Source organism: Nothobranchius furzeri, chromosome 18 (genome assembly GCF_043380555.1).
Source record: "Nothobranchius furzeri strain GRZ-AD chromosome 18, NfurGRZ-RIMD1, whole genome shotgun sequence".
NCBI classification, from domain to species: domain Eukaryota; kingdom Metazoa; phylum Chordata; class Actinopteri; order Cyprinodontiformes; family Nothobranchiidae; genus Nothobranchius; species Nothobranchius furzeri.
In genome coordinates, this window is record NC_091758.1 from 17588777 (window position 1) to 17659738 (window position 70962).

The window sequence follows — 70962 nt, forward strand, 5'->3', positions numbered from 1 at the left end:
CTCATACACCTGGGTAGCCTTGTGGAAACTTACTTTTATGCTGCAGTCCCTGATTGAAAATTGCTCACCAGACATGAAAGTTTAGAGATTTGAATATTTGTGTGTTGTTGATTGAAGCTTTGAGAGTTTGTTTGACAAGTGTGTGTAAACGTGGAAATTGTGTGCTGTGTTTTGACAGCATGGTGATGTGAATTGGACATCAGAGTGTAAAGGAGGACAATCAGAGAGCTAATATGATAAGGCAATCTTAAGTAGTGATAAATGGAGTCAGGCGATTGGGAATTGAAGTAGAGGTTGTGAAATTCGTGCCTCATTTTTGATTTTTGAGTTTTAGCAATCGAAAAAAACTGTAAGTCCACTTCGTGTTGTTGGATTCTACTCAAGACATTTCATACCTTTTCATTGATCTCGCTCATAATTTCCTCAAACCTTCTGTTTGATGAAGAGTGAAAGAATTAAACAACTAAACATTTAGTAACTAGAAATACATACATCATCATATAGCACTGATAGTGACAAGAACGCATTCTCATACAGACAAACCTTTATTTTGACCTCACACGTAAAACTAGCGTTAACGGCTAGCAGCAAGTTGTTACTCTACCCTTTTATACCTTGTCAGGCAGAGAGAGACAGAAAACCCACAAAGCAACAATGAGAGCCAGAGGCTACATCACCAACACATTAGCGGTACGAAAAAAAACAAGTACATCTCAGAAAAGTAAAGGAAAAAGCAGGAGTGTTTTTTTTCTGAGGCTTTTATCTTATGAAATAGTTTTGTGCTACAGAACATTGGTTCTTCAACCCAGACTTAAATACTGACCTGACTGTGTGGTTGGAACACTCAGAACATAACATTTTAGAGTCTGATGAGTTTTGTTTTGATGAAAAGTTCTCTAAAAATTCATATCAGCAGTAAACCAGATGGAGGACTCAGACACAGGTGACCCAGATGGATCAGGACCACATGGTCCACCGCTGGGACAGATTTAAGGTGTTCTTCACATGGATCCTGTGTCAACTCAAAAGTCAAGATGAATCAGAAAAGAAGCAGCTTTATGTTGATAAGCAAAATTTTTAACCCTATCCTCAACTTTTCAGAGATCCACAAAGTTGCTGCTCCCGTTTCCCGGGGGCAGCCGTGCGACGTGCCTACCTGGCTCCCATTGCTGCAGAGCGACGCTGTAGCTGTGCTGGCTGACTGTGGAGCTCCCTGAGGTGTACCACAGACAAACCGCTGTTTGATGAGTTGATGCATGCTTCATGTTAGAATCTCTTAACCATGTTTTTCTTGTAAAAAGCGCCTGCAAACCTTTGTTAGCTTCAGTTAGCTCATCGCTACATGAGATTTTGAAGGGTGTCATGGCTGCTCACATCTTCAGAGCCCCGCTCTCAGCTTCACCTCTTTGAAAATGTTTGTTTTGTCCAGGAGCAACACGCCGTATCACACGGCCAAGTTAGCGGTGGCAAGAACTGCTCATTGGGCTTCCATTCAGCTCTTCAGAAAACTACAGGTGGCATCATGGATGGTTGGTCCATGATTTTAACAGTCAATGTGCATTTTATCCATGAGCTCCATTCCTACTAGAAAAGGAAAGCTGCCAGTTTGACAGTATTTTTAAGGTGCTACTTTGTCCTCTGCTGCTTTCGATGCAAGAGCATTTCAGGTGCAAAACAACAAGAAAGCATTCCACACAGCTAGTCTGACAAGGTCAAGAAGTGACAGGAGACCATGGGTGATTTCAGCAGTTCACGCTAAAACAAGCTAAAAGAAAGATGGCAGCATTGTCATGGTTTGCATCTGCCCCTCCCTTCAAGTGCCTCCTGGTGTTTCTCCATCCTCTCTAGGTGCTCCTTTTGTGTCCTAGCACCCTCATGTGTCATGTCTGCGTCTTCCTCATGTGTCTTCTGGTTTTCCCCATTTGACCCTTGATCTCCAGCCCTCTAGGTTTCTCAAGTCATTTCCTTTTGTTACAGCCTTTCATGATTCAGTATGTTTTTTTCCCATCAGTGTTTATTATTGTTCTCCCACCTCCCTTTGAATAGTAGTTATGTGTCCTGCTCTTTTGTATTAGGTTTTATTCTTTGGTCAAGTTAGTTTCTCCCCTGATTAGTCATTGCCTTCACCTGGTCCTCCTCCCAAACCCCACACACCTGCAGCTCATCTCCCTCTCATCCTCCCAGTGTATTTAAGCCCTGTCTTGTCTCAGTGTCTTGTCGGTCCATTGTGATGTTATTCTGTCAGTCTCGTCTAGCTTTTGTAATTTCTAGTGCTTTTGGTACTCTTGAGTCTTTAGTGTTTTTGGATCTCTAGATCATTATCTGGAGTTTTTGGCTTTTGGCTTTCCGCCCCTTGGACTTATTTTTGTTTTATCCTACAAATAAAAGGATTTTTCTTTATATTCAACTCCTGCCTCGTGTCATCCTGGGTATCTGCATTTTGGGTCTTAACCATCCTCGTATCGTGACAAGCATGCTTCAAAAAGGTCTGTGGTTTATGTTCTGTTGTGTTTACCTTGACTGCACAGGTTTAACAGGTAACAACATTTTTTAACTAGTTGGGCAACTGGAAATCTGCAAGTGGCTTTTATTTTGAAAGTTTCCAGATGTGTTACACTGCTTTTGTCTTTGACTTCCTGTCTGCTCCGATCTGAACTGCTGAGCTTGTTGCGCTCTGGAAGAGTAGCACTTAGACTCAAAGCGCATGCAGCGTGTCCCTACAAACGAAGCACTGCTGCTTATTGTGGGAACAACCAGCAGGTTAATTAAAATTTCCTGTTTAAGATGTTGCTTAGCTCCAAAACACCTGGTTCACAAGTTGAATATCCTCTCAGCATGCCCTCAGGTTCAGCAGAAGCCCACTGACCTAACTCAGATAAGCTGTAGACATTTAAAACAAGCAACACTAACCCTCGAGGACCAAGACAGGTTTCCAAAACAAACACTAACGGACCAAACAGAAGTAACATATGCAACAGCACCCGATAATGTGTTTACGACTCCGACCAGCTCGTGAATTCTAGTTTGAGGAAAATTAACCAAAACTTTGATCATGAACTGAACAGATGGAAAAGGTCAAAATCTTTTCTCTTTAGTTATTGGGCTCTTAAGGCTTTACTGTAAACTTACTGGCCTCAATGTTCTTTTTTTCACTCAAACTATTTATGGCTTGGTTATTTTTCATGGATTATTTCAAATGCTGGTGAATCTGCTTTTATCCTGGAAACTGCTGGAATTCCCTACCAGATGTGCTTCACCTCTTTGTAAAAGAGCACAGATCTTTTATTCTCTAGATTGCATAGGCTGTGTGTGTGTGTGTGTGTGTGTGTGTGTGTGTGTGTGTGTGTGTGTGTGTGTGTGTGTGTGTGTGTGTGTGTGTGTGTGTGTGTGTGTGTGTGTGTGTGTGTGTGTGTGTGTGTGTGTGTGTGTGTGAGATACACAAACAAATAAACAAATGCTCTGTAAATCTTCAGATATAATTTTGTAATCATGGTGGAGAAAATAAAAAATGTAAAAGAAAGAAAACAATAAAGAAACATTTTTCTTTGTTTACACGTTTTCTGTGAGGGCTGCAGAGTTTAGGGAAGCATTTGCCACCTGGAGTTTGTTGGGAGCCAGGGATGTCTTTAGACCTATCTTGGGTGGACTTCAGCCCCCACAAAAGATTCCAAACCACTCTAAAGACAGAGTTATTATAGTATTTTAAAATTGTTTTATTATAATGATGTCCTGACTGTAAAGCATGTTTAGGTTTGGTGAAAAACTTTCAGCAATACTTCCTTCCTACAACCCTGGGGGCTAAGCCCCCGTGTTTTTCAACACTAGTGACGTCTCTGTTAGGAGCCAAAAGCTGGATAAGGATTTATGTCATTAACGTTTGCAAATAATTTTCAAAAGAGAACAACGTAAAGCATAAATATATCATTTACAACAAATATGAATGTAGTTTCTTAATTACATTTTAAAATGGACAGACTCCTAGAGGTAGGATGAGGAGCTCAAATGCTCTGGAGGGACTCGGATTAGAGCCGCTGCTTCTGCACATCAAGAGGAGCCAGCTGAAGTGGATTGGGTCAGAATGCCTCCTGGGGGAGGTGTTTCTGGTATGTCCTGTCAAGACAAGGCCTGGGTCTGAACCTGAGTTGGAGAGATTCTATTTCAAGGCTGCTATGGGCACACCCGAGAGTCCCACCAGAGAAGCAGGTGAAGGTGGCCAGAGAGAGGATGGTCCCTGCCAAAACCGGGAACCCGTGTTGCAAAAGGAAATGACAGAGCGCTAAACACCAGTCACCAAACATCTTTTGTTGTCTGTGACTTCAAATGGTGTTTTTCTTTTTGACACTCTGGTAGTTGAAGTGGTAGCAGCCGGCTGTTTCTCCTTCTCTGGTGTTATTGAGCTGAGAACCTCTCACAGCAGTGGTGTTCTGCTGCTAAATACACGAGTGCTTTATGAGTGGAGGACCCAGGGAAGTGAGACGGTTCGGTGACAAAAAACAACCCGATGGTCCAATAGATGCTTTCAGTCCGAAAAGTTTTATAGGTGTAGGTTTATAGCCAAATGCGAGAGAACCACTTTATTCTTTATTATTTCATTTTTCAAATCTCCACCATGTATTTATAGCTACACTAGGTTAGAAAGTTAGGAGGCATGAAAAATTCTTTTAAGCTAATTTCCTTTTTGAAACTTTGCTCTAGCAGCTTTAATTGCGACTTTTTTTTTTTTTACTGATTCAGATTTTTTTTTTTCCTCAGTCAGGATTTTTCCATCCATAGAAACCAATGGCAAAAGATCAGTCATCCAAATAGCCTCAAAACCCTTTAGGAAGTAAAGAGAACCTCACATGTTTTCTAGAAAGCTGGTGAAAATTGTTAAATCAAATCAAATCAACTTTATTTAGCACTTTTCATTAAAAACAATGCAACTCAAAGTGCTTCACAGATTAAAATAGCCTCACAGATCCCATATTCCCATCCCAGCCCCCCTCCCCAAATATCAAACGATTGACAATTACACTTCTCCTCCCACAACCAATTTCCAAGGTGAACATACCCCCCCCCCCCCACCCCCCCCCCCCCCCCCACACACACACACACACGTGAACAACAGAGTAAACAATAGGCTGAGTTCAGATTGGTCAGGTAATGAACAGTGGAGCCATCTGCCTCGACAGCAACAGATCCACGGCAGCAGCCAAGACACCTGCCCATGACGCCCAGGGAGGGAGGGCGGAGCCCCCCACCACTGCCCGGGCACTACCTGAGGAGCGCCCCGGCCACCGCCAACGACCACCGACCCCAAGGCAGAGGGCTCCGCAGAGGAAACCCTGGAGGATTAAAATATATAACTGTAAAATAACAAAAGCTAATATGGATAGAAAGTAACTGATAAAAAGTGATTATAAAGATGGTAAAATAAAGCATAATCCTATAAAAACACTAAGATGTAAATAAAATAATAAAACTAAGTAAAAGAGATAAATAGGTATATATATAAATAAACAAATACAACAAGATATACAGTTAAACAGACTCGATAAATAGTAATCAGTTAAAAGCTAAGCTAAAAAGGTGGGTCTTGAGCCCATTCTTCAAAGCCTGGATGTTCCCTTCGGCCCTGAGGTCCTCCAGCAGCCCGTTCCAAAAATGAGGGCCGTAGTACTTGAAGGATGCCTCACCGTGGGTGTGTGTTTTAACTTTAGGGATAACTAGGAGACGGCTGCCAGAGGAGCGCTGAGACCGCGAGGGTTTATATAGTAAAAGCAGTTCTGAAAGATAAGAAGGCCCGAGACCATTAAGACACTTAAAAACCATCAAAAGAACCTTAAAATTGATCCTGAAACATACGGGGAGCCAGTGCAGTGAATCTAAAACCGGAGTGATGTGCTCCCACTTCCTGGTCTTCATCAGGACACGTGCTGCTGAGTTTTGTAAAAGTTGCAAACCTGAGATGCTCTTTTTGGGAAGACCAGATAGCAGGGCATTGCAGTAATCAATTCTACTGGTTATAAAAGCATGCATCAGCGTCTCCGTATTGGCCCGAGAGAGAATGGGGCAGACTCTGGCGATATTCTTAAGATGGTAAAAACCTATTTTTGTGATGTTTTTAATGTGGGGAATAAAAGTCAGCTCAGAGTCGAAAATAACACCCAGATTCTTCACTTGTAGTGATGGATAAAAAGACTGGTATAAAACACAAAGAAATACCAATAATAAGTCAACTTTGTGTTTATATGTATGTTTATACATTTGGTTCCAAAAGGACCAGCATGATGACTACACACACACACATATATATATATATATATGTTTATTTATTTGGCAGACGCTTTTATCCAAAGCAATTTACAATTTATAACCTATAGGGCATGTGGTGATCAGTGGGGAGTACCCGGAGGAAACCCACGCATGCATGGGGAGAACACGCAACTCCACGCAGAAAGGCCGCAGCCGAGTTTTGAACCTGCAACCTTCGTGCTGCGAGGCAACAGTGCAATCCACTGCGCCACCATGCAGCCCACTGTGTCACCATGCAGTATATATATATATATATATATATATATATATATATATATATATATATATATATATATATATAACATTTGTCCTTTCACTTTTTCAGTAAGATATAACCAGATGGTAACCACCACCACCCTCACTCATCATCTAATTTTGCTGCCATGCCCTTTTGTGGTCGTTAAAAGAAGAAACATACTTTTAGCCATCAGAGTGTTTACCAGTGAAGCAGCAGCCGCCTGTGGCTCTGACGCCCCAGCAGTTTTGACATTTTAGTCTACGCGGGTGAAAAGAAAGGTTACAGGTTAAAGAGAGAAAAAACATCCTCTAAAGCTCTGCAATGATTGTGCTTCTGCACATAATTAATTCATTGAGTATAGACCCTGCCTCCAAATGTCTGCCCCTGGGTCACTTGGTTCTTTACTCTATTTTTAGAGTGTTCATCACAGAAGGAGGCAAGTAACTGACTTTCTTCAACAAGGACATGTTCATAGAGGGGACATTCAAAGGAAAAGCTTTTATTTTGGTATAAAGCTCAGGATGTGCAGTAAATATGTGACATATCATAAACTCACACTTGTCAGATTATTAGGTCATTAAAATGCACCAAAAAGAAGTTTCCGATTGAAGTAGAGTCTGATTCATTTAGTTTTTAAAGGAATTTATTTACCAGAATATAATATAGCAAACATCATCATATGACGCACTTGTTACTGCATTCATCTCCAAAAATTTATTAAAACATTATTTATTCTACATTTGCAGGTGTATTTTTGATATATTTTTATGTTTTTCCTAAATTGAGCAACTCACTCAGTTATATCAGTCTGCTGCTATCACTGAAATTTAATTTCTGGCATGACCTAAATTGCACCGCTGGATTAGTTGTGACTGTAACACAGAAAGGATCTCTGTTTGAACTGTGCTTGTAATCTCTGGATTTTCTCAATTAAATAGAGAGATTTGACTGCCGTCCTATTTTATCCACGATCAAAGCTGCGTTGTATACTTAAAAATGGCAAATAAAATGAAAAGGAACGAGATCCGAGGTGTATGAGAGTTTTAATATCAATGACACAAACAGAAGCACAACTTCATGAGTCCATATTTACAGAGTTGTTTGTACAAACCTCTTCTGCTATACATAAAGATGCCCTACAGACAGAACAGAAGATTCAAAACAACATCAATCATGAAAGTTTGTTTTACATCTAAACAAGCTCACGATACGCAGCTACAGCCCTGATTTCGGGTCTGATGGGTCGACACACAGCTGACAACAAGCTGAACTCTCCTGCTACAAAAATACTGAAATATTCTTCACAACATCTTCTCCTCTTTCTCCCACGGAACCGGATCCTGCTCATCCTCCACTTGCGTATTCCTGCGTCCCGTCCAGAAGTGCTCCACATCTGGGAAGGTTTTGTCCGCGTCCTGAGCGACGGCGTTGGTCATGGCGTTGGCTCCAACCTCCGCTCCGTTTCCCTCCGTTTGGGGACACTTTTTAGGGGGCGCGCACTTTTTGCTTCTGCAGGTCGCAATGAACCAGAGGGTGACCAGTCCTTGGCGCACATCGTCGTACATAGTCATCAGGACGACCGGAGACAGGGCGCTGCATGCGTAAAGGAGGACTTGCGCGAACATCAACAGCCCCGCGGGAGGCTTGTTGTACCCGAGTCTGACCCAGGTGAAGGTCCCCCACTCTGGGAGCAGCATAAGCCCCAAGGCGCCGCTCAGACACAACAGAACCAGAATAACTTTGCTCTGGTGCTGCGGGCTGGGCGCGTGGTTCACAGCGGCGTGCAGCGTCTTGGTGTAATAGGCTGTGGTCAGGATGACCGGCATTACGAACGTGGCGGTTGGATAAATCTTGTAGAACAAACTCATGAATTCAGACGCGCACACTGGCATTTTAGAGACGCAAATAGTGTCGCTGTCGTACTGCAACAAGGAGGCGAAAAGCATCTGAGGGATCGGGAACATCATGGAAACTGTCCAAATGAACACCAGGGCTCCATGGATCCACGTTGGGCCGTGGAGGGGTGTAGGGGCGTGTGGAAGAGTGTGTTTGGCTCTCGTGGTCGCTGCAAGGATTAAAGTTTTTGCGACCACACAGGAGTGCTGGAACCAGTCCGTGGTTCGGCACACAAACCCGCCCAGGGTCCAGGTCTGTTTGTAGTAGGTGACGGCGCGCACGGGAGCGCACAGCAGCAGAATCACCAGGTCCGTGGAAGCCAGAGAGGCCAGGAGCGCTTTCACCTCCGAGCCCCTTCCGTTTCTAAAGTCACGGATAAAAATCAGCAACACCAGCAAATTCCCAACTGCTCCAGACACGCAGATCCCAATCAGAATGGCAGGCATGGCCGTCCTAGCTTCATCTCCCTGGAGAAGTTGGATTCCTCCAACAAAATCAAAGAAGGACACATTTGCAGGTCGATCAATATCCATCTCCTCCCAAGCGACTTTACAGTGTGGGTTCCTTAAAGATGAAAAATTGTCTCAGTAAATAAAAACTCACTTTTCTCCAGAGAAATTAAGTCCTGGGAGGAAAAAAGGAAGAGGAGCTGTCCAGCGCGCCGTGGTGCTGAAGCGCTTCTAAAGGGGTCCAGAGCGCAGCAGCAGTGGAAGAGCAGCCTGGTAGGTAGAGGCTAGTTCAAGAGCTGCCTTTAGCTTCGTCAGACATTCACGTCACTTCACCAGCGTGGCTCCAGGCTCAAAAATGTGTCTCCCAGTCATCTGACTTCTGCTTCTTCACTCCAAACTCTAAAACGTTCACCTTAAACTGAATTAATCACGCAACGGAAGATAAGTAGAGTCGGGCTGTGAACCGAGACCCATCACCACACATACATGTAATCAAACAGAGAGTGAGTGTTTTTGTCTCTGAAGAATCATCGAGATCTCTAATCTGCTCTGCAAGGGATCCTAAGTCATCTGCAATCTTGTTGGTCTTTATTTCCAATAAAAGTGTAAGTCCCTTACTATTAGTGCCAATGACTTAGCAGAGTTTGTTCATGAATTGAGTTTATTCTAATCATCCCTCTCAGCAAACCACTGTGACTAAGAAACTGTGGCATTGTGTTCAATTGAGATTCAAGTTTGTGGAGTTGTCTGTCCACAATCACAGCAGACATGTTCCCAGAGAATGACCAATGCATTTACAACAAAATGAGCATTTGCATGGAAAACGGGGAGACGGGAATCAGACACTAAACCTAAAAACATCCTGGAACTTTGACGTCTTCCCACAGAAAAGAAACAGATTATCAATGAGATGCTGTTTTTGAGATCTTGCAGGTAGGATAACAGTTTACTTCAGATAAACCCCAGATAAATTGCAGCTCCCAGAGAGCTTTCCCACATGTCCACAGGTATTCTGGTCCTTCCCGGTGAGACGTCCCACCTGTCCACAGGTATTGTGGCCCACTCCTCATGAGCAATCTGCTCCAGCTGTCTCAGGTCTGAAGAGTTCCTTTTCCAGATGTTGTTGTTCCTGATACAGATGTTCAACAGGGTCTAGTCCCATAGGCCACTTCAGAACCATTCAGTGTTTGGTTCTGATCCATTCTTGGGGATTCTAGCTCCTAGCTCCATCTGACACTGAGGCCAAACTCACTGACTCTGGGCAGCACGTTTGGCTCCAGAAGGTCTTGATGGGCTTGAGATAGGACCCTGAACACATTCAGGACTCCCTTATTACTTTTGTCACTTTGAACATCTTTCAGTAACTTTGCAGGTTTTTCTTTAAAAAAAATTTGAATAAATAATTTTAACCCTCTCTGGCTCAAAATAAGTTTTGATAAAAGGATGAACAACTATATCATTCAGGGGTACTTCTGAGTTAAAAAATGCTCATGAAATACGTATGTAGAGTAACCAGGTAGGTAGGTTTTAATGTTGCAAATCTGCAACGGCTGCCTCCAGAGGGTTAATGTTATTTACAAGAAACATGGCTCACATCAGCTGTTTTCGACTTTTCGTCTTCTGACCCTGAGGATGAAGATAATGACTCTTTTCTAATGGTAATGAAACTCTGACAGTGAATGACGATGTCCCAAACTTTACCAGAGAGCACAACAAACCACAATGAAGGAAATTTTACTTTTGACTTGCTCCATGGGGCATGGCTGGTCTGTAGATCTCCTGAACAACTGACAAGTCCTGGAGGGCCAAGAGGTGTGCAGCAGTGGCAGGGGCTGAGCTAAAGCCTCGGGTGTGGGAGGAGTTTCAGGATCTCCAGGTCTTGTTCACAAGTGAGGGAAGGAGGGAGCAAAGATCAACCAGCGGATTGGAGGAGTGTCTGCAGTCATGAGAAAGCTGAACCCGTCTGTAGTGGTGAAGACAAGCTACGCCAGAAAGAACAGCTCTAATTTACCAGTTGATCTTCAACCCCATCCTCACTTTGATCATAGACTTTGAAGAATGACCAAAAGAGCAAGATCACAAAACAAGCAGTCAAAATTAGTGTTCTCTGTAGAGCAGCCATGCTTAGAGATGGGGTAGAGGACTTTTGACATCCTCCATGTTAAGAAGAGCACGCTCGGGATCGATTCTCCAGATGTTTTTTCATAACCCATAGGGCTCCTACTAACCATTTACAGAAACCATAGTCTGTGTTTAAAGCAGTTAAGCCCACCTAACCCTAACGCTGACCCAGCCTCTCTTCCTCCTCAGCAATGCTTTAGTACTGAACATGGATGACCATGTTTAGTCTGGTTAAAAAATGCAAGGATTTTCCTGGAAACGTCCGGGGACTTGAGGGCAACATATGCTGCTGTAAAATGTTAATGTTCTTTCTCGTGTTTTGGCCGCCATCAGAGGTTTTGAGCCAAGCCCATACCATTACACACGCCACAGCCTGATGACAAGATGGCTACTGAATGACTGTCGCCGTTGCCATACTGCTCACCCGCATCTTTCATAGAGCTATAGAAAAGGTTTTTTTGTTTTGTTTTGTGCATTCACTGAATTAATAAAATAAGAAATCATGATTGTGAACAGAATTTTAACAAGGTTTGATTGACTGCAAAATAAAGATACAAAAAGGTTAAAAGAAACTTATGAGAACTGCAGTGAAAATTTTTAAAATGTGGCGACACGACCTGGAAATATTCTAATTATCAGTCTGCAACAGTCTGAAAGTTCAGGAGGCAGAAAGCTCCACGGAGTGAGGTGTGTTTACTTGACTCAAAGAGCATCCGGTCGGTGCAGCACAGTGAGAGGGTGATGGTGGGGGGTTTGGGGGTAAAGGAGGGGGGGTGAATGTGGAGAGGTGAGGATGCCCACTCAAATGCTGTCACCTCCTCTAAGAGGGTTGGTTGCTAGGAGACCGGCAGTGCCATCACAGCATGGGGCGAGGAAGATGTGTGAGGTGTCACGAAGTAGAGTGGGATATGGATGGATAGAGAGGCTTTAAAGGGACTCTGGAGCTTCAGATCTGATGGAGGATCAGTTGGGACTGCGTGATTACTGAAAGGGAAGAAAGAACGCTCCGGCGCTGTGTGGAGGGATGATATCATCACACAAGCAGGGTGCAGTAATCAGGGATAAATAATATGTTCAAGGGCTGAGAGTACAAGCAGCACTTCCAGAAATTAGAATAAACCATGAAAATGATAATGAATCTTGGATTCTGTGGAACACAAATACAACACACACACACACACACACACCTCCATTCGAAATAACAAGATTCATTATTCAGAGAACTAAAATGAGACTTTTTTAAACTTTGCATTCAGACAAAGTTTCCATCCAACAGGGAACGAAAACTCAAGAGCAAATTTTCTCCATCAAAGGTCTCACTCAAAACTTTCCTCGTGCTTTGGTTGAAAAGTAAATTCAGGACGTTTAAACTTTGTCACTGTTCTCATGTTGCTGCTCAGTGACAACAGGTCAGAAGTCAGAAAAGACTCAGACTGGTTCTAGATTATACAAAGATACCAGCAGCTCCAGTAACCACTGGTTCCTATAAGGTCTGCAGAACCACAGCAGCTGCTCCAGATGGACTCCTGCTGCACAAGACCACACCTGATGTCTCTCCTGCCAGCTAAGAACAAGAAACTGAGGCTCCAGTTTATGGTGACCAGAACTGGACCAGAAGAGACTGGAAAAACCTTTGCTGGTCTGATGAGTCTGGTTTTCAGCTGTCATTAAACATGAAAACATGGCTGTATCCCACCTTGGATCAACGTTTCAGGTGGCATGGAGACACCTCACAGCTGCAGTGAGCTAATTGTTGAGATTTAGCCGTCGTCTTTGTAGCTGAGTTCATGGCTTTACAGACTCCAGTCTTTTCACAATAAATGTGAATCTTCAAGCCAAACTGAGTCCTGTTTTCTTTACATTTCCTTCTCCACTGCTCATCCTCAACTGGGTCAGTGTTGTGTGAGAGTGAGATGGCTCACTTTCCCCTCCGGGCTTCTACAGAAAGGCAGAATAACAGTAAAAGGGAGCGACCGAGAGGAGGCGGGGGGCCAGGGGCACATGAACAAAAGCCCAGACCCGGGTAAAAGTAATGTTCCCTTTGGAGATATTCCAGAGGAGAGACAAAGACAAAAGCACTTTTTCATCTACGTCTGTCCTAAAAAGCGGGCCTTTCCATGACCCCTTGATGCATGAAAGCTTTCATACCCAAAAAGAAAACAAGTGCATTTCATTGAAAAGATCAAGGGTCATCCCGGTGATAGTTATTGATGTCACTGCTTAGAAGTGGAGAAGCGATTAGCAATTTGTGGTTGATCCTGTTTTGCATGAAAGCTGACTGCCTCCAAGCCCCACAGAATCACCAACATCTATAGGTGTCATCACCAACAGTTACCATGACAACGCAGCTTCAAGCCTCACAAATTAAACAAATTTAGACTCTTTATTAGTTTCGATTTTTTTTTACGTTAGCCTTGCAAAAGGCTGCAGGAAGCACAATTATCTTCATCATGGTTTTGTTCTTTTGAAATCAGGCATCATGCAAAGAGATAAATGGCTACCTTTAGTGAAAGGGCAGACTCCCCCCTGCAAAACAGCAAATAATTAATGTCAGGCGTTTTTAGCGTGAGCGTGTGGGAGGGAGTGGCAGATGTAGACTTTAATCATAAAGACATAAAAAGCTAATGACTGTCAGGAAACATGACATTCACAGGTACATTATAAAAGTCTTCTGCTTCTAAAGCTTGTTGAATGTTAGAGTCAGCTTTCGTTTGACTGCTGCTCTGGACTGAGGTCTTAAAAGGATTTTTATTATGTTTAAGAGGTGAACATCGTGTATTTGTTTTTTGTTTGTTATATTTTTCAAATTTTTGATTTTTGATTCAATTTTTATTTAACTTAAATTTTTGTCTTGAGAGGCACTGTATAAAAAATCATTCCCTCTTCTTCTATTTTATAGATAACATCTTAAATGAAGGTTGTGAGGAAGAGAGCTAAGCTTTTAAACACCCTTGATCCCTCTTTTGAAGCTGCAGTTTTGTCATCTGTCCTTTTGCAGACTGGATGCTGTAAGGTTTCCAAGTCTCTGTGTGGCTCATTAATGTACCAAACCTGATGGTAACCAGTGTTTTAAGTAGGCTGGTGTGTACTGGTACCAACACGCCCCTAGCAGGACTTTGTATGACCTTCCAGCAGTGCACACACCCCATTGGCTCCTCCACAGTTTACAGCTTGTAGACGTTTGTTTATTTAAAAAACACTGTCTCAAAAGAATCCCATTATTTTGACCTATAAAGCTTGCCGTAAATTCAAGAGGATTCAGGTGTTTGAAAAAGAGCGTAAAAATGAAGCTGCTTAATACCCTGTGTGTATGGCTGGTATATCTAGAAATAGATTTTAATTAAATTCCCATATTTACAGATAGAAGGTAAGATAATGTCTCTAAAGTGGCGATGAGTGTGTTGAGGCCAAGCCTAATGCTGCGAAGGAATATATTTTACAAAAGGAAATCATAACACTAATAAACTCATTGAAATCGCAATGCTGCTTTTTATGTTTTTTATGTTTTTTTATTTTATTTTTCTAAGTCTTGTCCACATTAACTTGAAGTTAATAAAATAGTCTCCATGGTGAATTTGGCTTATGTGGATTTGAATCAGAATTGGTTGTTGTTTAATTCTTTCTGATTTCTGTGCAATAAAATGATGGATCCCTGGATTTATAGCTCTATATAAAAGATATGCTCTGAAGCATGTCACAACAGGATGCACTGATGAACTCACCTTTAATGGAACATATATCTTGCATTCATCTGCATGAAAATTAAACAATAAACTATATTTGCACAAAATAGCACCAAGCGGAGGTGAGGGCCAAGAATCGAGCCCTGGGGAACACCACTACTAAGCTCCTATCAGAAAATTATGATCTAAATCAGCTTAAGGCAGAACCTCTTGTGTCAACATCATTTTACAAACAGCAATAACATATTGTGGTCAACTGTGTCAAAGGCTACTGTCAAGTTCAAAAGCAGAAGAAACTGTTCCAACAGAATCTGTACCAAATAAAGCCTCATTAAAACTTTCACCAGTGAAATTTCTGTACTATGACAGGGCGTAAAACCGAACTGAAATGCCTCAAAATTTTGATTCCTTTCTAAAAAGGTAAAACTCTTTAATTAAAGAAAACTAATTTTTCCAAAATTTTGGAGAGAAAATGAAGCCTAGAAATCGGTCTAATACTCTACGTAACTGTAGGGTCCGTGCTGACATAAATTAACTTTTGCACCATATTCTACTTTTTTGTGTTTTATCTGTAAATAATTAAATAATAGTTCTGAAGCTGCAAATAATTTCTATTTAAATATGCTGTATTGAATTATCCTCATCTTAAAATTTTCTAATCCTGAACTGTAGCTCTTCACAATAATCACACATGTATTTGGGTCTGATTTGAATCACATGTTAAACAGCAAAATCAAGGCAGGCTCAATAATCTGCTTTAACCCTCCACTTTTAAAGGTTTTTCTTTATTATTATTTATTTGCTTTGTCAGTTACATTTTTCTAGATGATCTTGTTGCAAACTAAATTAATGGACGAATAATAATAAATAAATAAACTAAGGCATGAAGTCTGTTTTTAGGATTCAAATGAACAAAAGGTTGTTTTTCTTTCTTAAGCTTCAAAATGTTTAGTTTCATTATTTTTCAGATCCAATGTTTAATTGGGGAAAAACAAATATGAATTAAGATTTTGTGGTTTTTATATCTTGAACTCTGCCAATAACCAAAAATAAGACCCAGACCTGGAACTAGAAGAGACGAGTCGCTCTGGTGATGATTTCCTGCATCATTGTGAGTTTACTGCCACCTGCTGGTTGGTTTTATCCTCTGCTCCACACCGAACGTCTGTATAAATACATTCATTATTTAAGAAGCCAAACCAGGAATAGACACACACATACACATCACATGTTGTAGAAAACTTCCTGAACAGTCTCTGTTCAGAGAAACAGAGTTTACATCTAGAAGACTAGGGTTTGGTGGCTGCTGGGGTGTGCCTACCGTTTCCTGGGCTCTCTTTTGGAGTCACCTGACCTCCCTTTCTGCACCTCTCTGGACCCTTGGACCGATGGACTCCTTGAACCTTGGACATCTGGACCCTCGGACACCCAGACCCCTGGACATGTCTCCTCGTCCCCAGAGCTGACCATGGACCAAAACCTTTAACCCTCCCACTGTCGTCATGGGTGACCCTGCCAGGAAAGTTGACCATTGAGCAGGATTGATGGTTTATCCCTTAAGGTCCACGTGGCAGGTGGTGCTCACTCCTCACCCCTGCCACGTGTACCCAAGGGATAAACCTTCAGTCCTGCTCAGTGGTCAACTTTCCTGGCAGGGTCACCCATGACGACAGTGGGAGGGTTAAATAAACTTTTTAAACATTTTATCCTTGTTCAGTTTTTTTTTCTACACGAGTTCATGCTCAAACCTAAAAATATGGCAATGAACATGTTTCGAGTTTAAGTGTAGGAACTTTTTTTATTAGAATTTTTATTAAAGATTTTATAAACTTTGTCTGATTCTGAACCATGAGGTCAGTTTTGTTTATATAGTACATTTACAGCTACTGCTGATTAAGGGTTCCTCACAAGATGAGAAGCAGATTAATGCAAAACAATATAAACACTATTTCTAAAATTAGAATAAAGAAAGTTAAAATCAGGTTAGAATAAAACCAGTTCAGAGTTCTAATTAATTAGAAAATACCTAGTTTACATAAAAGTGTGTCTTTAATAATGTTTTTAAATGACTCAGAGTCTAAAGGCAAGTGAATGTGTAGATCAGTGATCACATGCTGAACAACATAAAAGAAACACTAATCATTTGAAAATTGGATGCAGCTGCAGCATAAACAGGGTAAAAGCCAATTCAAGAGTGCACTTTTAATAGTGCTGTTGGTTTCTCGTGCAATAACAAAAACACTCATTTGTCTAAATTGTACAACTAAAGCCTTTGATCTAAACTGTTGACGTGGTGGCGCCCTCTCCAGGTTTAAATGAAATACAAATTAAAATGAAACAGATTAACACAACATTAATTTGTTGTCAAAACAACAAGCAAAACAAAGAGCTAACGAGAACTCGGGAGGGACGGAGATCATTAGTTCAGCTCACAGGTCAAGAGGTCAACACTACATCAGATCTTCATGTGTTGGAGACAAACTTCTGGCTGAGTTGAAAGTCTGGTCTAGAATGCCAACAGCTGGGTGATGGCATCTCCACAACTGAAGCTCAGGTGTTACGTTCCTGGTCAGCAGTGATCAGAACCAACCTGAAGTGGTTCAAGACACGATGACCTACAGCTGTGCTGCCATGTCCAACTGTCCCCTTAAACAGCTGCTGTAGCTCCAGATGTTACACTAGTCTGAGTTAGTTTCAGTAGGAAGATTTTGGTCACTTAATGCATCACATGCTTTTGCATTTATTCAATAATAAACAACTTTGATAAGTTTTAACTTAAAACTGCAAAGGAGGCTGATAAAGGAAGAACTTTGTTATTCAGCTTCTTGATCAACAAAAACTGGAGCAACAGCAGCTTCTTTACTGCTGATAAAGACCCGATCTGTCGGTCCGGCTCCAGCTCCATCCTCACATCCATCACGACAGAAGATGTTGGGATACTTGAACTCCTCCGCCACTGCAAGCAACGACTCCCAACATGAAGGGAGCATCACCATGGTGATTCAACAGGGACACATTGCTTTATGGCAATAGTTTAAATACATCACAGTGATGGCTGAAGAGATCACACTCTCCATAACAGACTTGTAGAAGAATTGCAGCACAATGCTGCAAATGACTAAATGACTCTTGTTTAAATATCTGTACTCTAATTAAATTCTACAGTCGGTTTCATAGTCAAACTGTGTAGAAATTCCTCAATAAATCTCTCTGATGCTGATCTGATGATTACAGAGGCTGGGTCACCAACTTGTGACTATTTTGTCTTTTATGTTTAAAATATCTCAATATCTTTACTCTTTATTAGAAATGAGAGCACACTAAGGGTGGCAATGTGTCTCAAAAATAATATGAATATTCTGACATTAATCAGTCTGATGAAATAACAAAGTACAACAACTTTGTTGATATTCCATTGATTATTTGGTCAGCAGTAAAACTCGGGTCTATGACATCAGTTTAACTTTTTCTGTTTATTCTAATCATATTTATTAACCTAAAACATGCATGATATAAAGTGAATGAATAATAATTAAATAATAACTTAACACATCAGTGAATTTAATAAATGTGACGCATGAATGAAAAGTTAATGACTTTCAATAGGTTTTATTCATTGCTGCTGTGTGCAAATTTGCAAACACACTGACATAAAGCTTATTGGGATACAAACAGGAACAGTAACCAAAATAACCGAAAGGCCTCCGAAAGCTATTTACATCATTATTCTAAAACTCTGACCATAAAAGAAAGCATATGTTAAATAATACATAGATTACAGATCCTTGTAGCAAACTAGGTTAAAAATAGCTAATTGTAAATAATTGTTTACAATGAACATTTCTCTTGAGTTTTGTAATACAGTTTCTGTTTACAGATCAGCTTCAACATCAATAGCCTATAGACAACACATGCATATGCAATTTCCTGATTTGCTATGTCCTAAAGGATTCCCAGACTTTATTTATTTTAAACACTTTTTTGGGAATGATAATAACAATGTTTCAAAAATCAGTTCATTTATCAAGTCCTCTGGTACTTCAGTCACTGATATTTCAGCCATTCAGAAGTATGTTTCTGTGTAAAGGTTATACACAAGGCTTATAATATCCATTGCAGATGGCCTCTATCCATAGAAATAGAATTTACATCCTTCAGGACTGATGACCTAACAGCTAGTTTAAACTAACGGCTAGATTGAGCTAACAGCTAGTCTGAGCTAACAGCTCGTGTGAGCTAACAGCTATAGGGAGCCTAACGTCCATCTACTTCCGGACCATGGGTCCCGAAAGAACGAAAAAATGAATGCAAGTCAATGGGGCTAAAAACTCTATTTTCCTAATTCAACTTGTTATGTTCCTTGAGGGAAAAGGGCTGTAAGTTCGGCGAATTTCCACAGGAGGAAAGAACCACCAGAAATCCGGCCATGTGGCAAGGAGCAGCTACATTAGGGGAGAGGAGATTATGTGGTGACGTCACATATGCAACGTGCCGATTTCTGGTGTGTAGTCATGCTAATTATGAGCTTTTACAAGCTGATAAATCTTAAAGTACGTGACTGGCGTGGCCAAAGCACCCATCATTACCTTTCATTTAAATTGCAATACAACATACCGTATGTGCGATCGAGAGCGTAAGGCAAGGCGGATTAGAAAATAGCGTTTTTAGCCCCATTGATTTGCATTCATTTTTTTGTTCTTCCGGGGATCCATGAGCCGACCAGAAAGGGAGGAGACTTAAGCTCCCTAGTCCAAGCACAGCCAAAGACCAAAGAGAGTTTCAGCCATATTTGATTAGCTCCAACCTTCTAAATCTCTCAGCGGTTCATTTAATGTTATATTATAAACCGTGATACTGCTATCAGTTTCACATCACACTGACATAAGACATTCCTGAAAGAAGGCTAGCACTCGGCTTCTGAGTCCTGGAGGAAGTGAACACTGTTTATGTGAAAAGGGGATGCTGTCTCCTCTCACACTGAGCAGCTGGGAGTTTGGCTTTTTTAGTATTGCTTTCAAACTGGGAAGTTTCTCAATGTCAAGGATCCTTGCCTTGATGTCTTGGTCCCGCCCAGGTTCCCTAGGAGATACGTCATCAGAACCGCCAAGGTGTGTTCCAATGTTTATGTTCTACCGAGACGCCTGTTCTCCATCTGTTAACCGTTTAGCCAGCTGAGCAAGGATACACGGGAGGTGCCTTGTAGACCGGCCTTGGTCAGAAATTTCCCGAAATACAGCGCCGTATTTTCTAGGATGGTGGATCAGGAGCCGACAGCTACTTCGGGGGCAAATTTCAAGTTTAAATATATTTCAGCTAATTGTAGCTATCGGGTTGACATCGTTGGCATCTAAAATGTGTTTTTTTTTATATCCAAAGCAGTTAGCTATGGTTGGTTAGTTGCTGCAGCTTCGGTGGCTAGCAGGTTGTAACTCCCTTACATATTTATTTTAACAACTATATACACGACTGCCGCAGAAGCCGCGGTCACATTGGTCAGTTCCGTTAAACCATTTTCTTTGACCAAGGAAGGACAGTGTCCTCGATGTCTTGCGAGGGCAGGTGCCTCGACATTGAGAGGAGCTGAAAGAGGTTACGAAATCATTGACTGATAGTGACTTGGCTCTGTTGCTACTAGACTTGTAAGTAATATTTTAACCGTAATGGTAACCGTGAGGAACTTTTTACATCATGGCATATTTATTATCAGCTGGCTTGTGTTAGCATTAGCTCGTTGTTAGTACTAGCTACAGCAGACTGTGCCTGGGTTCTTTACATCAGCTGTTTCAACCAGTAGGAGAAAGAAGTAGAAAATTTAATTAGTGTTGCTTTGAGGTATCTCAATGATCTAAAAATAAAATGAACACTACATCACACTGATTTATTCAAGTGAAAGCAAAGGGAACAACTGAAGAGCTCAGCTATTTAGGAGGGACCCGAGAACCACTACTCTTCTAATGGGCCATTCCCATCTGTACCGGGTCGGCCCGGACCGGGTAGCGTAGGTTGTTTACATATCTGGGTGGCCTGGTATTTTTCCGGGCCAACCAAGGCTCATTCTCAGCCCTCTTCTCGAGGGGGTCTGCTTCAGGCCGACCAGGGCCAACACACCCACTGCTGACAGCAAATTCACACCTTCCATTAGAGCAAGCCTCTGATTGGTGGGTAGAATCAGCCCACATGGGCTTAAGGCAAGGATGTGTGGAATCAACCGGGCCAGGCTGGGGCCGACTGGGGCTACCCGGCCCGGGCCGACCCGGTACAGATGGGAATGGCCCATATGTTGGGGCAAGCTAGCTGAGATGGTCAGACATGTCTTACCAGGGACCCTGGGACAATAAGGACACTGGAGGAATTATACTCAACGCTGACCTGGAAACAACATGTTGTTCTACTAGAGAGAAGCCAGTCTGGGCCGCCTTGTGATGACCTCTCAGTTCCACCAGCAAACCACTCCTGTAATTTTTCACCAATTACTGAATGATTGACTGATGGTGGCTGGCTGGAAAATGTTTCAATATTGCCCAAAATTAAACTAAAGCAGGTAAATTATATGCAGAAACACAGTCTAAATTGGCTGAAAGATGGTTACACTTTGGTCTGGTTTGGGATCACAAAGCAAAGATGTGCGATAAAGCCTGGATATATTAATGTGTTATTTTATTATTGTTTGTGTTCGTAAGATGAATCTATTTCTATTAAGTAACCAGACATCATCTTGATCATATTTCAAAATCAAACGATTAGCTAATTTAATCACTTTAACACTTTTGTTGTTGCTAGCATGTGTTTGCTTCCTGCCTCGTGACAAAAGGCATCTAAACTCCAGTAACAAGGTGAGGAATGTTTCAACACAAACTGGATTTATATTTTACGCGTCAGCCTCATCGAAGAACCTCATTTTGTCTGAGTGCACGGAGTCTCGGAGTCGTCGGATGGATGACGCTGTCTCTCCTGAGATGGGCTCAGATAAACGCGTGACCTGTTTGGTTATCACTAGTGCTTCCTTGCTCTGGCTGCTATCTCCTGACATTTCTGTCACTGTGTGCATTTCAAACATGGTCTTTGTGAATATTTTTGAGCCTCCAACCTCCCACGATGCAACTTCAGCATCTGGTTCCACAGGAAGGCCTCCAGCTGGTTGCTCCAGGACAGCAGTTAGTCTCTCTGTTTTTGATGTGATGATGTGTATTTGTTCAGATTCCAGCCTCAGAGTGTCTTCAACGGTAGAGGAAACTGTTATGTTGGACTCATCTGGGATCCGTTCTGTTCTTGTGATGTCACAGAGTGTCTCTCCAAGTCCAGGATAGGGATAGGAGCCTCTGACTGTGACCACGGTTGGAGACTGCAGGTTTGGGCCAGTAGGCTCACTTGTGACTGTAGAGCTTATATCAGCAAAGGCATCTGATGACTGGACAGAACAGGTGGGACTTATTTCCTCCTCCCTCACTTGTCCCACTGGGCTGGTGTCATTCTTCTGCTGAGCTATTTCTGGAATCTTGGGTGGTTCTTCTGGGGAGGACCATTCGCCCTTCCAATGGCAACTGACTGAGTCTTGTTCAGGCCTTGCTTCTTTTTCTTTAGTGTCTAAATGCTTTATGGTGGTTTCATTTGTTTCATACACTGTCTTTGAGATTTCAGCACATGAGTCTACTTTTGGAACATCAAATTCAACATCAGTGGTCTCGAGGATCTGACCGAACGATGATAAAATTATTTTTGATGATTTTTGTTCCCCTTTTGAATCCGTTTTAAGCTCTGGTTGATTTTGTTTGTATACATTGTCAGCAGGGACATCTTCTTCAGGTTTAGGCTTTGACAGACTCGGCTGTGGTATTTTAAATGTTGTACGTTTTAATTCACCATAATCCGTTTCAGTCATGGATGGTTCCGTTTCTGGTGTTGCTGCTTTGGTACCAACAGTTGGATTTTTGAGGATGGCGGCAGCTTCTTTCTGTAGTTTCCCGTCATCCATCTTGGCTGCTTTTTCTAGGCTGTGTCTTTCCGTTGGGATATTTTGAGATGCACTGCCAAATTTAGGCATTTTCAGTGTTGGCAGTTTGAATTTTAAGGGCGATCCTCTCACGTCTTTAGACTTAGCTTCAGCCTCAGATGCTGTGGTTTCTCCACTGGCTGAATTCAGTTTGACTCCATCTTTAGAGAACTTGAGCTCATCTTTTAATTCTGTTGTTTTGAGATCTGCAGCTTTCTGAGACAAACTCAGACCAACTCCTTTTAATCCACTTCCTTTACCATCTGCTCCAGCTTTAAGCTCAGGCACTGTAAGGTCAATTTTATGTTCAACCTTTACTTCTACATCTGGAACAACGACATCGGGGTTTGGAGGATCCGCTTTTGCTTCAGGTTCTTTAGTTCTTGACTTTGAAAAGGAAATTGCAGGAAGAGAAAACTTACTTTTTTTAAGCTCTGCAGCCTGTGACAAAGTAGCTCCGGGAGGTCTTTCACCACCAGCACCTGGTAGACAGACTTCTGCTTTGTTTGTTTCAATTTTGACGTGAACATCAGAGGTTTTAGCACCTGCTCCTGAGTTGGGATGTTTTAAACTAGCCTTAATCCCACCTGTAGGAACATCTTGTAATATAACAACTCTACATAGTTTACCTTCAGCTGTAGCTTCTTGCAACATCTCTTCTAGTCCTTTCTTCAGTTGAGTATCTTTAATATCTACAGACTCGACTCTAATGTCTGCTTTAATTATTTCATTTTTCACAATGGGTAATTCCTCACCTAGCTGGGGAATTACAACCCCAGATCTGGGGGACGTGTCAGTTGAGCTGTGTGGTTTGATCTCTGGTGGCCTAAAATTCATGGTTACCAAAGGCTGTTTACCATCTGAAGATTGTCCTTCAGCTTTGACTGCTGGATGTGTGATGTCTACATGTTTCTTTAAAGTGTCCATGTCTTTTGGCTTTGACATTTTGATGTCAGATTTCGCCATTTTCACCTCAACATCCCCATCGCCTAAATCTGTAGGCGGTTTGACTTGAGAGTAGAGTGGTTCTTCCATGTTGACTTGAGGAGGAGAAGCTCCTAATTTGGGTAATTTAAATGTAGGTATTTTGTATTTTGATTTTGATTCTTCAACATTGTCCAACCTTGAATCAGTTCCAGGAGCGGTGATTTCCACTTTAGCTGAAGGTTTTTTCACTTCGTCATCTGGGAGTTTGATCTGAGCTTTGGTCTCCGGTGGCCTCACATCTACATCTGCCTTCAGACTAAAATCTGTCTCTTTGGTTTGAGACACAGAAAAACCAAGAGTTGGTAGTTTAAATCTGCTTTCTTTTCCTTTATGTTCAGATGCTGCAGTTTTATCTGCTGATTGACCTTCAGTTTCAGCTTCTGCTGTTTTACTGTCTTTGTCTAAAACAGGTTTTTCTGAACCTGGACTTCCAACCCCAAACTTTGGTATTTTTATTGTTGGCATCTTCAGTTTGGAAGGGGACCCATCTGTATTCTTTGTCCAACTATTGATGTCGTGAGGTTTAGTTTCCACTCCAGTTAAAGCTTGTTTTTGTTCAACATCAGTGACTTTGGGTTCTGGTCCTGTCACCTTCACAACAGTCTTTGATGAGTTGAAATCCACATCAGGTCCTTTGACTTGTGGGACTGAAAAAGCTAAACTTGGCAGCTTAAATTTGCCTTTTTCCCCTTCATGTTCAGTTTCTGGTGTTTTTATTTCAACTGAGGGGCCTATTCTTTCGGTGCTCTGTGCTGCTGTGGTAAGTCCTAGATCTCTCTCTGGAATTTGATTATCATCTTTGTTCAAAGCAGGTTCTTCTTCAGATGAACTTTGAGTTTTAAGCTTAAAAGTTGGTAGTTTGAAAGTGGGCATCTTAAATCTGGATGGAGATCCATCAGAATCCTTTGATACCACTTTGATCTCAGGATCTTGCACCGTAGTAGAAGGCTGTACTAGTTTCACATCAGAGAGTTGGACTTTAGCATTGGTTTCTGGTAGTCTTACATCTGGAGCTGTCTCTGATGAGCTTAAGCCAGAGTCAGGACCTTTGATTTCTGACACAGAAAAACCAAGACTTGGTAGTTTAAACTTGGCTCCTTTTCTTTCGTGCTCAGTTTCAGTAGTTTGTATGTCTACTGGCAGACCATCAGTCTCAATGCTTGGTGCTGCCATTGAAACAATTAAAACTTCCTCAGATGATTTTGTGTGTTCTTTGTTTGTTGCAACCACTTTGTCCAAAGCAGGTTCTTCTTCAGTGGAACTTTGAGTTTTAAGCTTAAACTTTGGTAGTTTGAAAGTGGGCATCTTAAATCTGGATGGAGATCCATCAGAATCCTTTGATACCACTTTGATCTCAGGATCTTTCACTGTAGTAGAAGGCTGTTTTAGTTTAACTTCAGAGAGTTTGACTTCAGCTTTGGTTTCTGGTAGTCTTACATCTGGAGCTGTCTTTGATGAGCTTAAACCAGAGTCAGGACCTTTGACCTCTGACAAAGTAAAACCAAGACTTGGTAGTTTAAACTTGGCTCCTTTTCTTTCGTGTTCAGTTTCAGTAGTTTTTATGTCTACTGACAGACCATCAGTCTCAATGCTTGGTGCTGCCATTGAAACTGTTAGAACTTCCTCAGATGTTTGTATGTGTTTTATGTCTGTTGTGATATCTTTGTCCAAAGCAGGTTCTTCTTCAGTGGATCTTTGAGTTTTAAGCTTAAACGTTGGTAGTTTGAAAGAGGGCATCTTAAATCTGGATGGAGATCCATCAGAATCCTTTGATACCACTTTGATCTCAGGATCTTTCACCGTAGTAGAAGGCTGTACTAGTTTCACATCAGAGAGTTGAACTTCAGCTTTGGTTTCTGGTAGTCTTACATCTGGAGCTGTCTCTGATGAGCTTAAACCAGAGTCAGGACCTTTGATTTCTGACACAGAAAAACCAAGACTTGGTAGTTTAAACTTGGCTCCTTTTCTTTCGTGCTCAGTTTCAGTAGTTTGTATGTCTACTGACAGACCATCAGTCTCAATGCTTGGTGCTGCCATTGAAACAATTAAAACTTCCTCAGATGATTTTGTGTGTTTTATGTCCGTTGTGACATCTTTGTCCAACGCAGGTTCTTCTTCAGTGGATCTTTGAGTTTTAAGCTTAAACGTTGGTAGTTTGAAAGTGGGCATCTTAAATCTGGATGGAGATCCATCAGAATCCTTTGATACCACTTTGATCTCAGGATCTTTCACCATAGTAGAAGGCTGTTTTAGTTTAACTTCAGAGAGTTTGACTTCAGCTTTGGTGTCTGGTAGTCTTACATCTGGAGCTGTCTCTGATGAGCTTAAGCCAGAGTCAGGACCTTTGATTTCTGACACAGAAAAACCAAGACTTGGTAGTTTAAACTTGGCTCCTTTTCTTTCGTGCTCAGTTTCAGTAGTTTGTATGTCTACTGACAGACCATCAGTCTCAATGCTTGGTGCTGCCATTGAAACAATTAAAACTTCCTCAGATGATTTTGTGTGTTCTTTGTTTGTTGCAACCACTTTGTCCAAAGCAGGTTCTTCTTCAGTGGAACTTTGAGTTTTAAGCTTAAACTTTGGTAGTTTGAAAGAGGGCATCTTAAATCTCGATGGAGATCCATCAGAATCCTTTGATACCACTTTGATCTCAGGATCTTTCATCGTGGTAGAAGGTTGTTTTAGTTTAACTTCAGAAAGTTTGACTTCAGCTTTGGATTCTGACAGTGGAACGTCTTTGTCTGTGTTTGATAAACCTAAATTAATGTCTGATTTTTTGGCTCCTGAGACAGAAAAACCAAGACTCGGCAGCTTAAACTTGTGTTCCTTTTCTTTAGGTTCATTTCTAGTATATTTTAAATCAATTGATGAATCTTTCGCGTCAGTGCTCATTGCTTTTGTTGAAACAGTGGAAATCTCATCAGAAATAATTATCTCTTGTGTTTTGATATCATTGTCGAAACACAGTTCTTCTCCAGTAGAGCCTGGAGTGCTGAGCCCAATTTTTGGTAATTTCAATATTGGCACCTTGAATTTGGATGGTGACCCATCAGTAGTTGTAACCAAGACTTTGATCTCTGGACTTTTGTTTTCCTGTTCAACTGAAGTTTTTCTCAGACAGACATCAGAGAGTTGGACTTCAGCTTTGGTTTCTGGTAGTCTCACATCTGGAACTGCCTGTGATGAGCTTAAACCAGAGTCAGGACCTTTGACCTCTGACACAGAAAAACCAAGACTTGGTAGTTTAAACTTGGCTCCTTTTCTTTCGTGCTCAGTTTCAGTAGTTTGTATGTCTACTGGCAGACCATCAGTCTCAATGCTTGGTGCTGCTATTGAAACTGTTAAAACTTCCTCAGATGATTTTGTGTGTTCTTTGCTTGTTGCAACCACTTTGTCCAAAGCAGGTTCTTCTTCAATGGAACTTTGAGTTTTAAGCTTAAACTTTGGTAGTTTGAAAGTGGGCATCTTAAATCTGGATGGAGATCCATCAGGATCCTTTGATACCACTTTGATCTCAGGATCTTCCACCGTAGTAGAAGGCTGTACTAGTTTCACATCAGAGAGTTGGACGTCAGCATTGGTTTCTGGTAGTCTTACATCTGGAACTGTCTTTGATGAGCTCAAACCAGAGTCAGGACATTTGACCTCTGACACAGAAAAACCAAGACTTGGTAGTTTAAACTTGGCTCCTTTTCCTTCCTGCATGGTTTCACTAGTTTGTGCGTCCACTGACAGACCATCAGTCTCAATGCTTGGTGCTGCCATTGAAACTGTTAGAACTTCCTCAGATGCTTGTATGTGTTTTATGTCTGTTGTGATATCTTTGTCCAAAACAGGTTCTTCTTCAGTGGATCTTTGAGATTTAAGCTTAAACGTTGGTAGTTTGAAAGTGGGCATCTTAAATCTGGATGGAGATCCATGAGAATCCTTTGATACCACTTTGATCTCAGGATCTTTCACCGTAGTAGAAGGCTGTTTTAGTTTAACTTCAGAGAGTTGGACTTCAGCTTTGGTTTCTGGTAGTCTTACATCTGGAACTGTCTTTGATGAGCTTAAACCAGAGTCAGGACATTTGACCTCTGACACAGAAAAACCAAGACTTGGTAGTTTAAACTTGGCTCCTTTTTCTTCCTGTGTAGTTTGAGTAGTTTGTATGTCTACTGACAGACCTTTAGTTTCAATGCTTGGTGCTGCTATTGTAACTGTTAGAACTTCATCAGATGATTTTGTGTGTTTTATGTCTGTTGTGACATCTTTGCCCAACGCAGGTTCTTCTTCAGTGGATCTTTGAGTTTTAAAGTTGAATGTTGGTAGTTTGAAAGTGGGCATCTTAAATCTGGATGGAGATCCATCAGGATCCTTTGATACCACTTTGATCTCAGGATCTTTCACCGTAGTAGAAGGCTGTACTAGTTTCACATCAGAGAGTTGGACGTCAGCATTGGTTTCTGGTAGTCTTACATCTGGAACTGTCTTTGATGAGCTCAAACCAGAGTCAGGACATTTGACCTCTGACACAGTAAAACCAAGACTTGGTTGTTTAAACTTGGCTCCTTTTCCTTCCTGCCTGGTTTCACTAGTTTGTGCGTCCACTGACAGACCATCAGTCTCAATGCTTGGTGCTGCCATTGAAACTGTTAGAACTTCCTCAGATGCTTGTATGTGTTTTATGTCTGTTGTGATATCTTTGTCCAAAGCAAGTTCTTCTTCAGTGGATCTTTGAGATTTAAGCTTAAACGCTGGTAGTTTAAAAGTGGGCATCTTAAATCTGGATGGAGATCCATCAGAATCCTTTGATACCACTTTGATCTCAGGATCTTTCACCGTAGTAGAAGGCTGTTTTAGTTTAACTTCAGAGAGTTGGACTTCAGCTTTGGTGTCTGGTAGTCTTACATCTGGAGCTGTCTCTGATGAGCTTAAGCCAGAGTCAGGACCTTTGATTTCTGACACAGAAAAACCAAGACTTGGTAGTTTAAACCTGGCTCCTTTTCTTTCGTGCTCAGTTTCAGTAGTTTGTATGTCTATTGGCAGACCATCAGTCTCAATGCTTGGTGCTGCCATTGAAACTGTTAAAACTTCCTCGGATGATTTTGTGTGTTCTTTGTTTGTTGCAACCACTTTGTCCAAAGCAGGTTCTTCTTCAGTGGAACTTTGGGTTTTAAGCTTAAACTTTGGTAGTTTAAAAGTGGGCATCTTAAATCTGGATGGAGAGCCATCAGAATCATTTGATACCCCTTTGATCTCAGGATCTTTCATTTCTACTTCAGCTGAGGGTTTGTACAGATCATCTTCAAGGACTTGGACTTGATCTTTGGTCCTCTTTATGGTTTGTGTGATAGTCCCTGCTTCATTTCCTTCTGATCGGCTAAAGTCTAAATCGGGCCCTTTAGCTTGAGTCAGAGACAAACTAATACTTGGAAGTTTGAACTTGTTTCCTTTTTCTTTATCTTCTGTTTCTGTAATGATCAAATCTATTGATCTGGATTCTGTCTCTGTTTTAGGAGCTTCAACATCAACAATAGTATCTACTTGTCTGTCTTTGTCCACCGTAGACTCCTTCTCTGTGGTACTTGAAACTCCAAACTTGAATGCTGGAAACCTAAATTGTGGTTCTGATCTGTCGTCTGTTGCTGCAGCTGTGCTAGCTTCACTAGTATCTTCAATGGAGACTTTCTTCAGTTCAGCATCACCGAGACTGACTTCCCTTTCAGCCTCTGGTATTGTCACATCCATCTTTGGGAGCCTTAAATTCATGTCATTCCCTTTTATTGGAGGCACAGAAAAACCTGGAGCTGACACTTTGGAATTGCTTTGTTTTCCTTCACATCCAGTCTCTGCAGTTTTCATATCTAATGCTGGACCTTGTGTGTCAACAGTGGTGACTGCGTCTTTGTCCAGAATGCTACTAGGGGAGTCAAATCCTAATTTTGGTAATTTCACAATTGGCATCTTAAATTTTGATGGTGAAACTTCTTTAACCTTCACACCTTTGGTTTTAGGAGCTTCCATTTCAGCTGAGAGATCAGCGACCAGATCAGTATCTATGCCTTTTTTCTTTGATAAGCTGAGTTCTGCCTCTGACATTTGGACCTCTGAAGCCTCTGATGTAATAGTGCATAACTCCACCTTCCAGCTGCCGTTATCATTTTGTTTCTCTACATTCTCTGCTTTAGTACTGACATTTGGGCTTATGACACCAATCTTGGGAAATTTGAACGCTGGTAGTTTAAATTTTGATGGTGATCCTTTAACTGTGGATGTTTGTGGTTCAGTCTGAGCAGGTTTGACGTCTGCTGATGGTTCTGCATCAGCACTGGGTAGACAAAACTCTGCTGTGGCTCTTGGTGATGTGATATCTGTGTCTAAAAGCTGACTTTTAGGAGCTTCTGGAAGAAAACTAGTGTCTCTTTTTGGCAAATTAGCATCTCGGTTTGATGATCCTAAATTGGCTGCTAGCTCATGAACTTGTGGCAGGGACGTGCTGTCCCCATCACCTTCAGTTCCCATGTCCAGCACGAGAGGTTGATTTTGTTCAGTTGTGTCTTTGTCTTTAGATGTTTTAAATGTGGATTCTTCTGTTTTTATTTCTTTTTTCACCTCTGGAGTCTCAAAGCTGAAAGCAGATCTAAATTTGGATAAATTGAAAGAAGGAACTTTAAATTTAGATCTGGATTGTTCTAGTTTACCAGCAGGTTCTTCAAGCTCTGCATTGGGTATTTTGCCTTCAATCTTGACTTTGGTAAGTATTTCATCAGTATCTTCCTCTAGAACGTTTAAATGTGTTTCAGGCTCCTTTTCCTTTGGCATTGTTATTCCCAGCTTTGGCATTTTAAACCATCCTTCTTGGCTGGGATGTTTAGGATGAGTCTGTGAAATTTTGATTTGCACTGCAGGTTCTCCAGCTTCCACTTTGCCTTCTGGCATCAAAGTTTCTGCATTTCCAAGATCGACATCAATATTAGGAAGTTTTAGAAGTTTCAGCTCGGTCTCCACTTCAGTCTCTGATTCACTCTCTAATTGTTTTCTTGGTAAACCCAAATCTAAATCAGGACATTTGAATTTGGGAGCAAAGAAACTGACATTTGTTGACATTGTATTTTTGTTGGTTGAAGATGAACGGTCCATATCATCAGAAACATCTTCTTTAGAAGCTGGAGCCTTTGTCTTTGGTCCTAGATGAATTTCAATTCCAGATTTGGTGGGTTTTATGTTTTCTTCTTTTCCATCCAAAAGACACTTGGCCTCCAGGACCTTGAGTCCAAGTCCAGGTGAAACTCGCTCTACATCCTCTTTGGTTTCTGATAACCTGACACCATCCTCTGGTTTTGAGAGGCTTACATCTACCTTAGGCCCCTTCAAACTGGGAATTGCAATTCCCGGTTTTGGTGTCCTGAACTTAGGCCCTTGTCCATCACATCCCCCTTCCATCTGTACAGGTTCAGTTTCTAGTTGAGGTTTTTCTGCCTTCAGCTTTTCTTCTGGCACAGTCTCAGCTGTAGCTTCTGGAAGTATGACATAAGCATCTTTAGTCGAAAAGCTTACGTCAAAGTCAGGTCCTTTTAGTTTTGGCATTTGGATTCCAAACTTTGGTATTTTGAACCTTCCTCTTTCATCAGGTTCCCCTTCCATCTGCAGAGGTTTGGTCTCTTGTTCAGGTCCTTCTGCCCCCATCTCCTCCTGGGACATAGAAATGTTTGTGCTGATGTCAGGTCTGGTAACTGGTGGGATTTGGACCTCTGCTTTAGTCTCTGGTAGAGGGGCATCTGGATCTTTCTTGGAGATTTCGTTATAAAACTCGGGGCCTTTTATTTTGGGCATTGCGATAGTGAACCTGGGAAACGTGAACTTAGTAGCTTGTGTTTCTCCATCGTCACTAACAGGCTCTTGTTTTTGATTTGGAACATCCATATCTACTTTACCTGGGGAAACATTTACCTCAGATGTTTCTGGGTGGTGGACCTCAGTTTCATATAAATCATGGCTCGTGATAAACTCATGGCTTTTTATTTTTGGGATCTTGATTCCAAACTTTGGAATCTTGAATCTACTTCCTTGCTGTTTTTCATGAGCTTCCACGGTTTGGATTTTCAGGTGTGTTTTCTCTGCCTCAGCTTGATATTCTCCTGAACCATGGGCCTCCGCTTTCATATCGGGTGCTTTTACTTCTCTGTTTATCTTCAACAGGTTTAAGTCAACTTCAGGGTCTTTGAATGTGGGCGTTCCCATTTCAAAACTGTGCCTTTTGACTTTGCTTTCTTGCTTTCCAAGTTCTTCCCGAGTTTCAGGAAGTTTCTTTTTCAGTTCAGGTTTTTCTGCTTCTGTCATTTCTTTCAAAATAAAAGCTTCATTCTCTGGGCCCTCAGGGACCTGACACTCAGCTTTGCTCTGTGTTTCTGCGACTTCTACTTCTTGTTTCGATGTGGTGAAATCAGGTTTTGGTCCTTTGATTTTTGGCACAGAGAAACTGAGATGAGGCAGTTTAAACCTGGAAGCTCTTCCCCCTTGTTCAGTAGTTTTTATCTCAGACGTTTTCTGATCTCCACTGATGTCTGAAGAAACGTCTCTGGGTTTGGAGAGCCTAGCTGTTTGATCTTCAGACTCAAAACATGTGATTTGTAAAACAGAACCTTCCATGCTGGTTCTGATACCACAGCTGGTAACACCCCCCTCCTTTTTGGCTGCTGACTCGTCTACTGAATCGATGAACTCGATGCCTACGAGTTCTGGTGTTTGAACGTCACACGTGACTCCTCTAGCCTGCTCTTTGTCTTTCTTCATCTCAGGGATTCGTATTTCTGGTGATAACTCAAAGCTGGGCATCGTTATATTTACTGTTTTTATTTTTTTCTGTGATGTTTTCAAAACTGCTGAATCACTCTCTGGTTTCACTCCACCTGCACCTTTGCTTTGAACAGTTTCTTGTTCTTGACAGGTGGAAACCTCTGGGGAAGGATCTTTATCCCTCGGCAAAGGCCCTGCTGAGGTTGAACCAGCAGATGTGATGTTTGCTGGTTTAAATGATTGAGAGAGGATTTCGATTGTGCTGAAATGTGCCTCGTGTTTTTCTTGGTGTCTTCCTGGTTCTACCACCTTAGTTGGTGTTTTCATAAATATTCTTTGTGCGTTTGCATCTATGACCGTTTTTTCTTCTGGGATCGGCACTCCGGATGTGTCCACCTGAGGCAGCTTGAATCCAGGCAGTTTGGAAACCGCTTCCTTGACGCTGTTGACATCAATAAACAGTTGCACAGCTTCAGCTTGGCTGTCTTGAGTTTTCACAATAAAACCACCTTTTTGTTTTTTGTTTTTTCTCACTTGAGCCTTCACAGACATGTCTTCCATTCCAGGAATTTCCATGTCTTCCCGTTTGGGAAGTTGTGTGGATGAAACATTCCCAGTTTGGGCCGTGGATTCGTTTATATTCTGGATTTCTTCACTTGAAACTTTTCTCAGCTGTTTGGATGTTTGTTTTTGTTTCTGTCCTTTTTTCTTGTCTTTGTGTGGAGATTTTCGCACAAAGGCAACGTCGGATAAATCCAGCTCCACCTTCGGGAAACTTATCTGAGCCGTCATGGATCTGGAGGAGGTTACTCTTGAACTCTCACCACCAACAGTTAGCTTATTTTCATCGGGTTCAGAGTGATCCTCCAGAAGTTTGTTTGACTCAGAGTTTGAGATAAAATCAAGTTTTTCATCATCGAGTTGATCTTCCGTATCAAAACTCGCTCCGAGTGTTTTCAGCCTTCTCGGTGACAGTTTAACGTCTGAGTCTTTTTTGTGTGATTTTTCTTTCCCTGGACTTTTGAGTTTTAACTCAGACTTCTCTTTTTTCTTCTTTTTTCCATCGGGGGACTTTATGGAGAGACTCTCCTGACCAGCCACAGTCAGAGCTGGCTCCCCTGCTTTTGAAGGACTTCCTGCATCCATACGTTTATGTTGAATACCTTGAGCGTCGGTCCTAGTTTGAGGCTTCAGGTGGTTTTCTACCTTCATACCTTCAGTCATGTTGACTTCGACACCTAAAACTCCCTCCAGGTCCTCTGGAGAAGTCAGATCTGATTCCTGTGTCTGACCACTGACTTGTCCTGTCTGAGCATCTTCAGACAAACTGGTGTGGCTCCTCTTCGTCAGAGCAGAGAGCGTTGTCCTGTGCTTCTTCTTCCCTTTAAGAGCATCCTGAAACTTTATAGAAGACTCTGTGTCGCTTGTGGTGGGACTCAGTTCAGGATTCCTCTGCTCGTCTGCCTCGGAGGTGCTGTGAGACCTTGTAAAACAAGACTTTCGTTCTTTTCCAAAGGTGGAGATCTTTGGCCACGAGATGCGAGCATCCTCACGACTTCTGCTTTTCACTTGCTCCTTCATCTCAGCAGAGCAGAACTCTTCTTCCTGTTGAGGAGCAGAAATAATGGCCATCAGATTCAAGTAATCTTTAATGTGTGTGTGTGTGTGTGTGTGTGTGTGTGTGTGTGTGTGTGTGTGTGTGTGTGTGTGTGTGTGTGTGTGTGTGTGTGTGTGTGTGTGTGTGTGTGTGTGTGTGTGTGTGTGTGTGTGTGTGTGTGTGTGTGTGTGTGTGTGTGTGTGTGTGTGTGTGTGTGTGTGTGTGTGTGTGTGTGTGTGTGTGTGTGTGTGTGTGTGTGTGTGTGTGTGTGTGTGTGTGGTCAACATTAAATTAGTTACAGGGATGTTAGCAGACTCTAGAACCGGATCGGTCTCCAGCTCCGGTGTGCGTTTGAGGCAGAGCTTGACTTTGTAAGCCTGAGCGTGCTCCAGGATCTGGACGGCATCTTCAAAAGGCATGTTGTCAAAATACACCGTGGCACTCAGGATCTGATCGCCTACAGAAACGAAAGAACGTTTTACAACAAGAGAACTTGAAAAGAGAATACGGAAAAAAAATATCAGTCATCATAAATAAATAAATCTGACCTTCTTTCACTTTCAGACTTTTTGAAGCAGGTGACTCTGGCAGCACCTTTTTGATGAAGATCCCATCTTTCCCTCCTCCTCCATAAATGAGACCTTCTGAACATCCGTCCCTAGTTGTTTCCACAATCACACCGGCTTCCAGGCTGGAGGGGCCCTGCTAAGACATTAGAGGAAGAAGCTCTCTGTGGAAATGTTATAAATAATTAATATGCTGCAGATTGCTCTTGGAACAACCTCAGGCTGGAGAAAAAGAGATGAGGAGTTATCTGCACCCCACATTAATGCTGTTGTGCTATTAGCACTTTTTTGTGATCCTCCAACTGGGTGGAGGAGCATGGAGTTGATCTGATGTTCCTTCACTAAGAGAGGAGCCAGCTGAGGTGGTTTGTTTGATCAGAGGATGCTTGATGGACACCACCTCGTCCCGTGTTGACTTAACCCTAGTTTATAATTCTGCAGCGGTACAGACACACACAAAGTGATCATCCATTGATGCAAGCACTCTGCAGTCAGGCTCACAGAGTGATGGAGACATGCCCAGTTGTTTAACTGTGCGTCAAAAGCTACCAAAAACAAGCCTGTGATTGGTCAGGACGCCACTTCCTTTAAATTTGTCACCACCAATCCAAATTTTTTAATTACGAGTGCTGAAGATATCTATCAGCAGACCAGAACGCATCGGACAACGTCTGGTGATATAAACATTTAAACACATGACTGAAGGAGTTCAAAGAAGCAGGACATTACGGTAAACTTGGGTTTGGAAGTGGCGACTCCATGAGGAGGAGGAGAACGAGGGACAAATGCATCCGTGTTTAAAAGTCTCTGAAATAAATGCACACAAAACAAAAAACACATGCACAATAGTAAATACACTAACGTGGACCAGAGACATGGCTGCAGTGGTGGCAGAACCCCCCCCCCCCCCCCCCCCCCACACACACACACACACACGAAAAGCAGTATGTCCTCTGCTTTGCAACACTTCCCAGGCAACGGAGAAGTCTCAAAGGAAAACGTCTCTGTCTACCTCATCTTACTTCCCACCTGAGCTGGTGGAAAATATACAGAAAGCTTCAGAGAACGTTCTGGGGTCCCACTGGAGGAGCTGGTGGAGGCGGCCTTGGAAAGAGCGGTCTTGGCTTCTGGCCCAGTGACCGAGACCCAGATCACCTTTTCTCTGTACATATCTAAACATTTAGATTTAAATTAAAAGTTTTTAATTGAACTTTTACCAATTTCAGTTTATTAAAGATGTTTGCTTATTATGATTTAAAGCTAAGTTTACAGTAATGATTTCTCCTGGAAAAATGTAACTCTGAAGTCAGCTCGCTGTAATGACTCACCTTCACTTTTCTCATCTTTGGAGTTGAAGATCTTTTTTCAAACATGGATACAAAACCAGACTTTTTTGCTTTGGGTCCACTTCCGCTTTTAAGGCCAGAGTCACGCTCTGCTTCACTCTAGAAAGAAAGAAATTTAAAATAACAACTCTGAATTTTACCAGTGAGCAAACACACACACATCAGCACCAGAAGTGTCACACACAGTAATTTGAGTATATAAATGCATTAATATCGAGTTGTTGGTAATTGAAAAAGTAGCTTGAGATATTTTTAGAGTTGACAGCATTTTCTAATTCACCGTTAGCATTGTTAGCTCAACATTAGCCTCTAGCCTTCCCCAATATTAGAGAAAAACAAAAAGATGTCATGGCTTCTTTGGGGTAGAGGAAATAACTTCTGGGTTGCTCCTGTTTACTGGCTTAGGGTTTTTACAAAACAAAGTTTTGCTAACCATTGCAACATAACCAGCTTTTAATTTTTTTTATTGTACGAACCAACACACCTGCTTAGACTCTGTTAAAACCTGGATGCTGGGAGCTTTCTACAGCTGAATGAAGATAAGACTGAGATCGTCATCTGTGCCCCAGACAAGCTGGTTCCCAGAGTCAGAGACTCTCTTGGTCAGCTTGCTTCTCACACCAAACCCTCTGTCAGGAATCTTGGCATGACCTTTGAACCAGCTCTCACCCTGGATTCTCATGTCAGGTCTCTTGTTCGCTCTTCCTTCTTCCATCTCAGGAACGTTGCTAAGCTGAGTCCCATTCTGTCCCGCTCTGAACTTGAGACTGTTCTCCACACCTTCATCTCCTCGCTCTTAGACTACTGTAACTCTCTTTTCACATGTCTGAGCAGAACCTCCCTGAACCGTCTACAGGTGGTTCAGAACGCCTGTGCTCGGTGTTGGGGTCCTGCCCTCATGGGAAAATTACTACGCAGTATTTTCTCCAAAAGACTGTGCCAAAAACTTCCTGAAGCGTAGACAAATAAGGCATATCGAGATCAGCGCCAGCAGGGACTCCATGTCCCATGATTCCCTGCAGCCGGCAGCAGCTTGATGATGTCATCACGCGACGCCAAGTCCGACACGCCGCCAGTGGATATCGGCCCTACAGAAACCCACCCGCTGGATGAGTCTATAAAGCCGAGGCGCAGAGCGGAAATCTTTCTCTTCCCGGCCAGTTCATCTGGTGAAAGGAGATGCCCGCCTCTGCTTACCGCTCCGGACAGCGTGTGCATGAGGCCTAGCTGCTGAGGCCGATGGACCAACGCCAGCCGATCTGCTCAGCCCGAACACGAAGGGACGCTTTGTGTTCGTTCATTCAAGATTTTTTTTTCCTTTTTCTCTCTCTCTTTCTCTCCTGCTTCTCTAATAGTCCGAAACAAGCGGTCGACCACGTGATCGCTTTAAATTAACAAACGGTTTCTCTCCTCCGTACTAAAAACGCCAACAGATCATCTCAGAGTAAGCCCATTATTTTTTTGTTTAATATCTAAGTTTGTTTATGCTGTGGCCAGGCTGACAGACGGTTTAGATATGTAACTTGCCTTTATGACTGATCTGTTTTTTTTCTTGATCTTTGTGAAGTGATTTGAAGTGTTTTGATTAAGTCTACTGTGAACGTTTGCTCACACCGCCACTGATTGTGCGTGTTTGGGAAGACAAGCTAAATCTACACACACACACACACACACACACACAGTTGATCCTTTACTCAGCCAAACAAAGGATCCGCCATTTTGTTTCAAAACTCCCTCCAGTTTTGTAATCAGCCTATCCTGGCCTGATCACATCATCAAGCAGCCTCACTATCGCACCCACCGGTCTGATTAGATTGCTATTTCACATTATCATTCCATGGTTTCATTGCTTGTTGTTTGTTTGATAAAATCAGTTGGTTGGTATTGATTGGCTAGCACTTTGAAGGAGCTAAAGTGATTATATTAGTTAATAAATGTTATTGCCAATTAAGTTTTGTCTCAAGTGAATTTGTCTGTGTTGGATAGAATATGAGCACTGCTCGTTAAAATAATTTTATGAACTTTAGACAGATTGATAGAGGTTTTGATTCATTTTTCCCCTATTAAAGGGGTGGTGCCCCGAGGCATATCCACGGATGTCCTAATTACATAATAAATCGGTAAATATTTCCATATTTACAAATTTATTGATGAATCCAAAAAGTAAGTAAAGCTTACAAATTATTTGTTGGCTAATAATCACAACACTCGGCTTCTGACCAAGTCCTCCAAACACACTCACATCACCCCGCTTCTCCTCCAGCTTCATTGGCTGCCAGTCAACTTCAGGGTTCATTTCAAGATCCTGGTTCTGGTCTATAGGGCCTTACATGGACAAGTTATATGTTGGTGATCTTCTCAGTCCTTACACCCCCAGCAGGTCCCTGAGGTCCAGTGACCAAAGCCTACTGGTTGTGCAGCACCAGGCTAAAGACCGAAGGTGACAGATCATTTGCTGCCGTGGCCCCCAGACTCTGGAACTCCCCCCGAGGCTGAGATCAGTGGACTCCTTTAAAAAGCAGCTGAAGACTCTCCTGTTCAAGCTGGTATTGGTGTGACCTTCGTCATCACCCTCTCCTTATTCTGCTCTTTCCACCTGTTCCGCATTTCCTGGGATCCACTGATTTCCCTCTTTTCTATTCATTTTCCCTCCTCCCATCCTCACATTTTTAATCACAATTTCTCTTTTTTTTTTTGTCATTTTAGACATTTTTTTATCTTTTATATTTTAAATTTTTTGTTTTTGTGAAGCGCCTTGTGATTTTTATCCTGAGAGGCGCTAAATAAAAGATTGTTTTCATTCTTTTCTTTTCAAATAAAGATTGATTAACTTCATATTTATACTGAAAGTGGAAATGCATTCAAATATTTCATTCAGATTCCTTTCCCCAGCCTCTTTGTCATTTTTAATTTTATTAGTTATCATTTTTTTCCAGTGTACCTTTTTGTCCCTGTCATATCTGGCAGCTTCAGGGTCCTCCTCCACAGGCGATGATCCTTGTGGGCGTGGCCTTTCCCCCTCTGTAAACTGCGTAGGCTCTCCACATGCCTGTATGTGTGTGAACGGACACACACACACACACACACGACTTATAAACAGTCCGAATCACATTTACATTTACAAGCATACATTTTCCTAATAACTGTGCAAAAAAGACTCAAATTTTACAAACCAGTTAGCAAATTTGCTTCTTGAGTAAAAGGACATGGATCAACAATGAATGGCTGATATTAGTTTACATGGAAAATAAAATCAAACAACCTTTGCAAAGCCAACAGGAGAATCCTTAAATTAATAAAGTTCAAAAAAATCCTCATGGCAGTTGAGCTTGAGTATTACCACGCCATGATCCCGGAGTCTGTGTCTAAGGAGGTCTGGTTTGGGAACTTTGGGTCTCATCTCTGATATCATCTCTAAATGAGTCCTTTGTGTAAAATAAATTAAACTAACAAACTTAAAACAAGGAGAAAAAAGTCACTGATTTTACTTAGACACACTCGTCACTCACCGAGTTGTCCTCTGGAGTGGACTCTGGTCCTTCCAGCCTTCTCCTGGCTCCTGTTGACAGTAAATAAACAAAGATTATTGACTTATAAGAGATGAGCAGAAGACCACAGGTTTTCGAGTCTTAGTTCCTGATATTCTGACATTTCGACTCTGAATGGCTAACAGCAACGTGACTCTTCCACTGCCTACATTCCCTCTGCACCTTTGATGTTTCATCTCCATAAACAATACAGGCCTGAATGAGTTCTGCCGTGTTGTGGAGATGTAAGTGCAAACAGATAGCTTCTACTAGCGGCTCCTGCAATAACTTTTTCTTTTTTTTAATCAAGAATGTTCTTATTTGGGGGGTTAAACTGAGGACTCATTCCTGTTAAACTAAATGTTTTGATCAAAAGCATGTGAAGTTTAATAGAAAATGGTATTTCTAAAAAGTAGAAGTTAAGATCTATGATGGGGCCAACATCTCAGAATGGTCCTGTTGTCTCAGATCAGATTTAAACATGACCATGTTTTCTGTTTCTATCAATGAGAGAGAGGCCCCATCTCAATACTCTCACTTGCACCCTTGCGCCTTTTATTCGCGAGTTCCCGGCCAGGGGGGCAAGTGCGTAGGGTGTCCTGATTCTCAAATGCGGAAGTTGACCACGCCCCCATCGCACCCTTAATCTGCACTTCACCCAAGTCTGCAGCGATGCTGACCTCGGGCAAGGGTATTACCCACAAGTCATTGCTGCAGGAGAGAAGGCTCAAGTTCCTTTTCTGAAAATATGTATTTTCTAATGAAGTTAGTTCATTTTAGGACGATTAGTTGATGCTCTGAATGTTTTAGACAAAGCAGCAATGAAGTTAAATTTATTTCAAATAACTGTTTGGCTGTTTGTTTAAAAGTTGTTAATAAAGGTTTTTGAAAAAAAAGTATCACAGTGACCAGAATCCCAACATGCATTCAGATCCCTGTCTCAATTCTGCAATTATTTGCACACTTGTGTACTACGCACTTGAACCCTATGCGCACTTTCTCCAAGTGCACTTTGCAGAAGACTGCAGGGCGCAGTGCGAGTATTGAGATTGGGCCATAGACCTGATAGGTTGAGCTGGGTTGGCCATGCCTACAGGGAGAACAGCTGATGAAGGCAGGCAACACCTGGTCACATTTCTGAGAGACATGTCAAAATAAAAGCCTGTAAAATGTGTCTGAAAGCCTCCCCGTCACGATCTGTTCTTTAATAAAATCACAGAAATGTATAATTCTTAGGTTTTTATCTTTATTTACTGAACAAGGCAGCAGCATCTCTTTACTAATCTACTGAGAGCAGCCTTCAGTGGTATGGCCGAGTGAATTTCTATGCACAGATGATCGTTATTTTCATCTTGTTCAAAAAGTTGACTCCACGTTTGTTTTTATTTAAATGCTGAAGCAGTCCTGAATACCTTTATTGCTCTAAAAAAGTCCTTTCTTCTACTGAGACGGTCAAGTGTGATTCAGCAAGCTGTCACAAACGAATGCAAGGAGCTCGAGAAAGTCTGAGAACTACTGATTTACCCTGAAGGCCTCACGGTAAAGCAGAATGTGCAGAAATGGATGTGTGAGCAGGAGCTGTAGCTCTATCAACAGCTGGAGACCAGGACCGTGTGTGTGTGTGTGTGTGTGTGTGTGTGTGTGTGTGTGTGTGTGTGTGTGTGTGTGTGTGTGTGTGTGTGTGTGTGTGTGTGTGTGTGTTCGTGTGTGTGTGTGTGTGTGTGTGTGTGTGTGTGTGTGTGTGTGTGTGTGTGTGTGTGTGTGTGTGTGTGTGTGTGTGTGTGTGTGTTTATTCTGCAGTAATCCCACTCAGTCTCTTGTTTTGAGGCTCAGACAGACACTGGAGCCTGTTATGATGCTATTTAAGGTTCTTCCTGGCAGTAATTCCCTCAGAGCTGCGGCTCCTCCGACGGCTAAGTGATCCACTCCATCGATCCTTCCATTAAGCTCTGTAGTCTGCAGCCTCTCTGCTCTCAAGGCCAACTCTGGGAGTCAGATTAATATTATTATTGTTGTTGTTGTTGTTGTTAGCCCTAATGACTGACTCATATTTGTTGAACAGGATAGTTTGCTCTACGCTTTATTTACATTTTTCTGAACCAGTATTTGTATTATGGGATGTTAAAAGGTTTCAGGTGAACAGTAAAAGTCAGGAGGCAAACAGATTCTTCTCTGACTGCAGATATTTATTTAACATTTTTGTTTATTTTTGGCGCATTTCACCTAAATAATCACTTTATTTTGTTTTATGAAATTTGCCTGATTTCCTTTTTATTGACATTTAACTGTTTTAGCTGCATAAGTGGAACTCAGGATGTAGACTGTTTTTAATATGAATGATTCAATTTTTATTTCATTTATTTTAATCCAACTTTGAGCTTTTTAATTTTGATTTCCATTTCTTTTTGATTTAGTTTACCTTAGTTTGAGTTTCTATGTTTTGTTCTTACTGTCTTTTATTGAAATATATTACATTTTATGTGGATTTTTTATTAACAGACACAATGGTCAAAAATAAATAATTATAAAAGAGATAAGAATAAATACAATAAAATACATTTAAAAAAGCAGGCATTATAAAAGACACTCAGTGTCTCCACATGGATTACTAAAACCAGGATCCACCAACATCAGGATAAGTCTGTTCTCAGAGCTCTTCAGAAGCAGAATAGCATCCGTTTCCTCATTAGAGCTTGAAAGGTGTTGGCATGAGCGTTACAAAACAAAAGACTGGCACTACTGGACCTGGGCTTCCTGAGCAGAGTCCTCAATGCATCATCATATGCTACCTTAAGCTTCTGCATGCTAGCGCTCTTCTATTTACACCACAGAGGTGCAGTGTGTACAGTAAGTTCTGAAGACGTGGATTTTCACATTGTCTGAACACATATGAAGCTTCCTGGACAAAACAGTAGCCTGGGCATACAGATGAATGCCGATAAATGTTGTCGTCATCACAGAGATGATCCGTAATAATGTGGCCCAAATATTTAGTTTTCTCTGAGACACTTATCTTTTTGTCAGCCAAGTAAAAGTCTGGGGAATAAGGATCTTTATCTCCTTTGGTCCGACATGTGTCTTTTTTATGATTTCATGTTTGAGTTTTTTATTTTGTGTTGTTCTCTATTTATTTTTTTAATTATTTTATTAAATATTTAATCAGTATAATTTTATTTCGTTTTAATTTGTTTTCTAAAATTTTTTGTTTTTTGTTTTGTTTATTTTGTTGCACTGCCATCCATACATCCGTTCTCGTCACCTTATCCGGGGTCGGGTCACGGGGGCAGCAGCCTAACCCCGGCTTTCCACGGGAGCCGTCAGCAGCACATTACTGCAGCAGCACGTCATAGCTGCTGATAGGAACCGCTGTGGTCAACAGAACCTTTTCCACCAGAGCCGTCAGCAGCGCGAGTCGGCCGCGTCTCAGGAGCAGCATGTTGTGGCCTTTACGCGCCGGTTCTATTTTCAACGCACTACGCCTCTGCAACGGGTCAAGTTCGACATTTTTGGGGAAGGAAAGAGGAAATCGGAAGCGGAAACGGAGCAAAGCTTCCCGAGATTTTCAGAATAAAGAAATGTACTGCCTTCCGGTTGCTTTACTTAAAAAAAAAGTTAGTAACTGCGCGGCCCCGTGAGAAGTTATCACCTAGCTAGCGGTCTCCTTTGTTTTTCAGGTCCGTATTGGCGATTATAAAACGGACAGAACATAAAACACAAACCATGTTGTAGTTTTCTCCTGCTTGTTGTTGTGTTTACTGACGAAGTCACTCGTGTGACTTCGTGCTCGGTCGGTGACAGCTGCTCCCCTGCTGCTTCGCGTCTCGTGAGAAGGGCCAAGCAGCAGCTTACGCGAGCAAGAAATGCTGCTGCAGTAACGTGCTGCTGACGGCTCCTGTGGAAAGAAGGGGTGAGACGAGAGGCCCAGCCTTCCTTCTCCCCAGCCACTTCGACCAGCTCCTCCGGAGGAATCCTAAAACATTCCCAGGCTAGTCGAGAGACATAGTCTCTCCTGGGTCTTCCTTTAGGTCTCCTTCCAGTTGGATGTGCTTGGAATACCTCACCAGGAAGGCATCAAGGGGCATCCCAAATGCCTGAACCTCCTCAACTGGAGAGGAGTTGACCTGTTTTATTTCCTCTGACAAAATTTATAGTATTTTTTATTAAAATTATACTTAATTTTATTTCATTATATTTAAATAAGATATCTAATAAGTGGTCATTTAAATGATGGGAAATGACTAATTAAATTATTTATTAGTGTTGAACTTTACCCATTAATGGTGACTACATTCCTGATGAGCTGTTAGTGCCCGCCCTCATGTTTTACAGTAATACACGTCATGTGAGCGGCTCTCTTCTGGAAGTGCATTAAAGAAAGTTAAAGTAAGAGGCTAATGGAATCACAATTGGACGTCTTCTTCTTCTTGCTGCATTCAGGTGGAAAACTCAAAATCGAAAATTATCTCACAGTCCTTCGCTTTTATTTTTGTGATAAAATAATAATCTCAGGTGACTTGAGTCATTCTCAGAGTTTCAACTATAGAAGAAAAGTCTAAAGAACCAAAATACAAGAAGAGATTTTCAGTTCTTTAAAATGTTTCTGTGATTAGTTAAAATGTTTTAAAAGGGACAGCCCCATTAAATCTATTCTTCCTGCTTCCTGTGTGGAGGAGTCTGCAAGCCTGAATGTTCCTCCTCGCTAAACTCATTTAGGATAACATGGTTTATTATTCATGCTCTCTGGTTAAATTCTGGCTTATTTCAGTGCAAACAACAAACAAGAGCTCTTTTCACTAAGATCCACAGTATAATGAGATTTAACTAAAGGAAGAACTGAATTAGATTTACAGCACATACTGTAAGGACATGAGATCGAAAAACCACATGCTTTAAATTTATTCATCTGCTGCAAACTTACTGCGGGTTTCATCTTAATTCAATCCGAAAGTTCCATAAGAAACTGTGTGTGTGTGTGTGTGTGTGTGTGTGTGTGTGTGTGTGTGTGTGTGTGTGTGTGTGTGTGTGTGTGTGTGCGTGTGCGTGTGCGTGTGTGTGTGTGTGTGTGTGTGTGTGTGTGTGTGTGTGTGTGTGTGTGTGTGTGTGTGTGTGTGTGTGTGTGAGAGAGAGAGAGAGAGAGAGAGAGAGAGAGAGAGAGAGAAACTTAAACTAAAAAATTGAGTTATTGATCATGTGTGGTTTTATATTTTTTGTCCTCACACAGAAGAGCGTCATGACCAAAATGTCAAAAACAGTCCAGATTTTAACATCAGTTAGATCAAAAACTTGGATTTAATATTTTTAAATGTTCCTGCTTCAGCATCCAGATGTTCTAAATGTTTCACCTTTACTTAGAGTTACCCCTTTATTTGCTGGTGGTCATGTTTAAAATTGAGCCTCCTGGTTCCGTGTGGGTGGACTTCTCCCAGATCGTCTCTGTTTATATCCTGATGACTTGATGTTCCTGTCAAGCAGAGCTCTGTCCTGGAGCTTCTGGCTTCTGCATTCATCAGAAGGGAGAAGTGCCACAGAGTCCTGACTGACATGAGAGTGTGTGGGGTTCAGTGGGTCTATAAAAGAGGAGGAACTGAAGGTAAACATCATGGAGAGCTGGATGAACGTGGAGCTGAGATCTGGAGCTCTGGTTCAGAACTGTCCTGTCTCCAGGGAAGGTGGACACGGTTTGGGTGGAACTGGGTCAGAAAATCCACAACCACAGTTTCTGAGACTTCACCCACAGATAGGTGACAGTAAGAGGCTGAAATGTTAAGAACATATGGATGTCGAAGCAAGAACATTTTCATCTAATGAAATCAAAAAGGTTTTGACAGTAAAGCCGAGATGTTTTATTTTTCCCTTCCTGATATAAAGTCATATATGTCCTAAATATTTTTGGTTGCTGCAGCTGGTGCTAACTAGAGCCGCAGGTTACCAGTGCTAGTCATGGTGGTAATCCCCAGACTCTTTCTTCAGGCTGAAGGAGAAGTCCTACAAGGTAAGGTTGGTCTTTGGCGGTCCAGGAGCTGCAGACACGTACCCGCAGGCCAAGCATAGGAGGAGTTAGGTGGAAAAATACTATTGATAAGCTCTGGTTAATCATTTAGAGCTTCAAGGGGTACGTCAGCAACTTGGTCACACTGCTTACAGTGGTAAAGGGGAGCTGCTGACACCAACGGTGGATCTCCTCCAACAGGTAAGGAACCACAGCCAGAGGTTGCTGATGAAGTCCAACAGCTACTTGGCAGCAGAACTTCTGGGATTGAGGAGGTCCATGCTGTGTCTCTCAAAGCTATTGATGTTGTACAACTGTCTTGGTTGACACGCCTCTGCAGCTCTGCACGGACATCAGGTGTGAAGCCTGTGGAGTGGCAGACAGGGGACCAGAGGGTGTGGTCCAATATAGAGGCTTCACATTCCTCAGCTTCCCTTAACGTACCATCAGAGGAGCCGGTGGAGGCAGCTGGGGATAGGGCGGCCCCTCAGGACCCGAACATGAATGAGTGGAATATGACTAATCTTGTAAAGACAGTTAAGTCATAAATAACCAGCAACCTGCTGGATTAACTCTGCATTATTAAAGACTAAAGTGCAACTTAACCCTCATCTTTAGTGTTTTCCTCTATTTTCCTTGTATACGACTGACTTTTACGTTTTTTCATGGGTCCACACGATGATACTTTGTAGTCATGACGGTAAAAATGTCTCTTTCAGTCGTGAAGGTGGCAGACGGCTGGTTTTAGGCACACAAACAGAAACAAAGATAAACCACTGCTCGGTTCTGCTGAGCTTGACGCTGAAGAACACACAAACCAGAGTTTTAAACTTCACAGCAAAGTGAATATTGTTATTATCATTGGAATTAGAAGCAAAGAGGCTGAAAATAGATAAGATGGTTCCGGGGTTGGACTCTGGAACAAATCAGAACCAAAGACACTTCTTTGATGATATGTGAAGCATCTTATAAAATAAATTAATAAAAACAAAAGAGAAAGTTCTAATTTTTTTGTTTCTGATTCCTTCTGTCTCAGTTGCTTTATGAACCTGGTTTCTGCTTCATCCAGCTGTCACAGAGACTAAATTAGTTTGCTTCCAGCTTCACACACCCTCTGATGGTCTCTGCAGACACACCCAACACCCACTGCAGGTCAGCGGCACTCACTCACTTCCTCCCTTCATCACAAACATCCACACACACCGCTACTGAATGCTGCGTCTGTCAGAGGAAAGAGTAAAGAGCCCACCTATCCCTGAAGAAGCAGCGTGCCAGTTGGGGAACGCCAGGTGGAAACAGTCACACATGACGGCAGTGAAGGTGGCGGAGGTGAAGCCCTGATCCAAGCAGGCAGAGGGGATGGAGGATCAGGGAGGTGCTGATGCTGCGTGTCTCTCTCTCCCCCCCCCCCAGCTCGTCCTCAGGATGTCTGCAAGTCAGTCAGCGCAGCGAGAAAGGATGAGCAGCAGGAAAACAACAGAGGCAGAAGAGAGTGTGAGCGCGCTATGCTCTGTTCTGAGTTTTTCCTCGTCTGAGACACTAACATGGAGCTTAATAATGGGAGGAGCTGCCACCCCAACCCCCCCCCCCGGACCCTCCCCGTCCCCAGCCTGATTGAGTTGTCTAATCGTGATGCCAGTCGCTGGATTTAGGATTGTTTTCTTCTTGGAATACTCTCGAACGGTTGTATTTGTGAAAGAAAGTCCTCTAATTTGAAGAAACTTTAATGATAAAGTCCCCATCTCGATTTGTTCATTGCAACGAACCAGAATATGTTCTACTCGTGAGTGAGTTAAATTTACTTTAAAATGCTGAGTCATGCTTACAAAAGCATTTTCTTTTATTGTCCACTCTAGGGGCGACGGTGGCACAGGAGTTAAGTGCTCGCCCCGCAATCGAAAGGTTGCAGGTTCGAGCCCCGCTCAGTCTGTCGCTGTCGTTGTGTCCTTGGGCAAGACACTTAACCCACGTTGCCTGCTGGTGGTGGTCGGAGGAACCGGTGGCGCCAGTGCTCGGCAGCCTCGCCTCTGTCAGTGCGCCCCAGGGCAGCTGTGGCTACATTGTAGCTCATCCTCACCAGTGTGTGAATGTGTGTGTGAATGGGTGAATGACTGATTGTGTTGTAAAGCGCCTTGGGGGGTTCCAGGACTCTAGAAGGCGCCATATCAAATACAGGCCATTTGCCATTTACCATTTAAACCAGTAACAAACCTCACAACCATCAGGTCATTCACCAGTTTGCCTTTCCTTCTCCCTGTGTTCTGATTCAGTCCAGTAGGAACCCTAACCCAAGTACAGTCACGTTTAGGAGAACCATCTGAGGAGGATGACTTTAAATCTTCACTTCCTCCAACCTGAGCAGAACAGGGTGATCGTGGAGGAGTACTGACTACCTTCATGTTTTTGCATATGACATGCAAAATCACACACTCACAGATCTTATGGTTAAATAAAAGAATCTTTATTTTAAAACGGGAACTAGATGTGCACTGGAAAAGCCCAGTGGAGATCGAGAACGGGAGCGCAGCATCTGAGGAGAGGAGAGCAGAATAGGTGAGTCCAGGAAGGTAAGTCTAAACTTGGTGGGTGCAGAGAATAGACTTACTGGGTGTAGGGGAGCGTAGGAATGAGGGAGGGTAGGTTGGGTGACAGGGTGAATCCAAGTGGGGTGTCCAAGAGAGGGAGCGAGAAGAGAGCAGGAGAGCGGGCCGGCCGGGAGGAATGGAGAACGGTGAGAGCTGCGTCCGGAAATCCTATGGGGCACAGGTGAGTAATCCTGAGGAGTCGCAGAAATCCAAAGACGTAATCCAGAGAACTCACAGAAGTCCAGAAAATGTTCCAAAACCTGGTAACGGGTAAGCACAGGGAAAAGATCCAAAGGTTCCCAAAAATCCTAGAAACACTAGAGCACAAAATCCAAGAGTCGCAAGAGGGCAGGAAACTACCAAGCTGTAGTAATCATCCGGCGTCGAGGAGTGTTCTCCATCCTCATTTTGTAGCCAGACCCGTTGATTGCAAATCAGCTGCAGCTGGAGCCTCCCTCTCCTGAGACACACAACTCAAAGATGGGAAAATGAGAGGAGTACTCACCCCGGCACATGACACCTGTGGTTTATTTTGACCCATTTTGCCTCGATTTTTTGTTTGTGTGACTCTTCCTCACACCTCTTTGCCCTCACCTTCCACATGTCCTTGGTGTGAGAGCTGGAGGCTCTCATCTTCTTCTGATTTAGAGGGAGCTTCAAGTCACCAGTAAACCAAGGCTTGTTTGGGAGGAAACAGCAGACAGTCCTGGTTAGTATGGTGGTGGTGTCCAACCATAAGTTGATGCATTTCAGTGCCATTGTATCACTCAGCACAGAGTTAGTTCCAGTCTGTGATGTAACAGTGGTCTTAGAATTAAAAACCATGTTTTCCTTGTTGTGGCAGTCTGAGGTGTCTAATTTACTAAAAGTCTGAGATGTTTCCGACCTGCTAGTAATGTTGTAATGGCCGCTGCGCAGCTGTTTGTTTTGAGAAAAGACACACCATCTTACATTTGCATGTCCCAAACAAGCCCCCGTAATTCTGCAATAAATTTGAAGCCAGCATGGAAGTGGCAAAAATTGTAGTTCCATCCTCATCCACTAGGGGCTGGCACCAGAAGTGAGCAAATCCTCATTGACTTCCATGTTAAAAATGCTAATTTCACAGCAGAAATAAACGTGTTTACAGCCTGGTTAAAAAGCATTTTAGGTTTAATAGGTCTAGTTTACATTCATGACAACTCTGAGGCGGGTAAATTGTTTTGTAACTCCTCAGTTCAAGTGGTTCATGCCTAAAAATCTGAATAATTAATGAGCAACTGAGCTAGCCTGGTCTGCCAGACTCATCCTCTGTTTAATTGTACGCAGATAACTAGTCTGGTTACTCACAGGCACATGAGGGGCGGGACAAGCCAACTCAAAAATAAACAATCAGAAAAAAGGCACCTGGGCCTCACGTTAATAGATGTTCGGCCATGTCCACTCTCTGAACTTTAGTTTTGTCAGTGTGTTTGTGTTTGACTGTTAATCGTGGAATTATGTTTATGTATTTAGCAGACGCTTTTGTCCAAAGCAATTTGAAAAGGAAGCCCCTGTTCTGGTAGTGCTTGGAAGGTCATTCCACATTTGTGGAACGATGCATGAGAAGAGTCTGGATTGTCCTGAGCGTGGTGTAGGCACTGCTAGCCGACGATCCTGTGATGACCGGAGCGGCCGGGCTGAGATATAAGCCTTTGCAAGAGGATTCAGGTAGATGGGAGCCGTACCATCTCGGACTTTGTATGCTAGTGTTAGCAATTTGATGCGTGCTGCTAGCGGTAGCCAGTGGAGCTCAATGAACAGAGGGGTGACGTGTGCTCTTTTTGGCTGATTGAAGACCAGACGCGCCGCTGCAATCTGGACCATTTGAAGAGGTTTCACAGTACAGGCTGGAAGACCAGTTAGAAGGGCATTGCAGTAATCGAGGTGGGAGATGACAGTAGATTGCACCAGGAGCTGGGTGGCATGTTGTGTTAGGTATGGTCTGATCTTTCGTATGTTATGCAGCGCAAAGCGGCATGTACGGGCAACAGAGGCAACATGATCTTTAAAGGTCAGATGTTCATCAATCACAACACCCAGATTTCGAACTGCCTTTGAAGGAGCCAGAGATAGGAAGTCCTTTTGAATTGAGATATTGTGCTGTATGGATTCATGCAGAGACAGTGTGGTCGTCCGGTGGAAATGACAGATACAGCTGGGTGTTGTCTGCATAGCAGTGGTAGGAGAAGCCATGTGATCGAATGATCTCACCCAGTGAGGTGGTGTATATGGCAAAGAGAAGAGGTCCTAGTACAGAGCCTTGGGGGACTCCTGTGGCAAGATGGTGCACGTTAGAGGATTGTCCAAGCCAAGATACATTGGAAGATCGTCCTGTGAGGTACGATTCAAACCAGGTGTGTGCTTTCTCTGTGATGCCCATGCTAGAGAGTGTGGACCAAAGGAAGCCATGGTTGACAGTGTCAAATGCAGCCGATAAGTCGAGCAGGATAAGCACTGAGGATTTGGCTGTCGCTCTAGCTTCTTTTAAGGATTCTGTCACTGCTAACAGAGCAGTTTCAGTGGAGTGGCCCTTTTTGAACCCAGATTGGTAACGGTCAAGCAGACAGTTTTGTGAAAGGTATTCTGTGATCTGCTTGAAAGCCACCCTTTCAATGATTTTGGACAGAAAAGGGAGGAGAGAGATAGGTCAGTAGTTCTCCACATGATTTGGAGGAAGAGATGGGGTTTTTTAGCAGCGGTTTAACCTGAGCATGCTTGAGAGAGGTGGGAAATGTACCGAATGTCAGTGAAGCGTTGATCACATGTGTGACTGCTGCGGCTACTGTAGGAGCAAAAGCTTGGAGCAGCTTAGTCGGAATGGGGTCAAGTGGGCATGTAGTAGGGCGGCTGCACGTGAGAAGCTTGGACACAGTTCTCAGCGAGAGGGGGAAAGAGGAAAATGAAGCAGTAGGGCTTGAGATGGTTGGGCTAGAAGGAGTTTATGGTAGTGAATGTTCAGGAGTGGCCAGTTGAGTAAACTGCTTGCTTTTAGCTGCCACTTTGTCAGTGAAGAATGAGGCAAAGATGTCAGCTGATAGATTGTTGGTAGGAGGTGGAGATGGAGGGTTGAGCAGAGTTTTGAATGTTGAAAATCGTTTCTAAGAGTCAGTAGAGCTGAGAATTTTGTCAGTGTAGAAAGCTTTCTTTGCATCAGTGATGATGGCAGAGAAGGAGGACAGTAATTCATGAAATTTCAATTGATCACCAGGATCTTTAGTTTTGCGCCATTTCCATTCCGCAGCTCTAAGATTGGTGCGTAGAGACCAGAGGGTGTCATTTAGCTGATCTAGCTGGTCTAGTGGCTAAAGGGCACAAGTTGTTAAGAAAAGAGCAGAGTGTGGAGCAGAGTGACTCGGTGGCATCATTCACTTCATCAACAGAGAATGTGCTGGGAGATGGAAGAGTGGAGGCAACAAGAGAGGAGAAGTGGTTGGGTGCCAGATTGCGGAGGTTGCGGCAGAATGAGACCATTGGGGAGGAAGCAGTGGACCTCCCTTGTAGAGTCATGCTGAAATGGATGAAGTAATGATCGGAAAGATGCAGCGGTGTGACAGATTGTGTCTATGGCACAGTTTCTGGTGAAAATGAGATCAAGTGCTTTTCCAGCTTTGTGAGTTGGAGGACTTTGTACTAGTTTTAGATCAAATGATGACATCAGTGACAGGAAGCCTGATGAGCTGGGATTGTCCAGGTGAATATTCATGCCTCCAAGGACCAATGTGGGACAGTCGTGCTCAGGAATGCAGGGTGTCGAGTTCATCAAGAAAGTCTACGAGTTGACCTGGTTGGCGATATATGACAACCAAAAAGAATTTTTTCGGTACAGGCATGGCATGGTATTCAAAGGAGTTGTATTTAGTGATGGGTAGCAACTGACTGTATATCCATTTGTTGGAAATTAACATGCCCGTTCCACCACCTCGGCCAGATGCACGAGAAGTGTGGGAGAAAGTGTTGTTAATTGAGAGAGCAGATGGGGTGGCATTGTCACATGGTTTGATCCAGGTCTCAGTGAGAGCCAGTGCATCGAGTGACAGGTGGTTTGCATATGCGGTAATGAAGTCTGTCTTGTTTACAGCTGGCAGTTCCACAGTCCCATAGACAGGTGGGTGTCTTCGGGGGGAGTTGGTTTTAGCGAGCGGAGGTTTTGAAGGTTGCGAAAGCGGTTTGCTGTGTGTGACCTTCCTCTGAAGCCAGTGATCACAGGTATAGGATAATGGCACATTTTGCAAGGTGTCGATGGAGCAGCGTCTGGGTCGAGTTTGTTTGCTCTGTGTACCTGCTCTGTGGACACGCGCAGGTAGACACGTATGTCTTTACCCCGGAGTGTCTTCACATCGGAGGAGCTGAGACACTAGGGCTGACGCTTCAGTTATGCCACCAAACTTATGCTGTGCAACTAGTTGGAAACAGGTGTTCATGCAGCAGCTGATTGCAATGGTTGAGACCTAGATCACCTGATGAGTGTTTTCAGGGAGGTGATAAACAGCTCGTTCACAGCCCCTGACCGCACTTATTGTTTTGCAATTATGTGGACAAAGGGCAAGCTGTGGTTGCTAACAAACCATCCAAGCAGTTTCTGCATCTTTTTATCAGTAAGTACATTTATTTTGCTGGTTGAATGGGGGAAATGCTGTGTCATTTAACTGCTTGGTCCAACATGTTAGTGAGGCTGCATAAGAACCTTGAGCAGGTGGCTTCTCCTGTCTTCTTCCCGGGAACAGTTGCTAGAGCAGGTGACTGGCTGTTCCTGTTTACTGGGGCAGCCGGGCCAGCTCCGATGCGAGGCTGTAGTCATGCTGGTCATTGGTGGATCTCTGAGGGACACCACAGAAACACTGCAGCTCATTTTGTTGACACTGCTTCACTTTTGATTTGCTAAACCACATTTTTCTTGCTACTAATTTGGTGGTTGAATGAGGGGAAATTCTGTGCATTTACCATAACATTGCTTGGTCTAGATGGGTGTTGGTGTGGCTGCTGGGTAAAAAAACACTAGAGCTATAGATGTGACTGAGGATAGCGGAGGCTATTGGGCTTCGCTGGTCCACCGCGGTCTAAAGGTGGTTTTCCAGGAGCACTACTCAGAGCAACTTGGGCCGATGCATCTCAGCTCGACCGCTGTTCTCTAGGACACTGTTCGTTTGTTCCCGCTACTTTCTCCCCTATTTTTAGGCTCTGCTCCGTTGAGGTACCTGGCAAGGCTGAGTCGGCCAGCATTGTGATTCTGACCGCTGATTGGCTAGGGGGCGGAGTCACTGGTTGCTCCGGAGTTTTTTGCTTTCCGTTTCACTGCCTGCCGTTTCCTGGTTCAGAGTCTGACAAAAAGCCATAAAACTGAGCAAAATGTCCAGCAACACCATTTTTCAGCTGAGTTGTGTTTCTGTGGAGCGTACAAGTTACCTTACACTGTTTATTGATCACCTCATGTTATTTTGTCACGAGTAAAAATTGTGCCTATGAGGGACGCACCCACTTTCTATCATGGAGCTGGCATGAGAACGATACACACTGGGCTGATTCAAACCACGCTGTACAGAGTAGCGTTCCTAGAAAACCACCTAAAGATCCGCTGCTGAGAGCAGAGTCCACAATGGCAGACTCCTAGATCTTTGACTGTGGTGGAACCCAAAAGCCCGATAGCTTCGGCTATCCACGGTCAACTTACCTGATTATGATTTCGTTACTAAGCAGGCCAGAGGTACCTTTACTTTGGAGTCGCTCCACCACGTTTTTCTTGCTGAAAATTTCCATTAGCTTTGGGTTAGCATGCATCACGCTGATCTTGGGCTCACGGAGCCGGTGTTCTGACTATTCTACCGCAGCGTGTTACAACAGTTTCTCTCTTGTTTACTGCATAGTAACACGCTTATTAAACACAGTTTATTTTAAATAGGTGATATTACTCAAAAATACAGAACTGTAGTATAATTATTAGCAAAAATATAGTGTTTGTCACGATTCCGTGAATGACAGTAAACACTGGGAGAAATTTCTTGTTTACTGTACAATAACAATATTTTACAAGGCATTTACAAGCTAACTGTCAGATAAACAAACAACAAGCAGAAATATAACAACTTCCAGAGGTAGCGCGATACTAAGCAGGCCAGAGGTACCTTTACTTTGGAGTCGCTCTACCGCGTTTTTCTTGCTGAAAATGCCCGGAAAAATGGGGGGGGGGGGGTGCATGGATAGCGGTTTTGCCTCTGTCAGTGTGCCCCAGGGCAGCTGTGGCTACAATGTAGCTCATCACTATCAGTGTGTGAATGGATGATGATTCAATGATGTGTAAAGTGCTTTGGGGTCCTCTGACTCTGAAGGGCATTGGTTGTTTATCCTAACAACTTTTCATAAGGCTCAAAGAACAGCTTTCAGTAGAAAAAAATTAATTCTAGGGCCTCTTTAAAACTCTCCTGCAGAGCTTCAATTACCTCCTGACTCGACCTCCATGCACAATCAGCTTTTTAACAACAGGGGCATAGTGTGATTTACAAGAACTGTGATGCAAATAGTCAAGCGGGGGGAGGGGTTAGGTCGGTATGTATCCTTTACTTCTGGATACAGGAGGTTCAAAGTGTTTTTGTCCCGTTTGCATTCTGGTAAAAGGTTTGGAGGTTGTGGTTGGCCTCCATTGATGAACAGTGACGTTTCAACCATAATGTTCATGACGTCATGCTGATGTTACTGCACATGGAACTCATGCACTCACAACTAAAAGTTCAATGTCCAAACTTTTCAACATCACAAATTTGTAATATTACAGCCAGAATTTCTCAAGTGTGATTGTTTGACAAATTAATATCAATGTAGCCTCAAAGGTTTATCTGTTTACATCCTTCTGCTTCTCAGACATAACTATTTAAATGTGTATTGTTGCTTTTCTCTTTTGCAATGAGGTATTTTTCTGAGATTTGTCCTCTGCTGTTAGAGCACTATAAGGGAAATTAAGACGGTAGCTTTTTTCCTAACAAATACTCTGGGATACTTTTCTGCTGGTAAACCTTGGGACAGCCAAGTAAAGAATTAAAATGTTTTATATTTTTGACAAGTTTCAACTGCCAACTAGAAAAGCTTAAAAAATAACAAAGTAATTCCTGCTAGGGCCTAATTTGTTCTCCCTGATGCTGGTTTAAGAAGCTCAAAGTGATTCCTTCTCCTTCAGACTGTCTCGTTGCAGCAGAGCTTGTTTGGTCTGTCGGTTTGCTGAGTCAGCTTCTCTGGGCTGGAGCCCAACTTCACCGTGAGTCTGCATTAAAACCAGAGTGAAGCCAAACCCAATCACTGCACCAAGGGTAGATAGATGGGTATGGTTTTACAGCCCTGTGCTAAAAATGAAACCTAAGCAGTGCTGGTGTGCAGCAGTGCATGCGCTGCTCCTCATGAGGCCACGCCTAAGATTCCAGCAGCAGTGGCCTCCCACCCAGAACGTTTGTGTTAGTAAATGAAACGCACACACTCAGTTTACATTCGTGCACATGAGGCACGAGGCTGTGTGCAGTAAAGCACCATTTCGGGAGGCCAGAACAAATAACTACTGTTTGTTAAAAATAAAACAGAACAAGTGGAGATTTTTAATTTGTATTATTGGATAAATTCTATAAAACCAAATAAAACCATATGAATTATAAAACACATTGAACCAAACAGGTCTGCATTTAGGTCAGGTTGTAACACCATGACTGTCGCCCTTACTGAGTTAAACTATCAGCGTGATAATGTAGAATTGGACAGTGTGTGTGTGTGTGTGTGTGTGTGTGTGTGTGTGTGTGTGTGTGTGTGTGTGTGTGTGTGTGTGTGTGTGTGTGTGTGTGTGTGTGTGTGTGTGTGTGTGTGTGTGTGTGTGTGTGTGTGTGTGTGTGTGTGTGTGTGTGTGTCCGTCCTTCAGAGAGACAGAGAGAACTGTCGGTGTCTCTTGATTGGTTGTTGTTCTGAATTTCAGCAAAACAAGCTCCAAACTCCTCCTCGTGAGCATGTGACGCAGCCTGCTTCCTCCCACCCGCCCCCCCACCCCTCCTCCTCCAGATAGTTGACTGTGAGCCTGTCAGAACGCATTATGCTCATATGTCTGTACGATGGCGGGAGCAGAGGCAGGTCTCTGAGTGTTTTATATAACAGCTCTCTGCAGGTTTCAGGTTCTTCACTCAGTTTGAAGCCTCAACCATAAAAACATCTTGATTCAGTAGTAAGGCACGTTTTCCACACACGATGAGGATGGGTTACTTTGGTTGTTAAGTTAAAATGACAATACAAAATGAGTCACAGCTCTAGAACAAAGCAGGACCGTCCAGATAGACCAGAAGCAGACACGAGGTAGAAGAGGAGTAAAACACAAACAGTCCGGGCCACCGCAGCAACCTGGAGCTCTGCGGCTGGACGTGGAAATACAATTCAGGGAGAAACAGGTGCAACACTGTTAAAAACACCCCAACATCAGAATAAAAAATGCCGTAGAAATACAGACGTCTCTGTTTTTGTCACAACTCGGGATCACAGGTCAGCTCGGTCCATTTGTCTCTAAAGTGCAAGGTTCCTGCTGCCTTCGTGTGACGTTTGTTTCACCGTAAATACAAGCTGCTGTCAGCGAAGCAGGGCCAGGGCTTCTCCTACAGGTCTGATGGACCGGATCGGGTCACACTGAGAGACCAGGGTCAGAACCTGTCTGATCAGCTGCTTGTTCATTAGTGGAGAGGAAATAAAAACCTTTAAAACATGTTAAACGTGTCGTTTTCTCCGTTGGGAGTCTTGATGATTTAGTGTTTTGTTGCTGCTTGACGTCTCATCTCCAGATTACAGATTAGCGACCAGTTCTTCTACCAACCACTCAAATAAACAGGAGAAATAATCCAGGCTGAGTGGTTCTAATGTTCTGCTGTGAGCCATCAGAAACAGTCGGTCCGCGTACTCAGAGGAAGCCCAGGTCTCCTGACAGATCCACATTTAGCTCCTTCTACCTGAGCTGCTAAGGAATTTCATCATCTGCTGTACAACTGATCCCTGGTCTGTTTCTGGAAGCTCTGAGACATTACCTCTGCTCCACAGGAAGTTTAACATCGTCTGTTGAGCCGATTTAAATAAAAATAAATATGCTTTCATTCAAATCAAGTCGAAATGTTGAGAACAAAGTGAAAATATCTTTTCCAGAATGAAATAGAAATGTGAGGACTAAAATGGTTGTACTGAATCCAAACTAAACCAGAACAGGTGCAAAGGCCTACATTACCCATAATGCCTTGAGGAAAAGAACTACAGTGACCTAACAGCTCAGAACCAGGTTCACTTCCTCTGAATTTTTATGGAAATTATATTTTGACTTGTGTCAACATTTTGACTTCAATCTGAAAACTGGAAATAAAAACCAAACATTCGTCCTGACCAGGCTACAGGTCTGGGTTTTACCTGACTCTGGATTTATAATAAATTGTTTATAACAAACGTGTCCATAAATCTGATTTAATTGGTTCTGCCCCATAACGTCCGGTCAGAGAAGATTCCTGGTGGTTACGACTTCACCAGAACCTCCATGATGTGGTCCAGCTCATTCAGGTCCATCAGACGGGATGTGAGAATTCCACCTGTGGAATGGCTGGAAGGAGGAGGCTTCAGGTCTTCATCAGGCCACAGAGACACACTGATAGGCCACAGAGACGCTGCTGTCCATGCAGAAGACAGATCAGAAGTCTCGTACATTGATGTGTCGATGTCCTCAAATATGTCATCCAGAGGGAGGTCACTCAGGTAGCCCATAGCGCTAGCAGCATCACTACTGATGGGCAGAAGCTTCTGCTGCTCCATGGAGATGTTGGCTTCCTGAGAAGGGAGTGAAGGGGACAGCGGGAGAGACCGACTCTCATCGTCTCCTCCTGAACACCCAGGACAGGTCAAGGGCATGACCTCTCTGATGTCGTCCCTGAGAAGACGGGAGTCTCTGCATGAACCTGGGACAGACGCTCCCGTCCCATCACTCTGCATCTCCTCCTGGATCTGCCGGAGCGTGTTGATGAGCAGCACTGAGCGCCGAAGGCTGAGCTCCATGCCCACCTTACAGTCCTGAAGCTTCTCCAAGCAGAGGCTGAGCACCAGCTGACGCTGCTGCAGGTGACTCGAGGACAGTTTGGACACCTCATCCTGTCTGTCCTCCCCCACCAGCTTCCCCACAGCATTAGGGAGCACCTCCACGTCCAGCTCCTCCAGGCTGCTCCTCTTCCTCTTCACACCTCGACCCAACATGGACCTACAGTAACAGAAGACCCAACACACTGTTAGGTACACTCGACATTCTTCTCAAGGTCAAATGAGACAATCAGCTCTGAGCAGGTGTGATGTGAAGCTAGATGGTTCCTCAGATCACCTCTACTCTGAGTTTGGATTTCAGAGCGTCTGAGAGCTTCTGGTTGTTTGATCTCATGGTTCTGGATGAGGTGTGAGGCTTGGATAGGACCAGAGTTTGAACCCTTCAATGTCTCACATATGAGGTAAGGATATATTTATAAAACAACATGTTGGCTAATATCAATACTACAATCCTATAATATGATAATACAAAATAATAAAAGTTACACTTTTCAGTTGTAGTACTTTGATTCCCCATCAGTAGGCAGCAGAGCTGTATCAAATTTTTGAGGAACTACTAATCATGTTACAGAGGTAGAGGTCAAAGGTTAGGAGTCCTAAAATGTATCAACTAGTTAAATCAGCTCTGTGTTGGACAGAAGTGTAATAAATAATAATAATAACACATCCAACCACCAAGGAACACTGTACTAAAAGGCAGAATTAATGGATGAATGAATGAATAAATAAATAAATAGACTGGGCTCTGTTTGTTCTTGGATACTTCCTGTCAAGACTTACCAAAATAAAAGACATAGCTGAACAAGAGTGAGACGAAGGGAAAACTCATCCTAGGTATGGATCAGAGGACTGAGCTCTCCCTCTGTTAGTTTTGCACAAATAAACCAGGATGTGGATCTAAACAAGATTTTTAAATGAACCATGAGCTGGTTGATGCTCTTTTTACTAAGCACAGTTCAACTTGGTGTTTAAAACTGTTTCCTCGGAACTTTTGTTATTTCTTTGAAGCTAGTTTTATCTCCACCGGACTCGTTTCAGCTCTAGACGCCCCAGAATCAGATGACCCCTTCCCCACTCGGAGAGACTCACCAGCTCTGTTTAATCCTGGTTCAGCTGAAATAACGAGAATAAAAAGCGACGATTTTTTTTTTATGAAAATCGGAGAAAACCTTACCTTACGTGTCCTTGGACCGTGTCATGTGGTTAATAAATCCGTAATGTCGTAGCCTCAGTTGGTTCCGTCGAGTGGTTCCAGTACCGGACTGAGAGGAACGTACGGTCCAGCTACAGCTAGAGGGAACAGGAGGGGAGGGGCAGGGCTTTAACATAAGAGCGCCTTCTGATTGGCTCCTTTACATGTCAATCAAGCCTTCGCCTCAGCATCTCACGGGGCAGCGAATGTGCACTGCTGCCTTCAAGAGCAGCTCGGAATAATGGAACCTCAAGATGGTTCTTGACTTTTCCAAACTACACGCCGGATCTAAAAGATTCCCCAGAAACCACGAATCCGTCCAGAACATTTTCTGTATGACGCTTCAGTTTAAAGCAGATGTCTAAAGATCTAAAGTCTAAAATCTGTTTGGCTCTTTGATCATTGATAAAATTCCTCTGAAATTCTAAAACTTTCACAAACAAATCCCCAGACATGAGCAGAGACCTCTCTTTTTTAAACAAAAAAAAACCCTTATTTGTTCAAGGCTCTTACGATTCTGCTGCTCAGATCAAATGGACTACGTTGTTTTTTATGTTCCACTAAAGTTAAAGCAGCCATTTTTGTCGCTGTTGTTCCTGGTACCCTAAATCATCTCAGAGAACGTTTATTGATCTTGATACATTTCCATCCAGGTGACGGACTAGTGAAGAGATCCATTTGCATCAAGGCCTGGTCTGAAAGAATGTCTGGATCCTGCTTTCCAAATCTTTATTAACCAGCAAGTTAATTCAATTCAAATTCAAAATTCTAAAATACTTTATTAATCCCAGAGGGAAATTGATTGCTGTAGTAGCTCATAATAATAATAATAAGAAGAAGAAGAAGAAGAAGAAGAAGAAGAAGAAAAAGAAGAAGAAGAAAAAGAAGAAGAAGAAGAAAAAGAAGAAGAAGAAGAAGAAGAAGAAGAAGAAGAAGAAGAAGAAGAAGAAAAAGAAGAAGAAGAAGAAGAAGAAGAAGAAGAAGAAGAAGAAGAAGAAGAAGAAGAAGAAGAAGAATCAAGTCATCAAAGAGTTATTGTATAATACAATGGCTGTTGGCAGGAAGGATCTCCAGTAGCGGTCAGTGTTGCAGCTAAACTGAAGAAGCCTCTGACTGAAGACACTCTTGCATGGTCGGACAGTCTTATAAAGAGAATGCTCAGGGTTGTCCTTAATTTTCTTGACTCTCTGGAGAATCCTTCTTTGCATTATCTCCTCCAGCGGTTCCGAAACTGCACAATCGGCATGAGGACTGGGGGGGGGGGGGGGGGGGGGATCTTTACAGTATATTCAAATGAGAAATGGGCTTCAACACAAACTTTTTGTTTTTTTCCGTTTGGTCCTAGAGCTCAACCAGTGTCTATTTAAAGTAGCGTAATTTTTTTTTTGGGGGGGGGGGGGGGGTTGTGAAAAGCGCAGGAGTCAAAACTTGACTTTGGAAAAAGTGGGGGGGGACATGTCCCCCCCCCCCCCCCCCCCAAAAAAAAATTGCATCCATGTAACAAACACATCATTAGGTACACCTCTTAACATGAATATCAGCATGCAGTCATTGTAGTTTCACCTGGAGATGACCTGATGAAATTCAATCTGAGCATTAACCCGCTTAGCCTCAAAATAAGTTTTGATAAAAGGACGAACAACAAGTCCTTCATGGGTACTTCTGAGTTTAAAAAATGCTCATGAAATGTGTATGTGGAGTAACCAGGTAGATAGGTTTTAACGTTGCAAATCTGCAACACCTGCCTCCAGAGGGTTAAAATAGAAAAGAAAGGAAATCAAAGAAACTTTGAACATGTTTGTTGGTACCAGATAGGCTGATCTGAGTGCTGATCTACTGGGATTTTAACCCACAACCATCTCTGGAATTTGCAGAGAATGGTCGGGAAAACAGGAAATTTCCAGTGAGGTAACAGCTTAGTAAATGAAAATGTCTTGTTGAGGTCAGAGGAGACTAGTTAGACTGGTTCTAGACTGTATAAAGACACCAGGTGTTCCAGTAACCACTGGTTCCACCAAGGTCTGCAGAACCACAGCAGGTGTCTCCTGTCAGCTAAGAACAGGAAACGAAGGTTCCAGTTTAGAATCACCACAACTGGACCAGAAGAGACTGGAAAAACCTTTCCTGGTCTGAGTCTGGATTTCAACATTCAGATGGTCGAATCAGAGTTTGGTGTCACCACCATGGATCCAGTGGTTCAGCATACTGATGGTGTGTGTGAGTGTGTGTGTGTGTGTGTGTGTGTGTGTATGATCAATTTACATCTTTTGTTGGATAAAGTCCATTCACAAAACAATGAAAATGTTGTTTAATTTTCTGAGTCAATCCATAGATGGTTTCAGATCGTTTGTGTCGTGTTTGTAATTATTAATTATATTTTTGTTATTTTTTGTATGGTTTCAATGTTCTTAATTAGTTGTTTGACAGTTGATTTCATTTATTTGCACAGTTGTTTTCCCTGACAGGTCTTATTTATTATAAATAGCAATGTGACATAAGAAGAAGTTTGACGGATTGACATTTGAACGCAGCATTTTAAAGGGACAGATGACTCAGAGGGGAAGAGAAGGAATGTGATCAGACAGGAAAGATAAACTCCAAATAAGGCAACTTCCTTTCTTTTCCTTTTTCTGTCTCTGATCGGGAAGTAAACTCCATTTAATCGCTTTAAAACTGAAACTGTGAAGTTTTTTAGGGAAGCACAAACACAGCCATTACCTTTGAACCGTCTCAGTTTAGCTCATTAGATGTTATCTGTTAAAGGAGGAAATGTAAATAGGGACAATCAAACCATGTTGTTTGAGCACTGGCAACATGGAGACAGACTGAGAAGAAGACCTGAGAAAAACTAAGACTCTTTAACACAAACTCACCTTAAAAGATAAAAACTGTTCTAAACATCTCATAGTTCAGCTCTCTTTTCCCAAAACTATCTGAGCACCGTCGTTTTGGGGGGTCCTTTATTTCAATGATGACTCGATTTTTCCTCAGGCTGTGTTTTTGCTGACTCATCAAGAGGACATTAATCTTTAACCAGATAGCAGGTCGAGTATTCAGAGGGAGGTACAGTCAAATGACCAAGCACCTCCTTGCATTCTCAGAGACTTTATTAAATAACTTTAACCCCCGTATCTTAAAACCTACTAGGTCTGATTTGATTGAACTGTTTTTCTCCAGGTTGTAAAACAGTCAACCAGACCTTCACCGAAGTTGATGAAAGGGTCATGGGAGTTTGGTTCTTTTGTGTGTGTTTTTTTACTCAAATGTCTGGAATTGTACCCCCCTGGTGCTCTGTGAGGATCTCTTTATGTAGATGATGTGCTTCTGTTGGCACCATCAATGTGCGAAGGGGTGTGAAGCCTCATAGATCAGAGTCAGTTCCTTCAGCTCTGGTCACTTCTCTTGTTCCTGACAGAAGACAGGATGAAGAAGAGGTGGACTGCCAGGTCAAGGCTGTCTGCAATAAGGATGCTGTCTACACTTGAACCCACACCTGGTCATGAAATTTGGATCTGGACCAAAAGAATGAAATCCTAGAATAAAGTGGCTGAAAATGATATTTCTCTTTAGGGTGGCTGGTTTCACCCTCGGAGATAAGGAGACTCCATCATAAAAGGGGTGGAGGTGGAGTCCAAGTATCCCCTCATGCTATCAGCGCTAACCCTGGTAGGAGATACCTGGACTCTACAGAGGTTGCACTAGTAGTCCTGCTCTACCAGGATGGGCTATGTGCCATCGACAGATTTAGTGCATTTTTCTGCAGTCATGATCATGGAGGAGACTCCAGGAGACAGGTTGTTACTCTAGCAGAGCTGGACAGGGACATCAAAGTTCCTTAACCCTTCTGCAGGACCAACATCTGCTGCTACTTTGAAGGACAAGAATGATTGCTGCCAGAGCCCTACAAGGTGTCGCATGTTTAAATGTCTCTATCCAAAGCAGCAGAAAGAGTTAATGATGGGGTCCTGCATGATGTCCTAGTGGACCCTGTTTCTGTGCACATAAAAACTACTGAGGACCATTGTGAGTTGCTGCAATGAGATTTCTGCTTCAGATTCATGGTGATATTAAATCTTGACCCCCAGTAGGTTAGATCATTTTCATCCAGTGATGCATCAGTTATCCCCTAACACAGTGTGTGTGTGTGAACGTTTATGTGCATGCACACATGTATGTTTATGTATGTAAATGTGCACGTGTGTGTGTGTATATTCGAAGGTCCACTACGACTGCTATAATTTATAACACCGAAAAGTCTTTTGATGTGTGGACAGCTGATCCGAGCATTCAGCCAGACAAAAACGACACAACAAATAATTGCAATTTTTATTATAAAAAATATTTACAAAGATGCTACGATGTATTTGAATATAAAAAATGCATACATTTTACATCAACATTAGTCTTTGAACTTCTAGCTCCCATTCAGACTACAGTGACATCCTTCAGGAGTGTGTGTAAGGTTTTCAGCGTGTTGTAATACTGTGTTTGAAGGAATAGATTTTATTTGCCTGAGTTCTTGTTTTAATCACAATACAGAAGAATTTTTGAAAAAATGCATTTCATTTTCCACATATTCAAGAGAAAGGCAACTGTTGCATAAAAGAATTTAAGGACATTTCAGTTGAATACAGTCATATAGAAACACATATGACAGAGCTGCATAGTAATTTGAAGATTACCCAGTTATTATTACTAATAGTGATTAAAAAAATTGGAATAAATTATGTCATGGAGGGCAAAAACGTGGGCAGAATTTAGATAAATATGATTTCACCAGACTTCATGGTTGAATCGGTAGGTCAATATGGCATGTTTGTACCTAGATAAAATAAATACAATAAATAAAATAATAAATTAGACTGGTTAAACATTTGCAGCAACAACTTACAGAAAGAAATATGGCTTCTTGATGCAGTTATCACCCCAGGGTTTCTTCAGATGCTTCAGGAAAAAGCTGCTTCTTATTGGAATAAAAGCAGAGCTGAAAAAATACTTGATTTACTGAGTGGAAGCTGAAACTCATCAGAACCGAACAAACCTTAACCCACATGAAGTTGTTTTTCCTGCTCTGCGTAAAGCTTTGCAAAAAAATAGAGAAAGAACAGCGCCTATCGAGTGTCGCCATGCCGACACCTTTCACAGTCGACTCACCAAACCGTCGGACATCAGCGCCTCAAGTCTGGCTCCGATAAAACCTTAAAACCACGGGGAGGGAAAAATACCAAATGATACTTGCCAAAGGAAAAAAAATTCCCCTAACTATAACGCAAAAATATATTTCTATATACACATACGTACATATACATATATTTCATTCATAATTGCTCAAATCCCTAAGAAAATATGCATTGATTCATAGATTTGGATTTACAATTTGTTCTGTTCCTGGTGCATGTAGTGTGTGAACTGTGTCTTGGTCCTTGTAACAATAAATAGAAACCGGACTTAAAAGGCAGAATAAGACCAGAACGAGTCATGTAGACAGAATGTTTAAAGACAAACGTGGAAATGATGTAAATTAAAAATTCATTATGGAGTAATCTTTGTATGTCACAGATATGACAATGTTTTTGGGTTTTATCAACAAGGCAGGAAAGTGGACAACCAAATCCATTAAACTATCTTCAGCTCAGACAAGAAAACCTTCCTAGTCTGGTCTAAAGTTTCCCACCTTGCCCCCAAAACCCCAGACAATCTGTGTGTAACACCAAAAACATGCACGCATTCTGTGCATAGTCTGGAACCAGTCTGTGGGTGGAGTACAGGTTGAGTTTCACGAGCCCACAATGATCTCCATGATGTGGTCCAGTTCATTCAGGTCGGACCTGCAGCTGGAGCTGGAACTCAAGGCTGTGGGCCCATGAGACGACAGGCTCTCCAGCAGATCGTAAGGCCCCATTTTGGGGGTGCCTGTCAGCACCGTGTCCAGGTCGTAGTAGGACGGGTCCACGTCTGAAAACAGCTCCTCTAGGGCGGGGTCTGGAGGAGATGCTGGGTGCTTTATCTCAAAAGTCCCAAAAACCTTCTCGCCTGTCCTGGAGTCTGCATTAAGATGGTCCTGATCTCTTTCCTCTCCGTCTGACAAACACCCCTCACTGTCCTCTTCTTCGTTCTCCTCACAGTCACCCTCCTCCTCCTCCTCATCTTCCTCCTCCCAGCAGGGCCCCACCTCAAAAGGACCAGTCAGATAGGAAGCCGAGGACAGCTGGGGCGAGAGCGGTGACAAAGAGGACATGGTGACCTCCGTCTCCACATCACCTTCCATTACCACCTCCTCTGAGTGGTACCCCTCCTGCAAACCCACCACTGAAAAGGGCTTTGGGCTCTGCCCAGCCTGAGCTGCAGCATCAGTCTGTCTGCATAAAACTTCAGTGGCCACTAGGCGGTCGGCGGGGCACTGGGCAGCTGCCAGGGCTTGGGTCATTATGTGCCAGGTCCCATCCTGGGTCATCTCCTCCTGGATCTGCCGCACCGTGTTAGCGATGAGCACCGAGCGGCACAGGTTGGGCTCCACCAGCATGTGACAGAGCTGAAGCTTGATCAGCGACATGTCGAGCAGCGACTGCCGCTGCAGACTGTAGGACGACGACAGAGTTCTAGCTGCTGCAGAAGGAGCTGCCGGACCCGGGTCGCCACTAGAAGCCGGCTCCTCTCCGGGGTCCGAGAACTTTCGCTTGGTGCCCTTCGTGAACATGATGTCGTTCTGTTGGGATGGTGAGGGAACACAGAGTGAGACAGGCAACAGGATGCGTGGCTGAGCAAAAATTAGCTCATCACAGTCAAAACTTTGAGTTTCTGTGATTAAACTGTACACATGGGCTGAAATGTGGATGAGGTTCATGAGGAAATAAAGAATACAGTCAATTATCTAACTAGCTATAAGTATCTATTTATATGTTTTCCAAAGTTTAAATGAGTGTTGTAGTTTTTATCAGGAGCACCTTTCCTACTCAGAGGAACAGGCAGTGGCAGCTAGGTACCAGCTGCTAGGCTTCACGTTCTTCTGCACCGTTTCTGCCCATTTTAGGCCAGTCTGAGACACGACTCCAGCTGGGTGGAACAACCACACATGACAGAGACCAACTCCTGACAGCAGGCTTCAGTTGTGACTCACTGTAGATAGAGAAGGGCTAGATCTAAAAATGTGAGGGAGAAATTTAAGGCACAAGGAACTAATGCGCCCCCCAGTGGCTGGCTGAAGCATACGTTTCCCTCCATTTAAACAAATGGGACATGACTTAATAAAATACACCCCCCACCCCCCCACCCCAGGTGTTGACTCTTGATTCACAGTTGTTCTTACTTTACTGTCGTTTGTCCAGACGTCTATATTTTTAAGTTTGTTTGAGCTGTAAATAATTATCTGAAGCAGGAAAAACCCACCATGACGATGTGATGGAGGAGCCAGCTCCAAAAACATCTGTTAACGGTTTAGACTTCACTTTGTGAACAAACCTCTAACTTTTAAAGGTTGAATAATTTCACAATTTAAAAAGAAAAAACACGAGTACAGCTACACAGAGAAGATGCACTTGTGTGTGTGTGTGTGTGTGTGTGTGTGTGTGTGTGTGTGTGTGTGTGTGTGTGTGTGTGTGTGTGTGTGTGTGTGTGTGTGTGTGTGTGTGTGTGTGTGTGTGTGTGTGTGAGATTTAAGGTTAGATAAATGACAGCAGCATCACTGCAGTAATTGCTTTCTGCACTTTGAAAAAAACTGGGCAGGTTGTAAAACTACTAATGCCATTACTACTGTGTGTTTAAGGGTTTGAGTAAATGTCTCGATAGTTTACCACATAAGGGTATATCACTGCTCTTTGTTGACATTTAGATTTCTAATTTGATTACAGTTAAATTAAGTGATGTTAATTATTAATGACTGTTTCTGTTAGGAAGTCCGCTCATAAAAAACTATTGTTAATTAATTTAATTGTATCAATAAAAAAATAACATTACTATAATTTTCCTTTGGTCACTGTGCGTCCCCTCTGCTTTTAATACATACACTGCATTACCTGTAGGTACCTATAGCAGAGAAATATTAACCATCTATTTATTATGATGCCAATAAATATAAAGTTTTTAATTCAGCCTATTTAATGAATGCTACTCAGAATATTTATTTAGATATAAAAAAGGGATCAGACAGTAACCAAACCTAACGGACCTGTCCAGGAACAAGACCCTAGGACATTTGTGACACATCAGTGTATGGGGTGGCCTGATGGTTGGGGCTGACGAGTTATACCTGTTGGTCTCAATGTAAAGAATAATTGTTTCTGTAACAATTTGTTTTAATCAGCTGTTTGTATAAAGTTTTTGATGTTTTGCATCATAAACCTGTAATACCTGAACAGAATCATGTGATCACTGAGCAACCTGCAGTCACATGGTCTGACATCAACACTCAGATATATTAACTTTGCCATTCCTGTTTATTTAATTATCTGATTAATCATTTTAGCCCCATTTTAGGGTATTTGAGTAGTGTTAGCAACTGCTATCCTTCCAACAGTTTCGGGGTCTAAACACCCAAACTAGTTCAAGGTAAACACAGTGCACTGTAGTAAATATGGATAAATAAAGGCTGGAAGTTTGTGGATCTTTAGTTTCACTTCTGGTTTGTGATTTTAACACAGCCACTGTTTACCTCTGCAACCCGAACCCAAGTCAGTCGTAAAAATACATGGCATGGAAATAACCTGATTGGGTTTTATTTTGGTAACAAAACCATTCAACGCTATTGTAAAATGTACAACAAAATATATTTACAACTAGTTTAAAACCTGGAGAAGAGGACACTTTTCAAAGATTTGGGATCAGGACATTAGTGTAAAAATAAGAGCCTGTTTAAAGTCGCTGTGGAGAGGGAACCATGGCGTTGTTAGAGGGTTAAGTGATTAGAAAGCTGGAGGACCTCAGCACTGGAGCTACAGCTGCCTCGCTTTACGTCAATGTGTTCTGCTGGTACCCATCCCCCACCGCTAACTCAGGCTAGCACTTGCTTAGCTCGCTGTGCTAAACCGATAAATGAACTTTAGGACAGTCTGTTTACTTTATCACATAGTTCCCCGTCTACAGTGTACCATTTGAATCACAGACAATCAAATTAGAGTGCCGTGAGTGGGACTCTGTTGGCCGTCACTGCCGCATGCTTTGTTCGGTACGGTAGTCTACCAAGTGACAATGAGGCCATTTTGCGCCGTGAGCAGCTAGCCGGTTAGCTATGCAACGGGTAGGCTAACAGACTGCGGCTGGCTAACTGTCCTAAAATGTTAAAGGAAACGGAAAAGGATTACCCCACTGGGGTATAAAATTACTGATATACGTCTCGACCACTTTAAAAACGTCTTCCTCGCCAAAACTGTAACAACAAGCATAAAAGTGGTGATCGCAAACCCACCCATCCTCCACGGTCCTTCCTCCTTTCTGGCCAAAAACAAGAGTTTTCGCTGCGCCCGGGCTGTTAAGAGTCGGAAAATTCACAAACGCTCTCCGCGGCGCCTGCCTAAAACACCACTGCCCAGTAGCTAGCTAGCAGCACTCACCTTGTGTTTGCCTTAGTTTATTCCCCTCTTCCCGTCATAAGATTGACGGCAGAGAAAGCGGAGATTTGGTTCAGATGAGATCATTCATGCCACGGCTTCAAAAACTGAAGTACCTCACTCCTTCTACTGCTGCTGCGAGGCGGACGGCAGGAGGGAAGGAAGGGAGTGAGGGGGAGGGGAGCCAGCCGACAAAAGCCAGTTGAGGATTCCTCTCTAATGATTTCTCCCTGCTTTTCTCAAACACTAATGCTTTCGGACAAACACGCTAAAGCTCGTTTTGGGGCTGACGGAAAACAAATACAAGACTTAAGATTTGACTGGGTTTCGACGTTCTGATTGTGAATTATGATCCTGTTATACCTCATTAATAACTACCGATAGATAGATAGATAGATAGATAGATAGATAGATAGATAGATAGATAGATAGATAGATAGATAGATAGATAGATAGATAGATAGATAGATAGATAGATAGATAGATAGATAGATAGATAGATATAGACTATTTCATCTGTTAATTAATAATGTCTCTAAATATGTTAATAAAACCATTATGACAGCACATTTTCACCATGAGGCACATAGATGTTTTTTTTATTCTTTATTTATAAGAGGACATTGCATACTAACAGTCAAATGACTGTAAATATGCCAGACTATAGCCTTAGGCTAATTTCCATCTGCAGTCCTCTGGCAGGTTGATGTTGCTAAAACAAATAAAACAGTCAACCACATACAAATAGATATAAATCAATAAAATAAAACAAAACAAGATGTGTGTAGGTATACATATGCATTTATAGCTATGCACATAGGCATGTGAAAGGTGCATATGTATTAAAATCAAATAGTCATTTTAGATTACATGTTTTGATCATGTTTCTGGATTTCCTTCATTCGTCTTGTTGACATTACAATTGTTTGAAATAAGAAGCACACACACACACACACACACACACTGAGAGTCGATTTAAAAGCTTTCAGGTGTTTTGGATCACCAAAACACCTGAAAAAATTAGCTGACATTTTGAACCTAGAATAGAAAGAACTTTTGCTCAATATTCTAAGTTCTCAGGTAAAATACTAGAGTTTCCTGGCTTAAACGGGATACATGACAGGTGTGTTCAAAGCACTTAGTTTGCATTAATATGTAAAACATATATTAAGGCAGATTTGGTGTGGTGATTATCCAAAAAAGTAACATAGAACACAGCTCAGGCCTTCTTCTCCCATTCTCACACACTCCCCATTTGATTAAACAGCATGTTTTTTGTCTCATCTTTTCTTCACTTCTTGGATTCTAAGCAAACTCCTGCTGACTTTGTTTCTTGCCAAATAAGCAGTCTTCTCTGACTGCAGCTCGGCCTGGGTGATGCTGCAGCAAGAGGATTCATTGTCTGCTGTAATTGCTTTTGTATGGTAGAGGAGCTCACAGCAGCACCGCTGCTCGGTGAGAAGAGTAGGAGAAGAAGTAGTGTGCTTAATGTCAGTCATCAAAAGTTGCAAAATTTGTCCCTAGTTGCGTTTTAAAAAACGTCTAAAAACTTGCTAAATATAGCAATAGATTCATTTAGTTGGCAACACTGTTCAGGGCTCTGCCCCTTTATGAAAATAAGCTAGAGCTGGCCACTCCCCCTCTTCTACACTCAGGCTGCTATAGGTTTAGAAGCTCAAGTTTCTAGGAGAGCTTGGTGTACAGCAGCTGCTCCTCCAGCAGCTCTCTCTTGAATGTGAGAGGTGGTTCTATTCTTATTTCTTATTCTTATTGGGACAGCAGTAGCTCAGGAGGTAGAGCGGGTTGTCCAGTAATTGGAAGGTTGCAGGTTTGATCCCAGCTCTGACCAGAGAATCCTGTTGTTGTGTCCTTGAGCAAGACACTTAACCCTGCTTGCCTGCAAGATGATGGTTGGAGGGAGAGTGTTCGGCCAGCTTTGCCTCTGTCAGTGTGTCCCAGGTCAGCTGTGGCTACATCGTACCTCATCCTCATCAGTGTGTGTGTGTGTGTGTGTGTGTGTGTGTGTGTGTGTGTGTGTGTGTGTGTGTGTGTGTGTGTGTGTGTGTGTGTGTGTGTGTGTGTGT

At 42.6% G+C, this 70962-nt stretch overlaps 4 protein-coding genes across 5 annotated transcripts; all 4 read right to left on the reverse strand.

Annotated features, from left to right (window-relative positions):
- Nucleotides 1-7556: 7556 nt before the first annotated feature.
- LOC107391891 (G-protein coupled receptor 151) lies at nucleotides 7557-9394 on the reverse strand. The gene has a single exon (XM_015969388.3). The coding sequence runs from the start codon at nucleotides 8959-8961 to the stop codon at nucleotides 7834-7836; it is 1128 nt and encodes a 375-aa protein (XP_015824874.3). The 5' UTR covers nucleotides 8962-9394; the 3' UTR covers nucleotides 7557-7833.
- A 12019-nt stretch (nucleotides 9395-21413) lies between these two features.
- LOC107391892 (protein AHNAK2) lies at nucleotides 21414-46997 on the reverse strand. Of its 2 annotated transcripts, none has more exons than XM_070546900.1 (7): nucleotides 46714-46997; nucleotides 39458-39507; nucleotides 38890-38997; nucleotides 35931-36047; nucleotides 34585-34738; nucleotides 34336-34493; nucleotides 21414-34044 (listed from the first exon to the last, which is right to left on the reverse strand). In XM_070546900.1, the coding sequence occupies exons 1-7, from the start codon at nucleotides 46769-46771 to the stop codon at nucleotides 21550-21552; spliced, it is 13140 nt and encodes a 4379-aa protein (XP_070403001.1). In that variant the 5' UTR covers nucleotides 46772-46997; the 3' UTR covers nucleotides 21414-21549. The 2 variants fall into 2 exon arrangements, with proteins under 2 accessions (XP_070403001.1, XP_054597824.2); XM_054741849.2 differs by having other exon boundaries at nucleotides 34585-34741; nucleotides 46714-46900.
- A 10342-nt stretch (nucleotides 46998-57339) lies between these two features.
- Nucleotides 57340-59445, reverse strand: si:dkey-177p2.6 (SERTA domain-containing protein 2). Its single transcript, XM_015969390.3, has 2 exons — nucleotides 59319-59445; nucleotides 57340-58304 (listed from the first exon to the last, which is right to left on the reverse strand). Exon 2 carries the CDS (start codon nucleotides 58298-58300, stop codon nucleotides 57572-57574), a length of 729 nt encoding a protein of 242 aa, XP_015824876.1. The 5' UTR covers nucleotides 58301-58304; nucleotides 59319-59445; the 3' UTR covers nucleotides 57340-57571.
- Nucleotides 59446-64887: 5442 nt separating this feature from the next.
- On the reverse strand, nucleotides 64888-69062 carry cdca4 (cell division cycle associated 4). The gene is made up of 2 exons (XM_015969391.3): nucleotides 68882-69062; nucleotides 64888-66042 (listed from the first exon to the last, which is right to left on the reverse strand). Exon 2 carries the CDS (start codon nucleotides 66031-66033, stop codon nucleotides 65113-65115), a length of 921 nt encoding a protein of 306 aa, XP_015824877.1. The 5' UTR covers nucleotides 66034-66042; nucleotides 68882-69062; the 3' UTR covers nucleotides 64888-65112.
- Between the last annotated feature and the right edge of the window lie 1900 nt (nucleotides 69063-70962).

Excerpts from the sequence above, each read along its gene's own strand:
- LOC107391891 (XM_015969388.3), bottom strand. The coding sequence starts at position 8,961 with ATGGATATTGATCGACCTGCAAATGTGTCCTTCTTTGATTTTGTTGGA.
- LOC107391892 (XM_054741849.2), bottom strand. The coding sequence starts at position 46,771 with ATGTGTGACTGTTTCCACCTGGCGTTCCCCAACTGGCACGCTGCTTCT. Across the intron at positions 39,508-46,713 it reads CGCTGCTTCTTCAGGGATAG|GAGCCAGGAGAAGGCTGGAA; the intron begins GTGGGCTCTTTA and ends TACTGTCAACAG. Across the intron at positions 38,998-39,457 it reads CCACTCCAGAGGACAACTCG|GCATGTGGAGAGCCTACGCA; the intron begins GTGAGTGACGAG and ends ACACACATACAG.
- si:dkey-177p2.6 (XM_015969390.3), bottom strand. The coding sequence starts at position 58,300 with ATGTTGGGTCGAGGTGTGAAGAGGAAGAGGAGCAGCCTGGAGGAGCTG.
- cdca4 (XM_015969391.3), bottom strand. The coding sequence starts at position 66,033 with ATGTTCACGAAGGGCACCAAGCGAAAGTTCTCGGACCCCGGAGAGGAG.